At 35.7% G+C, this 72,089-nt stretch overlaps 3 protein-coding genes across 3 annotated transcripts; all 3 read left to right on the forward strand.

Annotated features, from left to right (window-relative positions):
• The first annotated feature begins 9,410 nt into the window (after nt 1–9,410).
• On the forward strand, nt 9,411–16,817 carry HUB1 (histone mono-ubiquitination 1). Its single transcript, XM_078990172.1, has 18 exons — nt 9,411–9,880; nt 10,549–10,710; nt 10,795–10,882; nt 10,987–11,211; nt 11,303–11,464; nt 11,956–12,146; nt 12,240–12,323; nt 12,412–12,531; nt 12,615–12,801; nt 12,908–13,068; nt 13,156–13,227; nt 13,334–13,410; nt 13,515–13,782; nt 13,873–13,959; nt 15,597–15,734; nt 15,830–16,032; nt 16,130–16,295; nt 16,392–16,817. Exons 1-18 carry the CDS (start codon nt 9,767–9,769, stop codon nt 16,521–16,523), a joined length of 2,637 nt encoding a protein of 878 aa, XP_078846298.1. The 5' UTR covers nt 9,411–9,766; the 3' UTR covers nt 16,524–16,817.
• Nucleotides 16,818–19,621: 2,804 nt separating this feature from the next.
• LOC145038529 (protein FAR1-RELATED SEQUENCE 5-like) lies at nt 19,622–21,093 on the forward strand. Its single transcript, XM_078986864.1, has 2 exons — nt 19,622–19,726; nt 20,324–21,093. The coding sequence occupies exons 1-2, from the start codon at nt 19,630–19,632 to the stop codon at nt 21,043–21,045; spliced, it is 819 nt and encodes a 272-aa protein (XP_078842990.1). The 5' UTR covers nt 19,622–19,629; the 3' UTR covers nt 21,046–21,093.
• Nucleotides 21,050–22,344, forward strand: LOC145039635 (protein FAR1-RELATED SEQUENCE 5-like). Its single transcript, XM_078987667.1, has 6 exons — nt 21,050–21,063; nt 21,200–21,266; nt 21,327–21,418; nt 21,537–21,567; nt 21,610–21,839; nt 21,933–22,344. The coding sequence occupies exons 1-6, from the start codon at nt 21,050–21,052 to the stop codon at nt 22,342–22,344; spliced, it is 846 nt and encodes a 281-aa protein (XP_078843793.1).
• Nucleotides 22,345–72,089: the final 49,745 nt, after the last annotated feature.

A 72,089-nucleotide genomic window follows, 5' to 3' on the forward strand; every position in this document is an offset into this window, starting at 1 on the left:
ATAAACAAAGATAATGCTTACGCAAATCAATATCAAATCTTAAGCAACATGAAAATTGATAATAACCAAAAAGAACGCAAAAGATAACATGCCCGCAAAATCACCCAACGGAGCATGAACCTCCCTTGTATGACACCGCAATGATTGAGTCTCCTCTGCTGGAGCTCCTCCCTTATCCTCAAGACTATCAGGGATCCAAAAAATAGTCAGAGCAAGCGTACTCACTATTCCTCCCCTTATCCTCAGACAGACAACCCGCTTGTGGCCCACTTAGTCGAAGAGAAAACATAATGGGCTTGCCTCTGAGGACAATCCATGCTGACATGATCAATCTTGCTACACTTATAGTAACTCATACGCTTGGAACGAGAACTCCATCGTGCAGTTTCCCGCACATGCTACACTGACCCCGACCCCGCTGGCCTCTTAAACCCTAATCAGAAGTCTTGGGTCCCTTCCCGAGGCCCTCTATTACATGTACCTGATCTGATCGAGAAATCATCCCCTGACATAGTATCAACAACATCATCACTTACCTCACGACCAATCTTTTCACACCAATCCTACACCCTAACCTTCAATAGGCAGGAAGTATATCTGACCTTCGCCTCCTCGGCAAGATACTCATCCTGAACATGTTAGGCATAATTGCTAACCACCTCCTACTGGCAACGAGGTCCCTTTCCCCATAGAAAGAAGGAGCTCTACAAGCATGAAATTTAAGGAAAGAAAGAGTGCGAGCTCCAATGATAGCCATAACCTTAGCATGGAACACTCTCAAACGCTCATCCAAGATCTTCAAAAATCATAAGAGTCTTCTCCAAAACACCGCAGGTAGTCTCCGACGAGATAAATTCTCGCATCTACTTCTTAATTGGCCCAGTACCCTTACCTGAGCTGGAGCCAGAACCTAAACCTCCTTACTGGAAGTTCATCACCAAACTGAAATACAATCATGCAGAATATCAAAACATACTTAAGAATCCTCTTCCCCAAGCTTCTTAGATTCTCCAATACTCTTCGCAATTCGAGTATGGATCACGTACTTTCAGTAGTGCCGGCCTAATACTACCTTCCACACTTATCCATACTTTCCTCAAGAATCATCCTGAATCCTCTAAATCACCCACTCCACTGATGCACCAAAGCTCACTAAATAATGCAACAAAACCTACTAAAGCAATCCCTAGGCTCTCCTAGGTTCCTTACCTCACCTTATCATCAACTGTTGAGGAACTCCTTATAATGCCAGTCATCCACTTCATGAATACTATTGTATTCACTTAGTAGCTGACTCCCATCATCTAAGAGTCCCACAAAGCACAAACCAAGCAACATTTGTGTAGTCACGCTCCATTCCATAGAACTATCATATAACTTTTTACCCACACACCACCACTTATGCTAGAAATTCCACCCTAAGTGTTGGTTGCCTTATGCATGCAAATTATATACAAAACATGATCAAATAGATCGTCGAATAACAAAATCTACTCTAGAACCACGACCAAAAAATAAATAGGAAATGGGGCAAAATCAATTATTCTAGGGCTATAAGATCTCAACCGTGTATAAATTTTAAAGCATACACTTAACAATTATTGATTCCAATAGATATTCCCATCTCAGCATAACATCCAATTCACCTAATGCAACAAAGTATCACATATCAGGCCAAACTACCACTAACTAATTAGTGCTACCATGCAAGCCTACCAACTCATATAATATACATACAAAGGCATCGCTCCTAGCATTCTATCATGCAAGAACTGAGCTGATCCTTAGTCTTAACTAGCATGCAATTCACAGATTCGTAAATCAAATCATAACAGATAACATGTATGGTTATTTTGGGAAAGCTTACTTGAGCTCGACTATTTATATGCACCACACCCTTCTCTTATCTTAGAAAACTCTTTCCTTGAAAATGTTTTTTTTAACTTTACCAATCCTCAGTTTGAGTTCAGACACACCCGAGAGTATGCCTGAATCCCTCAAACCAAGGCTCCAATACCAACTTGTAATATCCCGAATAATAGGACATTTTTTTTTGTTTTTAGATTAATAAATCGCTAATACAGTTTGTTTTCATAAAACCAGAGTAACCAATATTTAGCACAACATCTTTAAACTAGAGTAATTCATAGAATGCAGAACATGTGGTGTGTGCTCTGTAATCATCCTGAGCTCTTCCATTTGAAAACCGGAGTACTTGAATCATAAACTGAAAACCATAAGAACAAATCTTAGTGAGTTCTCCAAAATACCATACCATGTACAACCACAGATTATCATGCACGTACATATAGTTGCCATGGGCTCCCCCATGGTCTTTATCTATTATGTCATGGGCTCCCCCCATGGTCTTTACCTGGAATGCCATGGGCTTTCCCCATATGGTCTGACATCCAATTGCCACGTGCTCCTCCTGGGGTCTTCCATGCAAGTATCACAGAGACAACTAGCATACCACATAACACGTAATGAGCCGACATTGGTGCCTTCGACCCATGGATATAGTGAGAAAACTCACCTCACACCGCTGAATCGTACAGAAACACCCTTGGCTGCTGGCTAGCAGATCCCCAAACTATCAATAATAAAACGACACCTAATTAACAGTTGGGTTTCAATCCATAACCATAACTCCCTGCCTGGGGTAAAAAAGACCATTTTACCCCTAACCTAACCTTATCCAAAACTAAGACCCATACTTACATTCTGAAAGGCCCAAAGGCTAATAAATCAACCAATGGCCCAATTTTCCAAATTGGGCCCAAACCCCTTATATGGGCCTTCCTTTAAGGCATAACCATTCTTTCTAGTCTAATACACTTTGAATTCTGATGGCCTACTACCAATAATTATCAAAAGCCCAATTATGGCCCAATTTTCCATATTGGGCCCAATGGGCCTTACCATAGAGCCCACTAATTTCCTTAGTCCAAAAGCTTGCTTTCAGATGGCCCACAAAGGTCCACAACAACTAGGTCCAAGAAATGGCCCAAACCGAGTCCCACAAATGCAAAGTCCATTCTGACTAAGTATACAGGGCGTACCCAATTGTACGTTGCGCGTACAGGCCTGTACGCACAACGTACTCCTCTATTAAGCCCACTTTTCCATTAAGCCCTTAATGCATAGCCCAAAGGTCCAAACGACAAATATGAGTCCTAAACAATGTATAGACCCATAAAGTAGATGACTTAATGACTTTGCATGCCCCAAATGAACCCAAACTCAAAATATAACATTCTACTATCATTAAAATGGCCCCAATTCGTGCATGGATGGACTTAAACTCTAAATATGACAATTTTATGGACCTTGAACCTCAAAAACACTAAAAGGGGCAACGCAAAGCTCCTAGAATGTAATCAAGACCACTAGGTCGCATTCTTGGGACTAAAATGAACCAAAAGTTATAAATGGTAGATCTAAGACATCAATGATCGAGTTCAAATCTTTTTACCTCCAACAAGCTAGAAATGAGACACATAAGCAGGATCCATAAGCTCTTCCTTGATTCTTATCCTTGCACAAGCTCCATCTTCTTAAAAATGGACCAAATACAACAAAAATGGACACCAAAAGCTCAAGATGCCACTGTGAAGGCTTAAGGACGATTTTTAGGGTTTTAGAGGGTGGGGGTTGACTTAGGAAATGAAGAAAGAGGCTAACATTATGCTTATATATGGTACAACCCTAAAGTTAGGATTTTTAATATGCCCCTTATACACCTAATTTACCACCTCGTACACCCAGCGTACGAGGTCTCACACCCCGACCCAACCTCGCACTTACGTTGTGCATTCCTCCAGCTATGCCTTGCGTAACCCCCTTTGTCAACGTACGCCCTGCATACTGCCTTGGTACGCCCCGTGTAATAGGGTTTTCCCCAAACCCTAATTCATGAGAAGACCATAACTTTCTCAATACAATCCCACATCCGACCATCCTTATATCCATGAAAATGTATCGAGACTCTCAACACTATTATCAATTCATATTCGCCATAAGATATCTCGAACGAACATCCCCTTTCCATAAAAACCCGAGCTGACAATTTATTAAAATGTCCTTTGATTCCAAAACACAAACCGAACATCCGAACCATCCGAAGTACCTTATCCAAACCCAACTAAGTCCAAAACCCAACTCCTTGAAGATTCGAAGCTTGTTAATACCCAGTCCTAATCACCATCCCCAACATGGGAATAATTTGAAGCAAGGTGTTACACATAAGGTACCATGACGTGAAAGTTGTGCAACCCATGCCCAATTCATTTTTAGGGTTTTATTCCATGTTTAATGGTGTTACCTATGTGTTTTGGGTCATTTTGGCAGTCTCCATCCTTTGAGATCATTCCTTACCGTAACCTTAGCCTCCTTTATTGAGTTGGAACCTTTTCTTCCATTTTATGAAGCTTGAAGATGATGGAAATGTTCTTTGGAGAAAGAATGTGTGGAGCAAGAATATGTGGTTAAAGTTCATATCCAACAAGCTTTTATCATCGTTGGACCTTGGTGAGCATAAATATTTCACCTTTATGTTTTTATATCGTAGATATAAGTTTTGGATGATCTTGTGATCTTTTTTGGCCCCAAATCCTTATGTTGTTGGATTTTGTTGAACTTCGTAGCTCTTTAATGTTGTATTATGCTTATGGACCTTTCATGTTGGAGAAAATGGTCCATACATGAGTTCTTTTGAGTCCATACACAAGTTATGACCTCTTTGAGAGACTTGTGGACTTAGGGTTTAAGATCTTGCTTGATTAAGTCATTGGAATGGATAAAGTTGGAAACTTTATCCATTAAGACCATTTTGTGATTCAAATATGAGATTTAGAGGTTATGGACTTAATGAATTAAGCCCTTAAAGTGAAGGTTGTTAAGCCAGATATCATGACAAAACCTGTTGTGGGTCACAGTGCGATTTTGGAGAATTCCCGACTACTTTGTCTTCAAATGTTGTTATGCTTTCTTCTTCGTTGTTTATGTTTAATCTCTATAAGTTATTATTAAATTGTCCTTGTGGGATAAATGGTTTTAGTTTATTCAAAACAAAAATGCTTCCATTGCTAATTACGTCGAATTTTAAACTATTATTGGACTATTTTCAATAAAAACCTAACAAATATATGGATAAGTCATTGGATGACCATAACGACATTTTGTGTACTTAATAAGAACTAAGAGAATGTATATGAGATAATTAGTTTAGAAAAAATATCTTTATGTAACGATCCATAGAAGATGTTAACTTCATTTTATATATATATATATATATATATATATATATATGAATTGTAATGGGATTATGACTTCATTATGGAATCAAGAGGAAGTTGTGTTGGAATGAGGTCCAATAAAAACAAAATAGAACAATATGCTACAAAATAAGAATACACTACTTTACAAGCTATAATCACATATGATTGGATAAATTTTTTTATTGAAAAACTATGTTGAATCCTACCATTCAAGGATCACATAAAAATCTTTTGTGAGTTCATGAATATACTTAATCAAGCTAAAAGACTCTAAATCTCATCGAAACACCAATCATATTTTCCAATATGTTTAAATATAGTTAGAATAAAGTTAAATATAGAGATGATCGTATTCACAAAATTCACACAAATTAAATTTAGTCAGACCCATTAATAAAGTCGTTTCTTAAGCTAATTATGAATGGACACACTTCAACTATAATACTTTGTTATTCTAAAAATGAGATTTGATTTGGATTTAGTATTTGTATATTAGAGCATTTTGACAACAACTATTACTTATTGTTTTGATATATTAGGATATGATATTCGCAAAAATACTTGTTGTATTATATATTAACATGTTTAATCCACGAATAATCTTATTATTCTAAAGTCTCATAGTCGATCATGATTGTGTGGAAAATTACGAAGTAAGACTAATATGAGTTAGATTGGTTGACTTTCACTAGATGAAAGTACGCAAGTGACTCTAACCAAGATTTATAGGTACTTTTCAGAGAACTGGCATTGAATAGACCCATATCAATATCATGTCATGGATCGTTATCATGAGTGATACTTGATAAAAAGGTACTATCTTTGTATCCTTAATACACGTGATACATAGTGAGACTTAAGTATAGGGAGTGTTATGGTTTGATATGGTCAAACATTGATTCTTAACTGGGCAGTTATAAAAAAGCCTTTCAGATGTAGTGTGAACTATTTAAAAGGCTTATGTAGTCAATATGAGATTGGTTCCTCTTATTTGTTGAGAGTTAGACATCCATCGTGCAGTACCCAAAGTTGAACACCAATAAGATTGATTGCGATCCAAGTCTCATGTTCAACATGATGCTTGTAATAAATAGATAACTGATAAACTTATCTTATACATCAATTGTAACTTTGAGCTTTTAGGAATTAGATGTTGATGAATGACATTCTTCGTCATATGTTATTAGGGGCAGTGAAATGTTGCTAGACGGTCACCATTGTCTATATCAATATATGACAAATCTTGTGCAAGGGGAGATTAAAAGATCTTTATGCCCACTAGTGATTATATAATGATATTGCTAATGCAGTATGATCTTATAGGGTCACACCTTATATCAAGTTACCAATAATTGATTATTTATTAGAGCAAATTTGATTATTAATAAATATCAACACTTGTATTTAATTGGAAAAACATTATTTTATGAAAACAATATTTTTACCAACATATTAGGAACTATTGTTTATTGGAAATAAAAATAAAAAGAACAAAAACTAGTAAATATCATATGATTTGATTTTTAATGTTGTGTACAAACATTTTGGACATTTAGAGTAATCATTTGGTTTAATTACAACTAACTAATTGGTGCTTATGTGTAACACACTCTTCTTGTTGCTAATTGACTTACAAAACCGTAAGTAAGTATGTGTGTGTAAGACTTGAGTGTTCGAATTTCTTACTCGCTCCATACCTTCTTACTTAGACTTTCTTGCACTCTCAAGAAACATGGTCCTTATTTACTAACTTGTAAGTATAAAGAATAACATTACAAGAGAAATGGTTTCATTTTTTGGCACACAATACTCTCCAAGGGTCTGTCATTTTTTTCGTAAATGGCAATCTCTTTCTGCTTCAATTCTTCTTGCATTTGGTGCTTAGATTAAAAGCATATAATTTGTTTCTCTTTCAGGTTTATTTGGTATAAATATTTAAGCTTAAGAACCGCATATATATACAAGTGAAGATTAACATCTTTGGTGGTTGATTCTTGTTTGGTAGATACTTCCAGAAAAACTATTATTTAAGTAGTTTGCCATCTTCATCAACTTCATAATTGTCAAAATGAACCAAAGTCTTTAAAGATTGTAAACTTCTTCTTTTCTAAGGTTGTTTTAATCTTCATAAGCTTGGCAAAATGATCATTGGTGGGTAAATTGATTTTATTCTATTCAAATATAAAATTGTTTCTGTTGATAATCACGTCAAATTTGACACTATGATTATTAAACTATTTTTTTTTGAGTAAAACCCAACAAAATATAACTAAAAAAGTAAACTAGTTTATAAATATACAATATACATAAATTAGAAATAGGACAATTATGAATTATAGAGCCGAAAACATATTTTGAGCCTAGGGATAGAGGGATAAAAAGACCGTTTAAAGACACAGTTATAGCAAACAATGTAATTTGTTTTTACTAATTTAAAGAAAAATACTGCATGTGACATTTTTAGATACACAATCATTAATAATAGTATTAAGATAAAAGAAACATTAGTTTAGAGGTTGTCGTGTGCCTTCTATCTAGTTGGTCGTGAGTTCGAAACCAAGGAAGTCGGTTTTCTTCGTCGTTTTGAAAAATAGTATCAAGATCAATCACGTATAACATATCTTTATCCGTACACAAAATAGTCAAATTATTCAACATTTATTATGACATCGATGACTTATCTCTTTTATAAATTCAACTTTGAAAAACGTATATTTACAGGGGCCACGATGACAAAAATGGTTAATATGTTTCTATATGCAATGATGTTCTAACTTTCAAATCTTAGCAATTAAGACGACATAATAGACTTATTTATCCATTTTGTCGTTTATTGATTGCTTCATAGGTCGTTAGTTTATAATTCGTCACTTTGATATCCCTATTTTGGTTGCACCTACCCACATTCTTTATGCACAACGATTATTATATGTGTTATATCGCTTCTTTTTTGCTTTCGATAATGTGTCAAACTTGGGCATTTAAATTTGGCTCATTATCGCTTCTTTTTTCCACATAAAGATAGATTAATGATTATTTATTAATTTACAGACCATAAATTTTTTGCCCCCCTTGAAATGATACGGCATAGATAGTCGGTATATCGCCCACCTTATCAATAATAACAGTAACAATGATAATATTATTATAGTTATAATAATAATAATCATCCTAACTCCTTGGAAAAACAGTTACAAAAGTTAGTGGTTTACTAGAAATAAAAAAAAAAAAAATTTAAAACATAATATTTTGACTTAATGATGACGTGCTAACAAAAATATGAAAAATTATTTTTTTAAAACATTTACAATTATTAGGGTTCTTATGCGTAATTCTACTTCGTAAAGCTCAACTAAACAATTCCATACGTAAACACAACTAGTGTAAATTTAAGAACTACAACAAAGGGTCACATTTAACTTCTATATAATCAAAAGTTAAATGCCTACGAAACTCCTATGTCTTGATTAGATTAAAGCCAATTATTATTTTTTTAATCGGTTTGTTGTTTTGCTCGTGTGACAGATGGTAAACATATATTAAGGTTGAGGGCAGTGATATTGAGTATACCGAGCTCCATCAAGGAAGAAATGGAGAAAGAAGATTGAAAGAAGAGAGATAACAGAAAGGGTAGGTTATCTAGTGGGGAAAATAAAGGAGGGAAGAAAGGAGGAAGAAGAAAGAGACTTGACTTGCTACTGCCGAGTTGCCCTTTCGAGCTCGTCATGCCGAATTGAGGTGCCGATGTTCTCAACATTAGTTCCACTGAGCTTCTTCTGAATCAACTCCCTCTAATGATTCACACAACTCGATAAAATTCTAACTAAATTCTAACATAAATTCTAAATATAGTGGAAAAAAAGATACAAAAACCATATATATTCATAGGTAAGTTTCATTCATATCTTATCCAAGATTGAGTACCATATTTTGACTAAATCAAATCCAAATTAATTGATAAATCGGTTTGTTTGGATCCTAATCATGCATATGATTACTACTTCCTCCCTCATATTGAGTTTGAAGCCATCTGCCTAACTAATATCCACGTGACGTCACAAATACCTGAGGCGTTGGCACGTGCAATACCCCTACGATATTTCCCTAATTCTCCTCGCCCCCTTTTATCATCTATTCAATCGAAAGAACTTCATTTGTAGAGACACAGGGACACATATGCATACCCACATAGAGAGAGAAACAAGCCACAGAGGGAGGAAGTTCGCAACTTTTATATGCATGATTCATGTTAAACGCCCTTCAATTTCCTGTGAATCTTTTTAGGGTTCTTGTATCCAGTAATTAAAAAAAAACGATTTTGCCGCGACTTTTAGGGCTTTCTCAATGATGCATATCATCATATGAATGAATGGAGTTCAATTTAATAGTTCTACAAATTCTTTCTCGATTGTCGGAGTGTGTACGTAGATTAGGACCAAATTCGGTTTCATTTTCTCATTGATGTCGTATAGGACTAGGTTTTTTCTATGATGGGGGGAACTGGTGAAGCAGACCGCAAACGTCACTTCAGTTCAATATCGTCTCCTACTGCCGCTGCTGCTAAGAAACATCCATTTGTGCCTTCTTCTGAGGATAAAAAGGTAATTGATCGTCACCTTTACTTTGGTTTTAATAGCTCTAGGTTTTCTAGGGTTTATGATGAATTCTTGATCGGTTTTTATTGGAGTCTTCTATAGAGGTTACATACATGGTAGATCTGTCTGCTAAATTTCTTGATGAAGTTCTAGGGCGTAAGTAGTTGAGTTATAGGACTGTATCTGGCGGGATTTTCTTGATTTAAGTTGATTACAAGTGCATATGTTTCTTCATCTATATAAGAGTTTGGGGAACTTGTGTGGAAGTGCTGTCGACCCAACTAAATTAAACCAAAACACTGCTATGTTCAGAATTTGTTTGCTTTTGAAAAGTTACATATCTAATTTTGTGTTACATTATATGTGAATATTATACAGGCAGAGAATTCCATAATCACTTGTTTGATTTGTGATATCTTTTATTGTATAAATATGACGTGATGTTCTTAATTTCGTTAGATATACTCTGTTCATTAATATAAGCTCACCATCCTTTATGTAATTATGTCTAATTCAGTTTCTTTTCTAGTTTGTGGATTAAGTGGATCCTTGGCTTAGAGTCCATCAGTCCAAGATTAGGATTTGATACCTGAGTGTGAAGCATATCCTATGTTATTTTATAATATTGTATGAAGTACCTCACTTTTTAAAAATGTGTTTTCTTTGGCATGCAGCTTGACACAGTGGTACTGAAATTTCAAAATCAAAAGCTTGTTCAGAAGTTAGAATCACAAAAGGTTGAATGTGTTGCTCTAGAGAACAAGTTCAGTCAACTTAGGGAGAAACAATTGCCCTACAACAAAACTTTAGCAGTAGTAGACAAGTCTTGGGACGAGGTATAGCCACTTGAAAACCCCATTCCTTTTATATTTCACTCAAATATCAACTGTTTGATGAATATTTGATTGGCTTTCTAATAGCTAATTGATAAAGTAGAGTCATGCTCTATTCGCACAAAGAATTTGCTGAGTCATGATCGTGGTAACAAACATCATCTCGTTGCAGGGGGTAAGAATTGTCAAACTTTTTCTCTTTCATTTGACTGAAAGGGTAGTTTACAAACAAGCATCAAACTATGTTAATGGACTAAAAGTATATAAATCTATTGGCAGATAATGTATCACCACCTCCAGAGGATGTATTTCTTCACCGACTTCTTGAAAAAGGTGCAACTGAGAGTAGCTCTGCAAATAGCACTCCAAGTCAAATGCAAGAAAATCGAGAGACAGGTGGCAACAAAGTTCAGAATACTTTCTGCAATATTGTTCATGCCATTGATGGTCTATGGGGCATGGAAGATGGACTGTATGCCAAAGCTATAAAGCAACTTCCAGAAGGTTCTAAAGACTAATCACACTGATTTACTAGTCATATATGTTGTATCCTTTGGTTATTAACTTGTATTCACAAATGTTTTTGTTTGGGTAGGGTCATACAGGCCAGACTCATCTATTGAGTTAGAGAGGGAAGTGAAGAATTTGAGATTGGCAATTGGTGATATGCATATAAAGCACAGATCTTTGGCAAGAGATATGCAGCTCCACCGAGATACTGATGCTAAGAATAAATCAGAGCTCAGACAATTGAAGGGTAACTTTCCATTTCTTTAATCCTGTTTGGTGCTTTCTTCATATTAATGCATTGTACTTTGAAAAGTTACCTAGTTATAACATTGTACTTTGAAATAGCTACCAATTTTAGGCTTTTTAGCAGTGGAAATTGCTTTGTATTTGGATGACATTGTTACAATTAAGTAGATTTCTCAAAGTACAATGTTGTAATAGGAAGAAATGAAAGTTTGATGCTTTAATAAACAAATCAATAAAAGTACATTGCTGTTTCATGTTGAAAGACATCTTCTGGTGTATTAGTAACTCAGGAGCCTGATATAAAGCTAAACCTGCAGTCTATTGGGTAACTGTTTATTACATCTAATATTGGATTTGGCATCTAAAGGACATCTCCTGTTGTATTAATGTCATTTATGCTTCTTGTTTGTATATTAATAATGTATTGATTGCATCATAGGTAACATTGAACTTTGAGATCAATGGTTAAATATGATATTTTTATTTTTGAAGGGGAGCTGGAGTGTATAATTGCAGAATTGGAAGAAAGCAACAAGAACTTGTCTGTCCTGAAAGCAGAGACAGATGCTGCAAAAGGAGCAATTTTCCCTGTAATTCTTGGCAATAAACGTGTTGCTAATGATAGGGCAAGAGAAAAAGAAAAGGATCTACATGATATGGAGTCTTTATTAAAAGAATTACTGGTAGTTTAATAGTGTTCCTTTTTCTTTTTTGTTTTATATTCTGGTTTCACAATAAAGTAATACTAATAAACATTGGTTTAAAATTATGAACAGGATCAAGCCTCTTCAAGACAACAAGAACTTAAGCGTTTACATGAAGAAAGAATGGAAATATTAAAACAATTATCCAGCTTGCAGGTTGAAATATTGAAAAAAAGTTACAGAAAACTATTTCATCACCCATTTTATGAACTTATGTTGTTGATTGTTGAAATTTATGTTACAGAATACCTTAAAGAATTCAAAGGGGATTTTTTCTTCTGAAGCCTTTATCTTAGTGAAAGATCAGATTGCTAAGGCGAGAGGAGATTTAGTCCAGTATCAAGCTCTATTCCAGAAATTGCAGGTTGTCAGTGGTTGGTAGTTAGCTCCCTTTGTTCTCATTTTTTTTTACATCATACTAAATACAATGTATTTTTATATATTTAGGTTGAGAAAGACAACCTTGGATGGAGGGAAAAAGAAGCCAACATGAAGAATGATATAGGAGAGGTTTTGCGTCGATCTTCTTCTGTTTCAGATTCTAGAATTAGTGACCTAAAGATGGAAATACAAAAACAAATCGATGGAAGAAAGTTAATCGAAGCTAAATTAGAAGAAGCTTCTAGAGAACCTGGTATAGATATGATATACACAGATAGCTTAAAAGTTAAAACTACTTTGTTTTTAAGCTTTTGAATTGTCATATAACAAGCTGCATACCATGTCTATGTTTGTTTCAGGTAGAAAAGAAATCATTGCAAAGTTTAGAACTTTTGTGTCTTCATTTCCAGAAGACATGGGAAGCATGCAAACTCAATTAAGAAAACACAAAGAGGCTTCTTCAGATGTTCATTCATTACGTGCTGACGTTCAATCTCTTTCCACCATTCTTGATAGGAAGGTGGGCCCATCATACGACGTCAATGCTTATGTTATATTTTTATAAAAAAATCAATCTTTTTAATTTTTGATTTTTATTGTTTCACAGATGAAAGAGCTGGAAGCATTATCTAGTAGATCAGCTGCCCAATCTGCTGAAATACAGAGACTGCAAGCAACGGTATGTACTTCAGTTTTTACCTGTAATAGCAATGTAGTTATAAGTTTTTGCTGATTTATATTTTTAATTGATTTATTTTGTCTAAATCAGTTGAACTTTGATATAGATACATGACTTGGAGGAGAGTGACTCAGAGTTGAAGCTAATTTTAGATGTGCATAGGCGAGAAACAATCTATTCAAGGTTAACCAACTTTTTTTTTTTTTTTTTATTTATTTAAAAAAAAAGCATGGTGATGTTGGTAGTTGTTATTATTAGGTTTAATTGAAGAGGTTTATTATATACAGGGAGTTTATTGAGGCCAGGAACTGTGAGTACAAAGCATGGGCTCATGTTCAGAGCTTGAATTATTCCCTTGATGAACATAACTTGGAAACACGAGTGAAGACAGCCATTGAAGCTGAATCAGCATCTCAGCAAATGTTAGCTGCTGCAGAAGCTAAAATTGCTGATTTGAGGCAGAAATTGGAAAAATCTAAAAAGGAAAAATATAAACTATCAGATGTCTTGAAGTCCAAGCATGAGGAAAATGAGGCTTACCTTTCTGAGATTGAGGTTAGATGACGGGTATCTTGTTATTTATTTATTTATTTATTAATTTATTAATTCTAAATTTGCAATGATGTTGGTTTCTTCTGTGTGCAGACTATTGGGCAGGCATACGATGACATCCAGACTCAAAATCAACAGCTTTTGCAGCAAATAACTGAGAGAGATGACTATAACATTAAGGTAATTACTTACTCTTAATCTTTTCAGTCAACTATTAAATTACAAATATAGATCTAATCACCTAGATTTTTATGCATTTGTCTTGTACAAAACTGACATGGGCTTCCATTGTAAAAGAGATTTAGGTAGTGTTAAGATGAGAAGGAATGGAATTATTCATTCCATTTGATTGAAAACAGCTGTTTGTTTAATGTTAATAACCATAATAATATGTATATTGGGTCGCTTTCTTGGGTTTGAAAAATGTAAACTAAAACCGACGGGTTGCGTTCGATTTTCGTCGGTTTTAATTTTGCTTAGCTCTAAATGGAATGAAATTTGTGATATAACCCATTTTAATAAAAATATTCTTTGACATCTTTTAAGAATGCAAGGATTTTAATTAAATTGTAGTTTTATTTTGTAAAAGTAACTAGAAAATACTTTTTTAGGGTTATCATTGTTTTTTGGAAACTAACTTTTCAAAATGTTTTAAAGTTGCAAAGTAATTGATTTTATATTTTAAAAGTTTAACCAACTCATGTTTTCTGTATAGTTACCTGAGATAACAGATTTAATGTCTCAGGTTAAATAGGTCACGCTCTTTCAAATTTTACACTTTTGGCACAATTTTTAAATTTTATTACAAATTGGCGCAAATTGAGGTTTTTTTTTTACAAATTTCATTTTCTACAGCTTTTTTGTAATAGCTTATAAGTTTTTTTTCTTATATATATATATATATATATAATATATATATATATATATATATATATATATATATATATATATATATATATATATATATATATATATTACAATATTTTCTTAACTTTGTTTCCAACTTTTGCATTATACCATATACAGTAGTAAACCGAATTTTCTCCTTGATTGTGCAGCACTTGTCTTTGATGAAATAACAAATAGAATTTTGTAAAAAAATATATATATTTTTAAAAGTTGGTTTGCTAATGTATGAGGCAATGCAAAAGTGGGAAAAAAGTTGATTTGCTAATGTATATGAGGCAATGCAACTTGGAAAAAGAGGTAAGAAGTATTGTAAAATATATTCTTTTAAGAAGTTGGGAAAAAAGTTAAGTAAAAAACCTCATAAACCATTAAAAAAATAAATTTGTAAAAAAGATTCTGTGTTGAATTCGTAACAAAGTTTTAAAATCTGACCAAAGTTGTAATAAAATTTAAAATCTAGGCCAAAAGTGTAAAACTGAAAAGAGGGGTGTTCTATTTAACCCGGGTTAGAAGGTAACCATACAGACAACATGAGTTGGTTACCCTTTTAAAACATAAAATCGGTTACTTGGCAACTTTTAGACATTTTGAAAAGTTAGCTTCCAAAAAACAATGATAGGATAGTGTTATGTTATTTGCGTTCTCTAATGAGCTTTTATGATATTTCTTCTTTTAGTTTTTTTACATAAAAATTTTATACTTATAATTTAATACTGCATAGGATCGTGTTGAAACCATACCTTGTATTGACATACAATATAAAAGTTTCATATGAAAATTCATTTCATTTCATTCCATTCCATCCAACCAAACAGACTTGGTGTTTTTATTGCTTTTAGTTAGTGTTACTTTCTGTATGCCATGATTATCATATTTCTTTTTGTTCCTGTATTTCATCTTTGTTTCAGCTTGTTTTGGAGGGAGTGCGTGCAAGACAGCTAAACGATTCTCTTCTCCTGGATAAAAAAACCACAGAAAGGAAAATCCAACAGGGCAACACATTGATTAATTTCTGTGAAATAAAAGCAGAAAGAATCGAAGATCAGGTACACACTACTTCCAAACAACCCCTGTTTCCCTTCTCACCTAACGCACAGAAAGAACAACACCACTGATACAATTTTCGCGTTTTCTGTAACAGACAAAATCATGTTCAGATCATGTCGAGAAAGTGTCTGAAACACGGGTTCAAAAAACAGGCGCCTTGGAAACCACCCAAAGGAGACTGAGCGATGTTAAAAAAACATCCCAGCAGTTAACAGAGTCCTTGGATGAATCACAGATCAAGGTCGACACAAGTCGAGTCCATCTCATGGATTTGCAGATCCACCTCGAAAAAGAAAGGTAAAATGGAATGGAATCGCTCATTCCATTCCCTTGCTGATTCCATTCCCACGAGTGGCAAAGACTTGATTGTTGTGTTGTTTTAACTTTTACGTAGGTTTGAGAAAAAGAGAGTTGAAGAGGAGTTGGAATGCGCGAGAAGAAAGCATACACGTCTAAGATCACAATTAGACGGGTCTTCCGTTGTTGAAAAGCTTCAACAAGAGCTCAAAGAATACAAGGAGATACTCAAATGCAGCGTTTGCCATGACAGGCCAAAAGAGGTACATTAAAAAGACCAAAATACCCTTTTGATTATATCAAAAAAAAAAAAAAAAAAGAGAAAAAGTTAATGGTCCGGTTTTTATTTTTATTCGCAGGTGGTGATTACAAAATGTTATCATCTCTTTTGCAACACGTGCGTTCAGAAAATCATTGAAACACGGCATCGCAAGTGTCCTCTATGCACTGCAAGTTTTGGTCCAAATGATGTCAAACCTGTTTACATCTGATCTTATCTGAATCCAAACGTTGGGATTCCTATGACCATGTATTATAATAATATCAAAAAAAAAAAAAAGGAACTTTTTTTCCCCACCCCTCCCCACAAATCGATATGGGATTTGTTTGTTGCTATTGGTTTTTTGGATTTTCTTCATTTTGCATAGGTTGTTTTTAGATTTTAGTGTAGTAGTTTGTCAAAGTTTGTTGCTGGTTTGATTTTCATATCTTGTTTTTAGCAACACTTCTAAGATATTATCATTTACTACTCATTTCATGAATCAAAAAGTTTTGTTTCAAGTTAACTCTCTACATGTACATCTCTCTCCATTCAGTCATTCACTTGTCAAAACAGTCCACAGTTAAAAGTTGCATTCACTTGTCAAAACGTCATTGTAAATTGTGAACACTTAAACTATTATCAACCATGATCCTTGAGTATGAAATTTGATTATCTTGAACCATTTCGTTAAAGAATCTGAATTTTGTTGGGTTGTAGAGTCTGATTGCTGCTTTTTAAAAAACTACATATGTCGGTACTTTTTAGAGAAAGTTTTTGATATGATATGCCTTTTATTTAGTCAAATTCAAAGCAGTCAAACATTGCTTTGTAATATATAACGATTTTATTTTTGTAAGTTTGTTTAAAGGTTGTGCTTTTAATTGTTTTTAAATCGGCAACCCAAGTTACTAGAATAGTTTAAAATAGATACGAAAATTGCAAGAAAAATATATTTGGGGACCGAACTTGAAATTTTTGAAAAATGTAATTTTACTGTATATATTAGAAAGGATGGATATCTTTAAAAGAAAGAGAAAGAAAGCCATGCTTTTTATAGGATGATTTATTAAAACATAGGAGTCACTTTGGGGTATATTATATATTCTAAAATTTGTATTCCTATTTTAGTTAGGTGTTCCGATTCCTTGTTGAATCAAAAGTCTATCACACAGGCCATTAAACGTGTTGTTCCGATGTACTTTGGCTAAAGGCTAAATGACAAAACGCTTTTATTGTGCAACTTGTATTTTCATGTGATGTAGATGCTACTCCTACTTATGAAAATAATTTATTACGTAGGGAAATTGTATATCCTAATTTTAAAACAAAGGTTAATGGTATAAAAAATCTTATATTTTGTGTTTTTCTTGATTAAACCGTAACTTTTTTTTTTTTTTTTGAAAAAACATTGTATTTTTCTACTTTTTTTTCCCCGATTTTGCCATTTTAGTAGTTTTCCTCCAAAGAAACTAGTAAATTGTGAAGGGTTTTTTTTTTTTTTTTTTTTTTTTTTTTTTTTTTTTTTCCAAAAAAAATATAAAATATCGAGGGGTTTTCAGAAAAATTGAAAAGGTTGAATGTTTTTTTGGAAAAAAAAATAAAAAGTTAGGGATTTTTCAGACAAAATAAAAGCTGCAACCTATTTTTCAAGAAAAATAAAGTTTAGGTTCAAAACAACGGATTATAGTCATTAGGCTTATGAAAGCGATTTTAGTCATTACGGCTTATGATAGCGATTTTAGTTTATAGTTAAAGTCTTTCTTTGTCATGTTTTTTTTACAAATAGTTAAGCAGGTATTGTATTTCTAATGTATGTTTGTAATTAAAATTTTTAACGATCACAACTATGTTTACTTCCCAAAGTAAACGTAGGTCATCAAATGTTCGCACATATTTAACAATTTTAAATAAGTGGAATCGCATGAAGTAAAGCACAATATTCTACAAATTTTCAAGAAGAAAAATAATTCCAACATAAACGGATAGCAAAAGCCAAAAAGACTTGAACTCTTTTGTCATATTTGTAACACAAATACAATTAAGAGAGAATATCATTAAACACTTTCGTTTTCTCATGATTTAAAAATAAAAGTTTATTTTCAAAAGATGGTTTAATCATTTAAAATTAAATATTGAAAAGGAAAATGTACCAAAAAAACATTATAGTTTATGTAGAAACAAAGAGCGGTAAAACATCTTTACTTTTGAGAAAGATGGATTGGACAATACACATTTGGAACATATGAGATATATATGTGAGGTCTAAGTCGATAAGAATAGCATTTTCCATTTGTATCAATTGGGTGATATTCCTTTTATTATTTCATGACAAACTATTTCTTATATTCATTCATGAGATGCATGCACCTTTCAACCGTTGTATCAAGGTTGCCTAATCAAGGGTATGTAATATTATAAGAATCTTTAAAATATCCGTTACAATGATAATTTTACATAGGGCATTTGCATAAAAGAATTATAAACCCACCTAATTTTGAAAAAAATCCCGTTGCAATCACCGTGCCTCTTTACTTATGGTTTAGTTGTTAAAAGGGACATGACTTCTCATTAATATATGATATGTATTTGATAAATTGAAATCTAACTTAAGAAAATGAATTCTCATTTACCTACATGATATGATATGTGTATAATTTACTAAAACGCACATATCACAAGAACCAATTTCAGAAACCAAAATACTATTTCATAAAGTGAATATGATACCATGTAAGTGTACTGTGTACACCAAGACATGTTAGTTTTAAAACATGCTAGGTCCTACAATGGTCTTAATTAGAATATCTTTCGAAATGGTTGGCTTTAATTGACCGAATAAAATATAGTGCCACGTAAATCCGCAAAAATAGTCATAACATAGTGGCATATATATATATATATATATATATATATATATATATATATATATATATATATATATATATATATAATGATTCAAATGAGAACAAAAAAAGATTAAGAACTAAGAACCAATTAATTTTAGCTTATAATTAACAACCATAAGAACATATTATCTGTAAGGCAATATTAGGTTTTTTATTATATTAACTAAATATGTTATTTTTGTCAATTTTAAATTTTTCATTATCTTGTTTGTAAGGGTATTTCCGTAATTAACAAAATCAAGCAAAAAACAAATCTTTTCCACAGTATGTCAAGATTCTTTCGTTTAGATTCCTCAAACATTATTGGTTATTGATATTTCGTGACCTTCGATTTATATAGAATCAATTGATTCTGTTCGATTTTCATATATATAACAAGTTTTTATGCAATCGTTACCTGAAGAATCATCGTCTTCTAAGTTGGATCCGATGTCTGTTCAAAGCGTATCAAGAACAGATGAATTGAATGTTCAATCTTTAGCTCAATCTGATTACGATATTTCAACGGAAAGTGAATCAGAAGCAGGTATCTCGTCTTCTAAGTTAGATCCGATGTCTGTTCAAAGTATATCAGGAATAGATGAATTGAATGTTCAATCTTTAGCTCAATCTGATTACTATATTGCAATGGAAGGTGAATCAGAAGCATGTATCTTGTTTCCTTCTGTCTGTTACTAATTTAATCCATTTTTAATTATTATACATTAACAAATTACTTACATAGTTGAATATGATGTTCTATAAGTTATTAAGATGTGAATTAATTTCCTTCTGTGAAATTTTAGTTGTTTTTTATTTATAATATTTGTATTTTTACATATACTGTGAAATAGAGTTTAGTTATGTACTTGTTTTCACATGTAAATGTCTGAAATATAGTTTTTATTTGTTAATTTTATTTATTATTTCCAATTAAACTATGAATTCTCTTTTTTTTTTTTTTTGTTTTTTTATTTATAATATTTGTCTTTATTATTACAATCTTCTAACTGTTATTAACCTGTTAATGTATTTGCTTATGTGTAATATAAACGTAATTATACTGTGAATTTTCAATTGTTTTTGTTCATATATTACAATATGTGTCTTTTAAGCTGATATATGTTTTTATTTTTCTTATTAGGTCAAGATAGATTTTGTGAATTTTTCTCTCCTGGTGGAGCTCGTAAAATATGGATTCTTGAGGATGTTGATGATGTTAAACCAAAGTTGTTTAGCAAATATCTAAGTATTGAAGATGCAATGGATATGTATAGGGTTTTTGCTGCTAAAGCTGGTTTTGATGTAAGAAAAGGTTCTACAAAGATAAACACTAAGTCACGTGTTCTTACTCATCGATTTATGCTGTGCAATAGAGAGGGATTTCCTCAAAGTGTGTATGTGGACACAACTGATTCTAAAAATAATAAACCTCACAGAAATTCAAATATTAAAAGGAAAGGATGTCCAGCTTTTGCAAAATTTAGAAGAGTAGGAAATTCGGATGTTTTTGAGCTATACAAATTTGAAGAAAGACATAATCATGATTTGGTTGCAAAAGATTATAGGCATTTCTTGAGGTCTAATAGGCAATTGGACAACACTGCTCAAGAATTCATTGAAAAGAAGGGAAGGGTAAAAATTGGTCCAATGAAAGCATACAAATTAATGCAAGAGCTAAAAGGGGCAAACACTGTTGGAGGGACTGTTGTTGACTACAAGATTCAGTCTAGAAAAGTGAATTGTTTTATTGAAAAGGACGATGCACAAATGGTAGTTGATAAGTATTTGGATAGAATGAAAGACGATCCTACTCTTACATTTGAGTTTATATGTGAGAAAGGAAAGTTAGTTTCACTTTTTTAGGCTGATGAAGCTGCAAAGGTGAACTATAGAGAATTTGGTGATGTTGTTTCTTTTGATGCTACTTTTCGGACGAACAAGTTTTTTATATTTTGTTTTATTATATTATTTTCTTTTGTTGTTTTTATACTAACTTTTTTATATATTTATTTTTTAGATATCGTATGGTATTTGTTCATTTCACAGGAATCGATAACCATAGAAAGAGTGTTACTTTTGCAATTGTTCTTTTGAGTAGTTAAACTATAGAATCTTATGTTTGGCTGCTTAAAACTTTTTTGAAGACTTTTGGTAAACAGTCGACTGTAGTTCTCACTGATGAAGATGCTGCAATGAAAATTGCAATTGACAGAATATTGCCTGATTCACGTCACAGGTTATGTATGTGACACATAACCCAAAAGTTGCCTTCTAAGGTATATAATTTTAATTTTTAGAACATTTATTTCTTGTGAATTTTTATGTTTTTTTGTTTATGATTTGAATTTTGTTAGATTATATTATGTTTACCTCACTTTTGATTATGTTATTTATTATGTGTTATTAAGTTGTGAATTTTTTCTTTAGGTATGTGCTGAACTTGCTGATGATATGAAATTTAAGAAACGTTTCAATAAGCTGATTTGGAATTCTGGGATAGATGCTTCTGAGTTTGATATTAGATGGAGAAGTTTTATTGAAGATTATAAGCTCCAAGAGATATCATGGTTTTCAAAAGTGTTTCATATGAGAGAAAGTTGGATTCCAGCATATTTTAGAGACATGCCATTATCTGGTTTAATGAGGACCACTTCTAGGTTAGAAAGCATGAATTCTGCATTCAACAAAACTTCTCACTAGGGTAATTCATTAGTTAAGTTCTTCACTTCTTTTGATTCAACTATGGATAGGCAAAGACATAATCAATGTTACTTAGACCATCTTAGCAATATTTCTAAGATTAAAAGTAAAATTTCACTAAAAATCATGGAACATGCTGCTGATATCTATACTAATGAAGTCTTCATAGAAGTGAAGAAAGAAATTGAACAATCTCTATTTTCATGTTCACAATATAGTGTTACGAATGAAGAAATTTATGATAGATTTATTGTTATGCAATATAAAGATATTATGGGGTCTACTCCAACAGTTGTTAATGAAGAAGATATTATGGCACTCCCTAATTATCCCATTGTTTTTTTTAGTATAGCTAAGAATGAGGGGGAAGGAAAAGAGAATGAAAAGTTTGGGCCTTTTCTTGATTATGCTCGAAATTATGAGGTCCAAATTGAAGGTTTTAGGCCCATTAGGCCCATATGAGGGTTTACCACCCAATAGTGACAAGGAAAAGGAGTTTACGACCCATTAGGGTTCAAGAAACCATTTACGGCTTATTAAGTCCCATGACACCAAAGTGAGACTTTTTAGGCCCAATAAGGCCCATGATAAGTCTTATGGACCAAAATGCTATTGTTTAATGAAGGTGGGTCCAATTAGGGCCCCATTAGAAGACTCTTCAGGATCTTCATCATCATTATCAACATCCCCACTTTTGTTATAATCACTTTGAACGTGTACAAATGTCAACTCATGTTCCTCTGCCACAATTGCAATCGGAGGTACCCTGCCCTCTTCATGATCTGACACTGTTATCACATCATCATCAACAGTCATGCGGTCAGAAGACTCATGAGAGGTAGAAGCTTCACTTGCTTCTGCGAACATACCAAAATTTATCAAAGGCTATTTGCCCTCAAAGGTAAATTTACCATTGGCGTTCTGTTTGATTAACCCAATAGTATTTGGACCGAGAGACTTTATGTCCAATGTTTCACCACCTTTAGGGATCTTCGAAAATTGCTCGTTAATGATAATTTGCAAAAACCTCGGATACATCAAAATTTTTCTCTAGTCTTTCCCTTGATGTTCACAACCAGCTCATCCAGAATAAACCTTGACAAGTTAAAGCCAATTCCAGCAGCAAGAGCAACGATAGCTCCTGTGTTTCTTAATGAAATCTCATCAGCAGCTGATCTTCTCCCTAAGATGCAACTCACAAAAACATGAGCTAAAAACCTCCAATAAGGTGGTAATAGCTTCTTCAAAGTAGGAGGAAATACGCCCTTGTAACCCATTCTGCCCAGGAGCTCTTGAGTTTGATCCACTTCTATTTTTGTAGGAAAGCTAGATTGGTCGTCAATCTTCAGAGTATCTATGATTATCTGCTCAGTGACAATAATCTTGCATCCTTTTACAAGAGCTTCAATGAATACAAAATTATTATCTCCTTTCTTACCTATTGCATTTTTCCAGAACTGTTTTATTAGATTTTGATAGATATCTGGACTCAGGATCAAGGCTGTAGCCAAGAAGCATTCCTTCAAGCCATGAATCATGGACTTGAATTCACTGTGGGCAACAGGAGGTTCATCCAGTAGGATCGCCAGATTATGACTTTCTGCAAATTTGAGTTCTGCCATGTTGATCTACATGAACTGAATCAAGTGAGAAGACAATAATAAAATATATTTTGTGCAATAATGTAATTTTGACTTTAATTTTTAAATCAAAATAGGTTTTCGGTGTTTACGACCTAAGCCTGAAAAGTGAGAAGACTATATTTTGTCACAAAATGGGTTTTCGATGTTTACGGCCTAAGCTTGAAAATTTTGAGTTAGACAGTATCTTCTTTTTTATGAACAGATCTGGTCGATCGCTGATATTGTGGTCCACTTAAGCATGAAAATTTTGTGAAAAGATTTGGACATACTGCAAGTGACTGGACATTTTGACTTTGCAATACTAACCAAATACCTAATGACCATTCATCTGACGATGACCTGAGATATTGTTGTCCACCTAAGTTAAGCAGCTAGATTTACAGACAACCTATTTATAGATTTATTTTGAATGTATTAGAACATGTTTCCCGTTTCCTGGTATACCCCAAAAATCAAGAACTTCCAAGGCACTCCTTACTTTAGGTGAGCAGACAATTATTATGGGAGAAGACAAATTTAGAGTGCATTTGCTGTACACCCAGATCGGATCTTATGATCACACAGAGGGTGAAACACATGTCTAACCAGAATCGTAGAGATTGAGAAGTAGAATGGTGCATATGCTGTATACCAGGTCGGATTATCGGTCACGCAGAGGAGACAACATATGGCTAACAGATAGAAAGAATAGCATAGAGAGATATGCATAGAGACAAAGTTGCATATATTGCAGGCCATGTCGGATCTTTCAATCACGCAGAGGAGACAACATATGTCTAACAGAAAGAAAGCAAGAAAATAATCTTCTGCAGACCTATTTTATCGGAATTTCCCTGGTCGTCCTGTCAAAATTGAAATTAAGGACAGAGTCCATACATCGAGGAAGAGTTAATCCACGATTCTAGATATATATTATTTAGTTTAATCTGTAGATTCCCATGTATATCTCCCTGCTTAACTATCCAAGCATCATATTGTCAGGCTAAGTGGATCTGTCTAGGTCAAGATCTGTCAAGTCATTTGATCTTAATTTCATCTATGCCTAGTCAAGTCCAAATTAGAACGATTGTGCCTACCAACGCATTGAACACCGAGCCTAGACAACTCAACCTTGATACCTTTCATAGATTCAGACTACCTGTAATCACAAAGATTATATCACTTCCCAACACAACATCAAAAAGCAAGGAAGACACACAATATATATTTTTTTGTTTTTCAAGTTTTTCTGAAAAAATAAAATAGAAGAAAATATTTTTGGATTTTTGATAAAAATTTTTGTTTTTTTTTGATTATTTTTGCCCCTAAATTTGTGCATGGGAGAGAATGAAAAATAAATGAGCAAATTTAGAATGACCTAAAAACAAGAATTAGTCCTTAGAATGTATCATCTTCAAAAATCCAACAAGCACATCGAATCGAGCCTTGTTAAAAGGTTTTGTGAACAAATCTGCCACATTATTAGCAGTGGGAACTTGTTCCAATCGGATGAGCGAGCACTCATAACAATCTATGATAAAATGCACTTTGATGTCAATGCGCTTAGTTTTTGAGTGTTGGACGAGATTTTTAGCAATTTGAATAGCAGCCTCATTGTCAAAAAAGATAGGGGTTTCTAAAAAATTCAAACCGTAATCTAGGAGCTTATGTTGTATCCAGATAACTTGAGAATAGCAAGCTGAAGCATCTACGTATTCTACCTCTGCTGTTGAGGTTGAGACGGTATGCTGTTTCTTGCACTGCCATGTTACCAGTCTATCACTGAGAAATTGACATTCTCTAGAAGTTGATTTCCTGTCAAGATCACAACGTCTATAATTACTGTCAGCAAAAGCATATAAATCAATTTCAGAATTTTTTGGATACCAAAGACCCAATTTTGGGCTGCTTTTGAGTTACCAAAAGATTCTTTTGACAACAATAAGATGAGAAATTTTTGGATTAGCCTGATATTGTGCGCAATGACAAACCGAAAACATGATGTCTGGCCTGCTTGCGGTTAAAGACATCAGCGATCCGATCATTGATCTATAGTCGGTCTGATCTACGGATTCGCCTTCAATATCTGGTGTCAGCAGTGGTCTCTCAGCCATTGGCGTTAGTGCAGGTTTTGTGTCTCGAAACCCGAACTTCTCTAGCATATCTTCAACATACTTTGCCTGATGTAGCAGGGTCCCGGTTGATTCTTGTTTGACCTGAAGCCCTAAAAACATGGTCATATCCCCCAAGGAATTCATTTCAAACCTCTTCTTCGTAACGTTTTCGAACTCTTTGCACAGTTTTGAACTCGTCGACACGAAGATGATATCATCGACATAGATTAGAACAAGAATTTGATCAGAACCAACATGCTTAATGAATAAGGTTTGATCAATTGTACCCCGCGAAAAGACATGTTCAAGCAAATGCTTTGTAAGAGTAGTATACCACGCCCTTGGAGCTTGGTGTAGCCCATATAAAGCTTTGTCCAACTTGTTGACGTGAGTCAGAAATTTTGAATTGACAAACCCAGGAGGTTGATCAACATAGATCTCTTCCTTCACAACTACATACCAGAAGTCAGTCTTAACATCCATATGGTAAATCATGAAGTTCTTGTAGGAAGCATATGCAAGGAAGATGCGAATAGCTTCTAAGCGAGCTACCAGAGCAAAAACTTCGGTGTAGTTAAGACCCTCAATTTGACGAAATCCACGAATAACTAATCAGACCTTATTCCACACAATGACCACTGAATCATCTTGCTTGTTACGATATACCCAGTGCGTGTTGATGGACTTCTTGCCCTTAGGTAATTCAACCAACTTCCAAACCCCTAGCTTTTCAAATTGATTTAATTCTTCGTGCATAGCGTCCACCCATCTGGGATCATTCAAATCCATTTGAATGTTCTTCGGATCTATTTGAGATATGAAACAGGAGCAGAGACAAGTATTCACATCTTCTCTCCGACTTTGCGTTCTAATACCATAGCCCAGCTGGCCAATGACATTTTCAAGTGGATGATCTCGTTGAATTTTTGAAGATAGCTCCTGGATGATGTCATTGATCAAGACAGGAAGATTGTGCATATTAACAAATCCATAATTTGCTGATTGATCCACCTTTGAAGCTCTAGAATCATGAAAGGAACTCGCCACGAAATCGTTAGCAATTGGATCGGGAAAGAGAAGTTTCATAAACGTTTGAGTATCAGCGGAAGCATCTCTGGACATAACCATTCTTTCATCAGGAATAAGGGGAGTATAATCAGCATCTGGATTATTTTCTTTACCCAGTGAGTCAGACAAATTATTAGGAACAGGTGAATCCACTGAAGGAGTCTTAGAAGACACCAACGGTGGTCTATAAATAACTTCTTCGTCCTCATCTTAAATCATAGTCTTTGAGCCAGAGCATGAACCAAATAGATTATCTGAAAACACATTGAGTGATTTGAATAGAGATGTATAATCAAACAGCCAGTCTAGACCTACTCTAGCATCCGTCTCATTCTCTTCTAACTAGCTCACGTCGAAGGATTCCACAATTTTCGTTGTCTTCTTGTTGTTGACCCTATACGCAGTGCGAGCAGCATACCCCATGAAATAACAGTGATAAGCTTTGACATTGAATTTGGGGTTGGAATCCATATAAAGAAGGGTGAAAGGACAACTAAATACACAAAAATGACTAATAGATGGTTTGTGGCCGTAAAGAATTTCATACGTCGTCTTCATCCGAGCTTTGTTGATTAGTACACGATTTTGGACATAACATGCCGTATTAATCGCCTCGGACCAAAAGAAAACTGGAAGTTTGGAGTCACATAACATGGTCCTTGCAGCGTCTTTTAAAGTTTGATTTCATCGCTCAACAACACCATTTTGTTGTGGTGTGTGAGCTGCACTAAATTCACACATAATCCCTTTTTCCGCACAAAATGATCAAAGATAGCATTTTTGAACTCTATCTCGTTTTCAGTTCTGAGCGCCTTCACCCATTGGTTGGTTTGGTTCTCTATCATTACAATAAACTTTTTAATCAAATCAGCGACCCCAACTTTTTTGGATAGAAAGAAAACCCACGTGAACTGCGAGAAGTCGTCGATTACAACCAGACAATAAGAATTTCTGTTGATGCTGAGGACGTTACCTGGACCAAATAAGTCCATGTGCAACAATTGGAGCACCTGGTTGATTGAATTGACCTGTTTGGGTAGATGTGGCTTTCTGTGATGTTTTCCTTGAGTGCAAGCCACACATTTTTCGAATGTGATAAATTCTTTGACAGGAAGCCCACACACTATTTCATTCTTAGCAAGACGATTCAAGTTCTTTGCATTGGCATTTCCGAGTCTACGATGCCACCACATAGCATTTTGCTCTATAACCTTTGAGAAGAGGCAATTAACTTGTTCAGGAAGATTATTTTTCATGTCAATAATGTATGCAATACCATCCCGTTTTGATTTGACAAGGATCCATTCATCTGGGATAACAATGCTTGGCTTTAGAATCATACATTCTATATCTGTGAAATGTGTTGAATAGCCCTTGACACAGATCCGCGACACACTTAACAAGCTGTGCTTTAACTCTGGTTCATAATTGACATTCTCGAAACTCAGCACTCCATTAGATACAATTCCTTTCTGAGTGATTTTTCCGCCTTCTCCTCCCGCAAAGGAAACATAACCCCCATTAAAATTCTGAATGTTGTACAGTTGGAAGATGTCTCCTGTCATGTGCCTGGAACAACCGCTATCGACATACCAGGGTCTGGTGACATTCCTCCGTAGCTGTTCCTGCACAATGAGCGAGATTTATTTAGATTTGGAAACCCAGGTTATTACAGTCCTGGGTCTATCCTTAATGTTCATAGATTTATCCATTTGTTTCTGTAACTTTACATCAGATACATTTGCAGAGGAAGACGATGACTGGATGATTACAGATTTGGGAACCCATTTATAGTTAGGTTTTAAAATGTTTACATGTGAATTAGTAACATTTTTCTTCCTCTTTGAGCGTTTAGATTTTCGGCTAGAGGTAGTCGAAGATCCAGACTCACCCTTTGACGAAATTGACCTCAGCTTACCCATGGTCGATTTTGGCAAAGCACCTGTAACAACTTTATAAACAACCTGTTTGTTCGGTTTAGGGTTTTCCCTTTTTCTAGTATTGATAATATTCCAATCATCTTCACGAAGACGAGATCTCGAGGACTTTCTAGTTAAAGACATTCCTCGAGACTCATTTTCTTTCCTCTTTGTTGAAAAATGCACAAACATTCGATTGGAACAATTTTGAGATATATGACCGGCAGTACCACAATTAAAACAAATTTGATTATTTTCAGAAGATTTGGTATTTCCTATAACATTTTTCATGCTCTTATTGACCTTTCGATTATTTCCACAAGAAAATGTGCATAGTTCAGGTTGTGTGACATATGTGGATGAAGTAGAGTTGTTCGTGACAGATTTTGACTCAATAGAATTCATAGAAATAACACCACAATCATCAAAAGTTTTAAAGTTTGCCACCACATTATCACCAATCAAAATATCAGTCTTAATATCTAAAACAGTTTCATCATCTTTTGAAAAAGGAACTCTAAATTTCGATACACAATTATTATCAGATTCGGTTCTTCCATTTCCCTACTTTTCCTGGCTTACTAACGAATCTGCATCGGAAGTAGGAATGTTAGTATCTAAATTCCTAGCACTACAGTCTGTTGCTTGCTCAGCAGTGGATTTACCATAAACCATAAATGGTTCGCGATCAATCTCAGCTTGAGTCAATGGAGAAGCAGTATAACTGCGATTGAAGGGGGGAGGGACACTCTCATAACCTAATCCTACCTAATTCTGGTCCTTCCATCTAATTTGGTGGTCAATTATAGATACAACCCTTTCACTCGAGACATCGTATTTTTTAAAATGAAAATTGGCATTTACAAAACGTGTTTTCAATGTCTCGAGTTCAGCAGTCACCGCATCAAAGTCCATTTTAAGACATCTATAATGAACACACTTGTCACCATAACCTGATTGCAATTTCTTATAGTCACTTGTTTTGGCCTCTAATTGATGTTTTTAGGGTTTTTGGCCTTTCCTTAACTGGTATCCCTCATATTTAAGTTCTTCAATTTCTCTTTGCATTAAATCAACCTGTTCACGCTAAAAAATTATAGTTTTAATGCACTCAGGAGAACAAGTAACTTCACTGACCTCAGTTTTTTTAGATTATGGGGTATTCTGAACCATGAATGCAAATTGAAGGTTCATCATCTCCTCTTCAGGATCTATCTCAGCTTCTCCTTGGACGCTGTCATTGATTTAAGCAAGATGCGCAGTTTCAGGTCCTGAAATGTCTAGGGCTTGAATTTGATCATCCCAATAAAATGAATGCGCCACCACAGCAAGATTCACAGTTTGATTGCTGGTTGAATCTCCCATGTTGTTGCCGACTGTCACCATTGTTCTTTCATGATTTTCTCTTCTGTCAGGCGTTGGGTAGTCTCTGGCAAAATGAACAAGTTCATGACAGTTGTAACAACGAATCTTAGACTTACTAAATCCCACTTTCTTCTCTGCATTCATACCCCAGTTATTCTTGCCCGTCTTCTTGGTGAATGTTTTGCACAGAATACTGCCATAGCAATTTTCCAGGTGATATCCATTTCCTCCACATCTTTAGGGTGAATCTGATCCAAATCAGCAAAAGACAACTGAGGTGGTAGTTCACCTGCCACAAAAGCATTATAACAGTTAACCAACCTAGTTGCAAGGGCCAAGTTCTCTTCATTTTCTTTGGAAACTGGAACTTGAACAGGAGCTGGAACATTCGTCTTTGAAGAAGCAGTTTGGAGATATGGTTGTGGAGCAGCAAATGATGGTTGAGCAACTAGGAATGACTGAGAGTGAGCATATGAAGATTGAGGAGCAGTAAAGGGTGGCACTTGAGGATTGGAAAAGGATGAGAAGGCATTGTTTGATTGAATCCCAAGATTTTCGAAAGAGTAAGAGTTGATGTGATTGATCCCTCTCTTTCTGTCATCAAGATCACAAGCTTTAATGATGGCCATAATTTCAGCCAAACTAAGTCGATTGAGGTCCTTAGTTTTCTTGATGACAGCTACGTTCATATCCCAAGTTTTTGGCAGAGAGTTAAGTAGCTTATTGCTCACTTCTAACCTTGATACAAACACACCAACTGAGCTCATTTTAGTAGTAAGTGTGATGAAACGTTGAAGCTGAGCTTCTAGAGTTTCTCCCAGGATATGATTAAACATATTGAATTTTTGCCTTAATGAGTCTTGACGGATCTGTTTCCTATCCTCATTTCTCTCGTATACCTCTATCAAGGCCTCCCACAGAGCTTTAGCAGATTTGTATTCTCGAAAACCCCAAGCAATTTTAGGAGAAAGAGCCATAGTAATGGTAGCCAGTTCTCTTTCCTGCTGTTCGATTTTGTCAAACTCTTCATTCGTGTATTCTTCAATAGCTTTATCCACAATTGTCTTGTGCGGAAGTGTGGTGGTGATCCTGATGGGGCCTTTCAAAATACATCTCCAAATTTTGAAGTCTTTCATTTTTATGTATTTCTCCATACGATACTTCGATTCAGGAAACCCCTCAGTAGACAGTAGACGGGGTATGCGAGTGGTAGTGCCCATGATAGAGTCAAGCTCATGATGTGAATTTTTCAAATCCATTTCTTTTAATTTTAATTAGATAATTCAAATTATGAAAGTTAAGAACTGAATATGGTCAAAGGTTCACAGCCAAACGTTTACGGCCAAGGAATACGGCTGGGCTTTTATGGCCGAATACTAGGTTTACGGCCGAACACTCTGTTTTCGGCCGGACACACAGTTTACGGCCGCACAAACAATTTACGGCTGGATACACAATTTACGGCCGTACACTTAGTTTACGGTTCAAGTCGTTCACGGTCAATGATGATACTGAAAGGTTATAAAACACAAGATTTTCAGCAAGTTGAATCCCTTAAGAAATGGATACGTATAATCACACCTTGAATGTTTAGGAAATCGATCATCCAAAACACGATTGAGGTTTGCTTTGACACTGGTTGGCTCGGATACCAATTGTAAGTCCCAAAATAGTGAATCCAATAGTTTTCAAAAAGACATCAATCAATCAAGTAAGATAATTATGTTGGATTAGTGTCTAAGTTTATAACTATTTTGGTATGTACTTGACCCGATGGTGCATGGTCCTTTTGGGTTGCCTTCACCAAAGCAACTTGATAGGATGAATTATGGAGAGAGAGGATTAATTATGATTTATTAATATATTATGAATAATATATTAAAGGAGAAATCATATTGGTTAATTAATATTAGTCAATAATTAATTAAGAATTAATTTTGTGGCTAAAAGACATTAATTAAACTGAAGGGACTAGAACTGTCAATTGTATGATAGTTGAATATTGGGCTAATGGACTCCGTATTGGAGGGGTGGACGAATTCTATGGGGAAACCCATTAGAAATTGTCCTAGGCCTCTAAGTAAGGAGTCCATGGGTTGCTCTGGGCTTAAGCAGTCAAATTAGGGTTTCCTTGTTAGATAACCATAATAGCCTCACTATTTAAGGATCCCTAGAGCACCAAAAACGTGGCTAAGAGTTTCCTTAGGGTTTCCACACATTTTTGGGTGCCTCCTCTCTTATCATTCTTCATCCTCTTTCTCTTGGTGTTTGTGAGCCATTAGATGAGTGACACTTGTGACTCTAAGCTTTCTAAAGCCATTACAAGGAGGATTTGAGTTGTTATTACTATATAACAACAAAAGGTGTGTATTCTAATCTTCTTGGTGAATTTTGAATATAGTATGACTCATTAGGGTTTTATTATGTGTTCATAATGTTGTGTAACTAATAGTAAAACATAGATCCAATTCTAGGGTTGCATGCATACATAGAATTGTTTGTATAAAACCCATCAAATTAATCCAAGCATGCACACATTTTATAACTCGAATTAACGACCAACACACCTTGGGAATCGTAAACTCTATAGACTCACTGATTCGCCAACCAGGTGACACAAATCTGACACACCCTATATATATGGGTAGATTGGCCAGAAACGGGTTTATGGCCATAAACCTGTTTACGACCATACACACCATCCATATCGTAAACACGACAAAACTAACCAAAATAAGACCAACAACCTAACAAGACTTATACAAATGATTGCCTAGCCCACACCACAAAATAATGATCTTTCAACGTGATTCTTCCTCCACCCCTATAAATAAGAGGTGAAGCCCTCCTCATTCCTCACACCTCCTATCACTTCCCTTTCACTCTAGAACCTCTCTCTAGCCTCGAAACCCCCCGAAAAGCCTAGGGAACCTACCTAGCACGAGGTGGAAGTGCCTGAGTGGCCGACGACTCCAAGAAGAAGAGCCTTTCGGCTCGGGAATGCTGCTCCAGCGGAGCCCGGTTTTGAGAAAAACCCACTATAAGTGAGCTACGCCTAACCTATCTTTAATATAGGTTATGTTTTAATATAGTAGTGTTATTAGGACCTTATAATAAGTATTTGGGCTATTATTATGAGTTATATAAGTGTCTTTATAATATCTTTTTAACCACTCGCGGTACGGGGAATCTGGTTTAAAGGGCCACATAGAGTTGTTGGATTTCAGAAGTGTTATATGCCAAAATGGTCCTGCCCTCCAGTGTTTTATGTCTGGCCCCTATCTGTATATAGTGATTGAGAAATATTGTTTCGTGCTTCTATAATAGTAATAATATCAAGACTATTAATTAGTCTCGGTGAATATTAGACTAAACTCTAGTGGTAATGATGCTAGGTTTCGTCAAAGGAAAATAGAATTGTTAAAAGCGAAGCGCTGTCCGAGTTTGGAATCATCACATTAACAAGTGAGTGCATAGTCCCTTTCATCTTACACATAGATATGAAGTATTTTAATATAAATTACGTGCTATGTGTACATATTGTCTGAATACTTACTGTCTATGCTGGGTGAAAGATATTTATGCACGTTTTAAATGATTTAAACTGTATATGTATTTTATATCTAAAAAATATGTTGGGTAAAACATGGGTAGATGAAATAGTTTTTGTGTGATAACACGATGAAATACATCAATGTTGTCAGTGATCCAATCATCTAGTGAAGTATAGATGACGACCACGAACTATACTAGATAGTCCCGTGGAACGCTAGCAGGCTCGTAACCTGTAGGTGTTTTTGAACTAGGTGCTCATTAGGTATTTTGAACTAAGTGTGTTCACTAGGTATTTTTGAACTAAGTTTGCTCACTAGTTATTTTTGAACTAAGTGTTCACCAGATGTTTTTGACTACGTGTTCACCTGTTGTAATCTATAAACCTTGGTAACGATGGACTTCGTGCCAATTCCTTAGGATGATCCTTAAGAATAAATGAACGAGGAATAGTTGATTCTTAGGGTAGATCCTTAAGATTAAAGAAGATACCGGGGATGGGTAATTGGGTTGATTAATTGTTTGAAGATTAAACATAATAATTATATTATTGTGGGTTGAAAACCCTATATACTCACCAGGTTTCCCAACCTAACCCACTCAGTTTATTTGTATCATAGGTGTTGTTATGAATTCACATTACACTGAGAGATTTAGGAGATATAAATCACTAGTTATAATGAATGTAAGTTCTATTTATGCTTATGTTTATGATTTTTATAAATAATAAACAAAATCGGTGTTTTCTAGCCTTGAAAATGGGGATGTCACAGTTGGTATCAGAGCATTAGTTTAAGCGAACTAGGAATAGGATTTATTTCTAGACTTAAACTTAGAATGCTAAGCAATGATCGTGAGGAGTGTGTCCAATATATTTCAGGTAGTACACCTGAATAGACACAAGCACTAGCTTAATTAGGGAAGATGCCTAAAATGCTTTTATGTGCTAAATGATTTATGATATGCATTATATGATCGGATCTGGAAAACTTTATATGTTCAGGTTTCTATATGTTTATTTACGGTATTAGAACTGGCTTGTAACTTTTCTGGGTAATAAGAAGGATTACACGTCTAAATCTTCTCTATCTATATTCTCGTCTCGATGAAATAAATGGACGCTTTCGTGAAATAACGTCACGGTGAAGACTCATAGAGAATTGAGTAAATAGAGGAAATGAAATGACTTATGATAGTGAATGACATATATCAAAAGATATCGTAAGAGTGGTATCTTTCCTGTAGAATATGTCAAACAATACATTTAGAGGATTATGATACATCCAAAGTACACCTTCGATTAGCAAGATGATGGAACGATTGGCGTAATTCCCGAAGTTGTCCCATCGTCTAACATTTCCATCACCAACCAAGTTGAATCAGAATTGATGATTGAAGATAAGCATGGAAGAAGTCCTAGTAGAGTCTAGGAAAAAAATTATATGATTGTTTGGACACATTTGTATGTGTTAAAATTGTTTTTTGTGATAATGACTTGTAGAAGTATGAGACAATACTTGGGAGGAGTATGAGTAGGTGTGAAAGGTAGTAGAGGCCTATACTACCGGAAGCACACGACTCACACTTGGATCAGAGAAAGTTACAAGTTTACCAAGAAGCCAGTAATTGAGATTGTTTTATTCAAGTATGTCGTTACCATTGTTTCTGTAATGACTAAGAAGATTGTTGTTATTCTGACCCTAGTGGTCATACCAAATTGAGTCCAACTACGACAAGTATGCTACATGGTTCCGAGAACCCAGTTCGATGTAGCACCTGACTTAAGCTGGAAGAATTAATCGAAGCGATCAGTAAAGGTATCATGATGGTTGCTTGTAGCTAGAAAAAATACCTTTTAAGATGAGATTAGAATATGAAGGAAAGTATAGTCTGTTCTGGAAGACTCTAAGAGACCTGAGTCTAAGCGTTGCAACATATGATGACAGATCATTAGAATATGACACATCGTTCCATTGCAGTAATAAAAGAACTTATCTTAAGTTCATATCTAGTTTAGGATCGAGATTGTGACTTGAAGGTCTAAAATTGGAGTCTAACGTGAGATAGGGAGCAAGTGCTAGATCAAGCACCGCTGCAGTCAAGGAGTCCCAGAGTTAGACACTAATTTGAAGAAACAAATAAGTTATGATTATTACCTAGGATGAAGAGATAACATATGGAGTCATAATACTTCCCTCTTTCATTGATGATTTCGGGGTGTAATCATCGTAAGGGGGAGATAATTGTAACGCCCGCAAATCCGGGCTAGTCAATTTAGAGACAATAAGCATCAAAAAATGAGTTTTTAATGGAATATTATTTTGAAGGATTAATATTTTCCAAGTGGTATTATATGTTCCAAGGGTTCTGTAGTTATAAAGAACGCCGAAATCCGAGTTATAACGAAGAAGTTATGTCCCGTCGAAGTTTTTTGGTAGAACCGACATGACACCGGGAGACGTAAATAGTGAATTTACGATGTAGGAATTTTTAGCCTTAGAAATCTAAAAAAAGTTGTAGTATACATTAAACCGAGAACATACAAAAAAAAACGCCCTAATCTGACATCGTATTAGGAAGTTATGAATTCTTTAAGATCTGGCATAGTAGTGCACGACCCGAACCTCGAATTTTAGATCGAGAGGTTTTTGGTCTACTCGAACTAAATAAGAGTTGAATATCTCATTAATAGGAACTCAACGGTAAAAAGATAGACGAAAACGGAGTCCGTATGTAGAAGTTATGAATTTTACACGGATATTTAACAATATAATCTCCTCCTACTGTTAACTTTAAGATCGGTCGAGAATTAGCCAACGGAGTCTAAATGAAAGTTGTAGATCTTGTGTTTACCTACGCATGGATATAAATAACATCAAAAATGGAGATCGTATGCGAAAGTTATGAATTTTTGAAAACCGGATAATTTCCACCCTGTGTGCGATGCCACGTGTAAGCACCTGGCTCAGACTTGGAGCCCAACCTCACTCACGACACGAACATCAAGAAATTCATGACGTGTTTCTTCCTCTAGACCCATATAAATAAGAGGTGAATCCTTCTTCATTCCTCACACCTCCCATTACTTCCACCTCTCTCTAGCCTCGAAATCCCCCGAAAAGCCTATGGAACCTCCCTAGCACGAGGCGTAAGCGCCGGAGTGCCCGACGGCTCCGAGAAGAAGAGCCTTTCGGCTCGGGAATGCTGCTTTAGCGGATCCCGGTTTTGAGAAAAACCCGCTGTAAGTGAGCTACGCCTAACCTATCTTTAGTATAGCTTATGTTTTAATATAGTAGTGGTATTAGGACTTTAAAATAATTATTTGGGCTATTATTATGAGTTATATAAGTGTCATAATAATATCTTTTTAAAAACTCACGGTACGGGGAATCTGGTTTAAAGGGCCGCATAGGGTTGTTGGATTTCAGAAGTGCTATATGCCAAAATGGTCCTGCCTTCCGGTGTTTTATATCTGGCCCCTGTCTGTATATAGTGATTGAAAAATATTGTTTCGTGCTTCTATAATAGTAATAATAGCAAGACTATTAATTAGTCTCGGTGAATATTAGACTAAACTCTAGTGGTAATGATGCTAGGTTTTGTCAAAGGAAAATAGAATCGTTAAAAGCGAAGCGCTGTCCGAGTTTGGAATCATCCCTTTAACAAGTGAATGCATAGCCCCTTTCATATTACACATAGATATGAAGTATTTTAATATAAATTATGTGTTATGCGTGTATATTGTCTGAATACTTTCTGTCTATGCTGGGATAAAGATTTTTATACATGTTTTAAATGATTTAAATTGTATATGTATTTTATATCTACAAAATATGTTGGGTAAAACATGGGTAGATGAAATAGTTGTTGTGTGATAACATGATGAAAGACATCAATGTTGACAGTGATCCAGTCATCTAGTGAAGTATAGATGACGACCACAGACTATACTAGATAGTCCAGTGGAGCGCTAGCAGGCTCGTAACCTGTAGGTGTTTTTGAACTAGGTGCTCATTAGGTATTTTGAACTAAGTGTGTTCACTAGGTATTTTTGAACTAAGTGTGTTCACTAGTTATTTTGAACTAAGTGTTCACCAGATGTTTTTGACTACGTGTTCACCTGTTGTAGTCTATAAACCTTGGTAACGATGGACTTCGTGCCAATTCCTTAGGATGATCCTTAGGAATAAATGAACGAGGAATAGTTGATTCTTAAGGTAGATCCTTAAGAGTAAAGAAGATAACGAGGATGGGTAATTGGGTTGATTAATTTTTTGGATATTAAACATAATAATTATATTATTGTGGGTTGAAAATCCTATGTACTCACCAGGTTTCCCAACCTGAGCCACTCAGTTTATTTATATCACAGATGTTGATATGAAGTCACATTACAATGAGAGATTGAGGAGATATAAATCACTAGTGATAATTTATGTATGTTCTGTTTATGCTTATGTTTCTATTGTTGGGTTTTGAGCATTCTAATACTCCTAAGTGTACATGCAACCCTAAATACCTTGGATCTATGTTTTCTCTATTATACATGCAAATATGAGCATCCAAGGTATTATCCTAATCTAGCATACAAAACAATCAATATAACAAGATAGAATACATACCTCTTTGATGTAGAATGTCTTCATGAAGCTTGAGTGCCTAGTGCCTCAAGTGTGACACCTCAAATGGTTCACACAACACCAAATACACCTGGAATAACTTGAGAGAAACTAGAACACTTCATGAAATCGGTTAGCCCTCTCTAGAATAATCTAGTGACCGATTTTGGGAAGAATAATATCTTTATATAGTGTTACAATTAGGGTAAACCCTAATTGTCATGACTTTCCATTTCCTTGGATCCATGGGTTCAAATACACCATGGAGCATCCATGGAGCATCATATGGGTTTTGGCCCAACTAGATAATCCATGGAGCATTAGCCCACTATATAAGTATGGATGATTTACACAATCAACCCATATATTTAATTAGTCTTCTTTTGATCACTTAATTAATCCTAGATTAATTCTTGATCAATACTAATTAAATAATCTTATTATTCTTATTATTAATATACTAGAACTTATAATATATTAATAACCATAAGTGTCTTATTTCTCTCATTATAGTCTATCCAAGTGCATGATGCCATGCAACCCAAATGGACCATGCCGGGTCGGGTCAAGTCTTACCAATTATAGTTATGGACTTAGACATTAATCCAACATCTATATTGACGATGAAATCCCAAATGTTTTAAAATGAATAAAAATACGTTTCTTCAGAAATTCTTTGATAACGTATTTATCATGTTTTACAGGGAACAAATTCCGCAACATTTTTATTAAAAGATATACTCTGATTTTTATAAAGCATAAACAAAATCGGTCTTTTCTGGCCGTGAAAATAGGGATGTCACATAACCCCTACCCAAGTAATACACCATAGTGGATTTAACAAAGTTAGAGTATATTGCAATCGCTTAAATTACAAAGAAGACAATGTAGCTGAAAGAGATTCATTAGTGACGTCTTTCTTGAAATTTAATCATGGATGCTCCTTTTGGAGGTTCTTGTGACTATACAAGTGAACTTACCTCGAGTATGGATCCCAAGTTACACAAGCTCACGTGATAGATATTCAGTGAGTTCCTACACATTTGATAGTGAGTAAAATGTGAAGACATCATGATCAATAAGTCATACCAAAATATAATCTTGACGATCCATAACCTAAGCCAATGTCACTGAAAAGGTCTGACATTCAGACAAAGTCTACAGGAATTAGATTTTTCAAATGAATGGACATAAACACTCTTAGTTTAGTTTGTTTTAAACTTGAGAACTTAAGCAATATAAGTCTTAATTTGATATGGAGATTATTAAATGGAGATCTTAATATATGATGGTGATCAACCATTTCAACTAACTTATCACTAAGTTATATTTTTGCATGTTCGGAACCCACTTCCCAAATTTTAATTTACCCAAACTTCCACAGTTAGTCATACTCTTGGAAGTAAGTAATGATTTAAGACTGTCATGAGTATTTGTGGATTGTCCATAGTGATTGGGCATAACATAGAGATTGCGGTAACTCTCATGAGTATTTAATAGAGATTTATGTATTGGACAAACCCACACTTACAGATTTCTTCATGGATACAGTCATGAGTAATTCTAAGATGATAATATATTCTATTCTTTAAACCTAGATACATGTGGGGTTTTGCTCTATGATTATGATACACATTGGTCTAGTCCAACGCTATCCGTAACTGGTAGTTAAAAAGGGTATGTCCATGTGTGACATGATGACTAGAAAAAAAAACTATCTAGTCAAAGTTTATTTGTTCCTTTTGCCTTAACATGAGAAACGATATCTATGGGCCCCTCGATGATATAGTGCAGACATCTAAAGTGCTTGGCCGAGCCCTGATTGGAATTGGTGTGTTGAATTTACTAATTAGCTACAATCGTTACACATCTATACCAGGAAACATAATCTTGAATTCTGAGATTGACCTTTATCCATGTATCGAGTTCATATAGATATCATAAAACAAAGGGATAACTGATCACTTATCTAAGGGTTGAATCTTGATTAGATCAAGAATTAGGTAGTTGCATTGGATGGCTAACTCTCTATTGATTATTGGAGAAGTATTGGTCCTTGTATAGTTGATACTTGTCCAAGTAGGAGACTGTTGGAAAGAGTGTCCATGGTCATTACCTATTAATAATATTTTTAATAATAACACGGTCCTTTTGGGTTGTCCTGAAGACCCATATTGAGTAGAATAAATAAAGGATAAATTAGTTTATTAATTATTATAGTTAATAATTAATTAGAACTAATTGGAAATATATTTTGGGAATTAATTAATAGTTTAATTAATTAAATGGTTGAATATTCATTAATAAATAGTTGGTTAATTAGGAATGTTCCTGAACCCTCATGGACGTAGGGTTGGATGAAATGCACTCCATCCCATATGAGAAAAGGAGTGAATTTCATTCTAGGTATTCCATCCCACATGGGAATGAGTATATGTCACACCCAAACCAGAACGGCAGGAACGTCTAGTGGCGGATGGAGTGACCTCATGAACAGTATCAAAACAATTGAATATAAATGAAACATAGCAACACAAACATTCATACATTAAGAATTCAAATATTACATTGTTTACAAATCTCTGTTTGTTCATAAGTGAATACAAATAACTGAAAAGTAGAGAAACATGAAATAACGACGCCGGCCCTCAAGAAGGGTTGAATACCTGTTAACTGGTTTCCTGAGAATACAAATGATTATGAAAAGTGTCAATGATAACGTTGGTGAGTTCATAAGCATTCCGTATGAAAAGAATTTGTAACGTTATCGAGAAACTGATTTTTGTATACTTCTAGAAAATCCAATATTTTCTAAAAAAATAGATGTTAGTCTTATACCTAAGACCAAAAATGTATGTATTTTCATTGTATCTTTTCTTTGTAAAATGTTAATGTATGTTTGTAGCAAATCAAATATTTTCTTAAGTATGAACTATAGATGTATGTATTTCCTTTGTATACTTTCCTTGTAATTGTAAAATGTATGTTCTCATAAAATCCAATATTTTCTGATGTATGAAAACTATAGTCTTAAACCCTCAGACCATAATTGTATGAATGTTGTTGTACTAAATAATAGTATGTAATTATATATTTTTTAGAAAAACTAATGAAGTGTAAGCTTCCTGTAAACCGAGATAGTATGTTAATCCCTATGTGAGTTGTTATAACCATGCTAATGTGACTGTTATACATGCATATGAAGTTCTTCAGGCATAAAAAAAGGTCAGACGTTTATCACCCTAGACTTGCCAATCTAACTGTAGCGAACAACTGAGGTGTGAGGTTGTCAATCCCGTATAGATCTATACACAATGATCCCGATCTCCCTCAAGGAGACTCTGGTTATAATGCAGGACTTAAGGTTTACGATAGGTAGGTACAATGAAAAGAACGTCTTACAAGAGCATTAATTGATTTACGTGAACTATGACTCCTTTTCTTGTAAAACGAAATAAGTAATTCTTTGAACAATTTTATGTATCTTCTGAAATGTAGGCGTGGTTTGTAACTTCCATAATATACCAATTATTGTAGATCTTGTTTGTTTGAAACTATTTATATAATCTTTTATATAACTATCATTGTGTATTTTGTCTAGTATCAAAGTATGAAATCAAAACATAATATTTTTGGGTTAAAACCCACCAAGTTAGTAAATGGCTATGATGTAATTCTTTTTTACAGAAAAAGCTATGGTTTAGAATAGTTTCCAAAAATCATGTAGTTTTACAATCATAAATTTTCTTATAGTTTTATATCATGGATGAACTAGCAATCGTAGCTCTCAAAAGCTTCTGTCGAACTCTGACCTTGTAGATGAACTCTGATTTTTGTCAACGACTTGTCCACTAGATAAGGGATCATATATTCCTCCATTCTAGATATCATATGGACTGAGACATGGATTATAATCATTCTCTCTGTCCATTAGTTGTTTCTCGATTTCCGATTTATGACGACTGACTAATTGAACAAATCAAATCAGTCCTGGCCCGGCCGAGCACTTCCATTTGTCATCATCAAATCATCGAGGGGCCCACAGATATCGCTTTTATCCCGAAGGTAAAAGGAATGGATAAACTTCGACTCATATGGCTTGTTCTACTACTTGTTGAATCATACACAAAGACACGTTTTATAGCACCGAGTTACCAAATGCAGTTTCGTGCAATCAATGTACAACCAACTCATAGTAACAATTCATATCTCTAGGTTTGAAGAATATAAGATATTATCGTCTCATGATCACTCGTGATAAAATCCATGAAGTGATTCCAATGAGCGCGGGTTGAATCCAATACTCAGAACTTATGAGCACTCATGAGTGTTGTAGCCATTTGTCCAACAACTTAGACCTCTACAAGCCAACCCATGACAGTCTTAATTCATATCTACTTCCAACATATGACCGACTGTGGATGGTTTGAATAACTTAGTCATTCCGAAAGAATAACCTAGTTTATTCGGGAAGTCAAAACATGCAAAGTGAAACACAATAATAATTGAATCCAATATGGTCTCAGAACTTATGAATATAAATAAAACTCCTTTTATTTATCACCATATGATTACACATTATTCATTGTATATTGTTTCAGCTATCAACATTATTCTTGAATTTAAAACAATAGTTGTCCCATGCTCCAAGCATACACACTATGTTTTCTAAACAATAGTCATGCCATACACCAAGTATGCATAATATGTTTGTCTATGATCTTTATTTTGTGAACTAGATCAAATGAACATAACTTCAATGATTCTCTTTTCACACTCTCAAATCCTTACTGCAAATGCAAGAATTCCAATTCATGTCATTTACTGAAATCTGTTAGATTCTAAACTTATATGCATCGATCCTCTTGTAATGATTATGCACAAAGTCAGAAAGACTTAACAACAATCATTACAGAGCATTCCAAAGGAGATCAAGTCCTTGGAACCATCCTTCTTGCATTAAGTTTCCTTAATCTTACACAGATTGAAAATTCTAACTTTGAAACATTTCCAGATTCCATTTCGACTATCACTTCTGAACAAGAGTTGCCTCCTTACAGATTATGTCAATATGGTCCTTCCAGAATTATCACTACACTTCCAATTGTCCTTGAGAAACCAGTCTTTGGTAAACCTTAGATTGTCCTCGACAATTGTTTAATCCTTTTTAGTCATATCCAGTTCTAAACCTTTTCCATTCTTAACGCCCTAGGCATTTGGAAAATTTTAGAAAGGATGAATATAGCACATGTAATCGATCCTATATCCGAAGCATATGGGACACGATTCATGATGTCTTACATAAAGACTAAACCAGTCTTTTGCTATAACATTTCCATTTCTATTTGCCAAGTTCTCATAATTCAGATTATGAAAAGGTATGCCGTAATCATAATTGAATTTAAGAACGCAAATAATGGACCCATATACAGAATTTCCTTTCATGATGTCTTACATAAAGACTAAACCAGTCTTTTGCTATAACATTTCCATTTCTATTTGCCAAGTTCTCATAATTCAGATTATGAAAAGGTATGCCGTAATCATAATTGAATTTAAGAACGCAAATAATGGACCCATATACAGAATTTCCTTATGTTGAGCCATTCCAACATGAAATTCATATATATTCTTGACTAAATGATTAAAACCTCACGATCTAAGCTTATAGATTTGAGATGAAGCATAATTTCCTCTCCCTTAATTATAGCAAAACAACTTTTCCCAATTGAAACATTTTGTTTTCTATAATTAACATTGCTAGCTTGCAATACTTATCGTAATTATCATGCTCCCACTAACATGATGATTATTAGCATAACACTTATGCTCCCACTAGCTTTGACATATACTCAGAAAGCTCGACTTCTAGAAATCAATACTTTATTGACTTTCTTATCAAAGTTCAGATTTCTGATACTAGATTGTTTTGATAAGACTTTATCAAAAAACATACACCTTCCCTTAGATAGCTCATGGGTGTGTCAAAACAATTTTAAGAACTATGAAAAGGGATGCCGTAATCATAGTCTTGATCGTTTTGACCTTTGCCATTTCTCACAAGTCCAAGTTAGTGTGCCGGTAAACCACACACGCTCCACTAACGACTTTGAGAATGCAAATATCACAATTGCTATCTAACTAAAATCTACTTAGTCAAAGTGTTTCCTCACCATCATTTTCATGAATCGGAGAGAAACCTTATGACACTTAGATTTAATGGTGTATGAGTTCCTACCCATATGAATTTGTCAAAACCATAATCACAAGACAAGGATAATGACAAATCCAAAACCATATGGATTGAACTCAATCTTAATTTCTTGCCACCTGGCAGCTCAAGGGCCTACCATTGCTTCCAAGTTGTTGTGCAACACATTGAGAACTCTAAGAACTCATATGCAAAGCCAACTTTAACTAGAATGGGCACAGAATATGTCAACACGATAGGTTATAAACCTCAAGTCGTGTGCTAGTGAAGAACTTCAGGTTTCATTCTTGATTAGTTCTTGAGAATTTCAAGACCTTTAAGACTCCCACTGTCCTCTTGACCTATAAGACTCCCTTGTCAAACATCCAAGAGATAGTGTGGATTCTAATCAAGACAAACACTTCACACAACTGGCCTAAGTTGGTCTTTGTTTTATCCAAAACATCACAACTTACCAATTTCAAATGTACAAGAGTAGAAAACTTTACTCTTACATTTGTCAAGTGTTTTAAACCTTCTTTAAGGACATGTCACTCAAATTACAATCTTGGAGTATGACTCTAAGACTTGTATTGGAACGAAGTATGACTCATCTTCTTGATTTAACCATTTCAACAATTCAAGATCCCTTCTTCTTAGTCATAAGAATGCACTAAGACTTCCTTAGAGAACTAATTTTGATATGGTTTCTTAATCATTAAGATGATCACAAAACTGATACTAAAGTACTCTCCCATCTTTTCAGATTTGAGAAACTTTTATCCTTCTGCCTAATTTGATTCTTCCTATTCGCTCTGCCTTACATTGGAACCTTTTCCAAAGTCTCAGAGTTACACTTAAGCTTGAAAGTATAATCATATTTACTGAGCTCTAGTAAAATATGACGAATAGCCTTATATCTTTTGTGGTGGACTTAATCAGTGCACATGACTATGTACTCGATCCCTTAGTCCATTACTTGACTCACACATCCATGTGAATAAGTAATTAGTCTTAATTTTTCCAATACTTGAAAGTTCTCATTCATCATGCTATACAACTTGCATGATTCCAAGTCTCGGTCCAATTGAGACTTTGGATGATGAGAATCTTTCCTTATTTGGTAAATTTAGACATTACCACAAATGAAAGAATCAATTTCATATTTCCACTTTTGCTATTAATGGAATCATATAAGCAACAATTTTTCCTCAAATGCCATTGTAAGGATATTTAAAATAAATAAAATCAAAAATTTCTTTTATTTTAAAACTATGCGGAAAAACTTATCCTTACAATCCATATGAAAATTTGTTGTTATCTGTTCCTTAGCAATATCTCATAACTCCTAAGAAGTAGCTCAAGAATCCGATTTTCAAACTACGCGATAGAAATCCATCTATGCGATCAGATTCAGCATATTCTTTCTTTAAGTTCCTTTACTTTTCTTTGATTCTTAAAACATCACCATGTGACCCAGTCACATCATGTATAAGGAATCTCAGAATAGAAACTTAACAGAGTTAGAGTAGTGGACTTTTACCTGAAGTAGAGTTAATCTTATTGACTTTAACATCCTTAGGTAAATTAGGCAGCTTCGCAACTAATGACCCTTACTTTGGCAATATGAACATATGGACCCTTTGATAATGGTACACGAGACTATCACAGACTTAGCTTTTTCTCTTTACCATTTGTTCAACCGAGTTGACTATGGCCGATCCCTTTCCATTGGGAAGAGAATGCTTGTTCTGGATTTCCTGTGTCACTATTGTCAATGTCCATAAAGTTTCAGGAAGTTGATCTTAGCAAATAGATAAGATCATTAAGGGTCTTGTCATAGTCTATTTCATAGGTGTCCCAAAGGAACTCACTATGTGACTTAGAAAGTGATTGAACCACCAACTTTCTCAAGACTTTGACACCCTTCTCTCCCGGCTTGTCAATATGTGACTACATCTCCAAGATGTGATCACACCTAGACCTTGCCTTGCCATTAGGGCTTGAGTGATCTTAAACTTTTCAAGAACTTGTGGGTTAGGGAGAATAATAGGAAGAGGAGAGAGAAGTATGATATCCATAGGACATCATCTTCATTTAGGAAAGCTTGTTTCAAGAGATTTGGGAAGATCATAAATGTCTAATTCAGACATGTTATGGGAGATATTCAAGATAGTTGATCTTTGAGTCCTTAATATGACACCCAATATGAAATATTAAGGCTAGGACCCAACAAATTATTTTATAACTTAGAAGAGGTATGCCGTAATCCAAGCTATAAAACAATTTGAAGGTAGGTGAATGACGATTCACCAATTTCCACCAAGATAAACGAAATGTATTATTAGGTTTTAATTGGTTTTGAAACTCCTAGATCTTTTGAGATTCATTGAACTGTTCAATGGCATGTTTCAATCTCGAGTGTGCCCTTCAGGTTTTGTGACTGGGATGCCGAGGATCACAAAACAAGGTGTGAAGTAACCATGCAAATTACTGGGTACCCTTAAGTGTTTATCCCTCAATCGATGTGCCGGTTAACCACACACGCTCCATCGATACTATGATAAACATTAAGTTACCCTTTGCCTACCTTGTTAAATACGAGTTAGTGTGCCGGTTAACCACACACGCTCCACTAACCGACTCAAACAAAGTGCAAAGTGTAATTTCGTGGATTAGCACCTTATTCACATTTTTCTAAGTAACTAAGATTGGGTATTATTAAAAGTTTAGTTACTTAGTATTTATCATTAATACTTTTAATGAAGGGAGAATTATAGTCATGTCAAACCCGTTCGGCTAACGACCCTCCACCAGTCAAGCGAGTGGTGGGTGAGAGTGGACACCCATTAAGTTGCCATTTTATAGGCAACAACCTTATACCCACCTTATAGACTGGCTTCGTGAATGAGGCGTACTAGCGGTAAGACCGACTTTACTCTTATACATATAAATATTATTAACTTATAATATTATAAAGTATAAGGGTTGAATTTTAACTTTTAAAATTCTAAGGGCTAACTTGGAATTAAAGTATTCATAAGAGAAAACTTTACAAATTCCAAAACTTGAGGGCAAGTTTTGAAACTATTCAAAACTAATTAATTCCATAACTTATGTATTTAAAGTAGTTTTAATCCAAAAACTCTTCAAGTTCCATAACTTGTGGACAAATTATGGAAGACTTTAAACTAATAAAGAATTAATCTTTTCTTTATTTTATAACTTATGGAATTAATTAAGGTTACATATTTTATTTATTTATTTATTAATGAAGTGACTCTTGAACCTCCATAACTTAAGGACAAGACTCTTCATCTTTTTTGTAACCTTTGCCAACTTTATGAGTTTTATGAGTCTTTAATGTGACTCTTCATGTAACTTAAGGATAAGTTACACAAACACATTTTATACTCAACTCTTAGATTAATTTGGATTGAAAATAACTTTTTCACTCAATTTTTCTATTAATCTAAGCAACTCATAAGAACAAGATAATTCAAATCAAACTTTTTCATGTAATTAGTCTAACCTTTAAACTAATACAAAACATGAATCTATTGACAACTATCTTTGAAAATGGATTAGCATGAACATTACCACATTAAAAAACAAGTTTATAAGTTCAAAACAACTTAGGGTAATGTTCCTAGTCCATTTCTAGCCAAAAACCTCGAAGATATGCTGTCTGGGGTCCAACTCGTCGAGTGCATGAACACAACTCGGCGAGTTGGATGCATTTTGCCTTGGACTCGTCGAGTCCCTTCATGGACTCGGCGAGTCAGCTGGGCTGATAGCATCAAAACTCGATTTTTCAGCTTCTATTGCAGGTATAACAAGAAAACAAGCCTAGGCTCTGATACCACTGTTGGGTTTTGAGCATTCTAACACTCCTAAGTGTACATGCAACCCTAAATACCTTGGATCTATGTTTTCTCTATTATACATGCAAATATGAGCATCCAAGGTATTATCCTAATCTAGCATACAAAACAATCAATATAACAAGATAGAATACATACCTCTTTGATGTAGAATGTCTTCATGAAGCTTGAGTGCCTAGTGCCTCAAGTGTGACACCTCAAATGGTTCACACAACACCAAATACACCTGGAATAACTTGAGAGAAACTAGAACACTTCATGAAATCGGTTAGCCCTCTCTAGAATAATCTAGTGACCGATTTTGGGAAGAATAATATCTTTATATAGTGTTACAATTAGGGTAAACCCTAATTGTCATGACTTTCCATTTCCTTGGATCCATGGGTTCAAATACACCATGGAGCATCCATGGAGCATCATATGGGTTTTGGCCCAACTAGATAATCCATGGAGCATTAGCCCACTATATAAGTATGGATGATTTACACAATCAACCCATATATTTAATTAGTCTTCTTTTGATCACTTAATTAATCCTAGATTAATTCTTGATCAATACTAATTAAATAATCTTATTATTCTTATTATTAATATACTAGAACTTATAATATATTAATAACCATAAGTGTCTTATTTCTCTCATTATAGTCTATCCAAGTGCATGATGCCATGCAACCCAAATGGACCATGCCGGGTCGGGTCAAGTCTTACCAATTATAGTTATGGACTTAGACATTAATCCAACATCTATATTGACGATGAAATCCCAAATGTTTTAAAATGAATAAAAATACGTTTCTTCGGAAATTCTTTGATAACGTATTTATCATGTTTTACAGGGAACAAATTCCGCAACATTTTTATTAAAAGATATACTCTGATTTTTATAAAGCATAAACAAAATCGGTCTTTTCTGGCCGTGAAAATAGGGATGTCACATAACCCCTACCCAAGTAATACACCATAGTGGATTTAACAAAGTTAGAGTATATTGCAATCGCTTAAATTACAAAGAAGACAATGTAGCTGAAAGAGATTCATTAGTGACGTCTTTCTTGAAATTTAATCATGGATGCTCCTTTTGGAGGTTCTTGTGACTATACAAGTGAACTTACCTCGAGTATGGATCCCAAGTTACACAAGCTCACGTGATAGATATTCAGTGAGTTCCTACACATTTGATAGTGAGTAAAATGTGAAGACATCATGATCAATAAGTCATACCAAAATATAATCTTGACGATCCATAACCTAAGCCAATGTCACTGAAAAGGTCTGACATTCAGACAAAGTCTACAGGAATTAGATTTTTCAAATGAATGGACATAAACACTCTTAGTTTAGTTTGTTTTAAATTTGAGAACTTAAGCAATATAAGTCTTAATTTGATATGGAGATTATTAAATGGAGATCTTAATATATGATGGTGATCAACCATTTCAACTAACTTATCACTAAGTTATATTTTTGCATGTTCGGAACCCACTTCCCAAATTTTAATTTACCCAAACTTCCACAGTTAGTCATACTCTTGGAAGTAAGTAATGATTTAAGACTGTCATGAGTATTTGTGGATTGTCCATAGTGATTGGGCATAACATAGAGATTGCGGTAACTCTCATGAGTATTTAATAGAGATTTATGTATTGGACAAACCCACACTTACAGATTTCTTCATGGATACAGTCATGAGTAATTCTAAGATGATAATATATTCTATTCTTTAAACCTAGATACATGTGGGGTTTTGCTCTATGATTATGATACACATTGGTCTAGTCCAACGCTATCCGTAACTGGTAGTTAAAAAGGGTATGTCCATGTGTGACATGATGACTAGAAAAAAAAACTATCTAGTCAAAGTTTATTTGTTCCTTTTGCCTTAACATGAGAAACGATATCTATGGGCCCCTCGATGATATAGTGCAGACATCTAAAGTGCTTGGCCGAGCCCTGATTGGAATTGGTGTGTTGAATTTACTAATTAGCTACAATCGTTACACATCTGTACCAGGAAACATAATCTTGAATTCTGAGATTGACCTTTATCCATGTATCGAGTTCATATAGATATCATAAAACAAAGGGATAACTGATCACTTATCTAAGGGTTGAATCTTGATTAGATCAAGAATTAGGTAGTTGCATTGGATGGCTAACTCTCTGTTGATTATTGGAGAAGTATTGGTCCTTGTATAGTTGATACTTGTCCAAGTAGGAGACTGTTGGAAAGAGTGTCCATGGTCATTACCTATTAATAATATTTTTAATAATAACACGGTCCTTTTGGGTTGTCCTGAAGACCCATATTGAGTAGAATAAATAAAGGATAAATTAGTTTATTAATTATTATAGTTAATAATTAATTAGAACTAATTGGAAATATATTTTGGGAATTAATTAATAGTTTAATTAATTAAATGGTTGAATATTCATTAATAAATAGTTGGTTAATTAGGAATGTTCCTGAACCCTCATGGACGTAGGGTTGGATGAAATGCACTCCATCCCATATGAGAAAAGGAGTGAATTTCATTCTAGGTATTCCATCCCACATGGGAATGAGTATATGTCACACCCAAACCAGAACGGCAGGAACGTCTAGTGGCGGATGGAGTGACCTCATGAACAGTATCAAAACAATTGAATATAAATGAAACATAGCAACACAAACATTCATACATTAAGAATTCAAATATTACATTGTTTACAAATCTCTGTTTGTTCATAAGTGAATACAAATAACTGAAAAGTAGAGAAACATGAAATAACGACGCCGGCCCTCAAGAAGGGTTGAATACCTGTTAACTGGTTTCCCGAGAATACAAATGATTATGAAAAGTGTCAATGATAACGTTGGTGAGTTCATAAGCATTCCGTATGAAAAGAATTTGTAACGTTATCGAGAAACTGATTTTTGTATACTTCTAGAAAATCCAATATTTTCTAAAAAAATAGATGTTAGTCTTATACCTAAGACCAAAAATGTATGTATTTTCATTGTATCTTTTCTTTGTAAAATGTTAATGTATGTTTGTAGCAAATCAAATATTTTCTTAAGTATGAACTATAGATGTATGTATTTCCTTTGTATACTTTCCTTGTAATTGTAAAATGTATGTTCTCATAAAATCCAATATTTTCTGATGTATGAAAACTATAGTCTTAAACCCTCAGACCATAATTGTATGAATGTTGTTGTACTAAATAATAGTATGTAATTATATATTTTTTAGAAAAACTAATGAAGTGTAAGCTTCCTGTAAACCGAGATAGTATGTTAATCCCTATGTGAGTTGTTATAACCATGCTAATGTGACTGTTATACATGCATATGAAGTTCTTCAGGCATAAAAAAAGGTCAGACGTTTATCACCCTAGACTTGCCAATCTAACTGTAGCGAACAACTGAGGTGTGAGGTTGTCAATCCCGTATAGATCTATACACAATGATCCCGATCTCCCTCAAGGAGACTCTGGTTATAATGCAGGACTTAAGGTTTACGATAGGTAGGTACAATGAAAAGAACGTCTTACAAGAGCATTAATTGATTTACGTGAACTATGACTCCTTTTCTTGTAAAACGAAATAAGTAATTCTTTGAACAATTTTATGTATCTTCTGAAATGTAGGCGTGGTTTGTAACTTCCATAATATACCAATTATTGTAGATCTTGTTTGTTTGAAACTATTTATATAATCTTTTATATAACTATCATTGTGTATTTTGTCTAGTATCAAAGTATGAAATCAAAACATAATATTTTTGGGTTAAAACCCACCAAGTTAGTAAATGGCTATGATGTAATTCTTTTTTACAGAAAAAGCTATGGTTTAGAATAGTTTCCAAAAATCATGTAGTTTTACAATCATAAATTTTCTTATAGTTTTATATCATGGATGAACTAGCAATCGTAGCTCTCAAAAGCTTCTGTCGAACTCTGACCTTGTAGATGAACTCTGATTTTTGTCAACGACTTGTCCATTAGATAAGGGATCATATATTCCTCCATTCTAGATATCATATGGACTGAGACATGGATTATAATCATTCTCTCTGTCCATTAGTTGTTTCTCGATTTCCGATTTATGACGACTGACTAATTGAACAAATCAAATCAGTCCTGGCCCGGCCGAGCACTTCCATTTGTCATCATCAAATCATCGAGGGGCCCACAGATATCGCTTTTATCCCGAAGGTAAAAGGAATGGATAAACTTCGACTCATATGGCTTGTTCTACTACTTGTTGAATCATACACAAAGACACGTTTTATAGCACCGAGTTACCAAATGCAGTTTCGTGCAATCAATGTACAACCAACTCATAGTAACAATTCATATCTCTAGGTTTGAAGAATATAAGATATTATCGTCTCATGATCACTCGTGATAAAATCCATGAAGTGATTCCAATGAGCGCGGGTTGAATCCAATACTCAGAACTTATGAGCACTCATGAGTGTTGTAGCCATTTGTCCAACAACTTAGACCTCTACAAGCCAACCCATGACAGTCTTAATTCATATCTACTTCCAACATATGACCGACTGTGGATGGTTTGAATAACTTAGTCATTCCGAAAGAATAACCTAGTTTATTCGGGAAGTCAAAACATGCAAAGTGAAACACAATAATAATTGAATCCAATATGGTCTCAGAACTTATGAATATAAATAAAACTCCTTTTATTTATCACCATATGATTACACATTATTCATTGTATATTGTTTCAGCTATCAACATTATTCTTGAATTTAAAACAATAGTTGTCCCATGCTCCAAGCATACACACTATGTTTTCTAAACAATAGTCATGCCATACACCAAGTATGCATAATATGTTTGTCTATGATCTTTATTTTGTGAACTAGATCAAATGAACATAACTTCAATGATTCTCTTTTCACACTCTCAAATCCTTACTGCAAATGCAAGAATTCCAATTCATGTCATTTACTGAAATCTGTTAGATTCTAAACTTATATGCATCGATCCTCTTGTAATGATTATGCACAAAGTCAGAAAGACTTAACAACAATCATTACAGAGCATTCCAAAGGAGATCAAGTCCTTGGAACCATCCTTCTTGCATTAAGTTTCCTTAATCTTACACAGATTGAAAATTCTAACTTTGAAACATTTCCAGATTCCATTTCGACTATCACTTCTGAACAAGAGTTGCCTCCTTACAGATTATGTCAATATGGTCCTTCCAGAATTATCACTACACTTCCAATTGTCCTTGAGAAACCAGTCTTTGGTAAACCTTAGATTGTCCTCGACAATTGTTTAATCCTTTTTAGTCATATCCAGTTCTAAACCTTTTCCATTCTTAACGCCCTAGGCATTTGGAAAATTTTAGAAAGGATGAATATAGCACATGTAATCGATCCTATATCCGAAGCATATGGGACACGATTCATGATGTCTTACATAAAGACTAAACCAGTCTTTTGCTATAACATTTCCATTTCTATTTGCCAAGTTCTCATAATTCAGATTATGAAAAGGTATGCCGTAATCATAATTGAATTTAAGAACGCAAATAATGGACCCATATACAGAATTTCCTTTCATGATGTCTTACATAAAGACTAAACCAGTCTTTTGCTATAACATTTCCATTTCTATTTGCCAAGTTCTCATAATTCAGATTATGAAAAGGTATGCCGTAATCATAATTGAATTTAAGAACGCAAATAATGGACCCATATACAGAATTTCCTTATGTTGAGCCATTCCAACATGAAATTCATATATATTCTTGACTAAATGATTAAAACCTCACGATCTAAGCTTATAGATTTGAGATGAAGCATAATTTCCTCTCCCTTAATTATAGCAAAACAACTTTTCCCAATTGAAACATTTTGTTTTCTATAATTAACATTGCTAGCTTGCAATACTTATCGTAATTATCATGCTCCCACTAACATGATGATTATTAGCATAACACTTATGCTCCCACTAGCTTTGACATATACTCAGAAAGCTCGACTTCTAGAAATCAATACTTTATTGACTTTCTTATCAAAGTTCAGATTTCTGATACTAGATTGTTTTGATAAGACTTTATCAAAAAACATACACCTTCCCTTAGATAGCTCATGGGTGTGTCAAAACAATTTTAAGAACTATGAAAAGGGATGCCGTAATCATAGTCTTGATCGTTTTGACCTTTGCCATTTCTCACAAGTCCAAGTTAGTGTGCCGGTAAACCACACACGCTCCACTAACGACTTTGAGAATGCAAATATCACAATTGCTATCTAACTAAAATCTACTTAGTCAAAGTGTTTCCTCACCATCATTTTCATGAATCGGAGAGAAACCTTATGACACTTAGATTTAATGGTGTATGAGTTCCTACCCATATGAATTTGTCAAAACCATAATCACAAGACAAGGATAATGACAAATCCAAAACCATATGGATTGAACTCAATCTTAATTTCTTGCCACCTGGCAGCTCAAGGGCCTACCATTGCTTCCAAGTTGTTGTGCAACACATTGAGAACTCTAAGAACTCATATGCAAAGCCAACTTTAACTAGAATGGGCACAGAATATGTCAACACGATAGGTTATAAACCTCAAGTCGTGTGCTAGTGAAGAACTTCAGGTTTCATTCTTGATTAGTTCTTGAGAATTTCAAGACCTTTAAGACTCCCACTGTCCTCTTGACCTATAAGACTCCCTTGTCAAACATCCAAGAGATAGTGTGGATTCTAATCAAGACAAACACTTCACACAACTGGCCTAAGTTGGTCTTTGTTTTATCCAAAACATCACAACTTACCAATTTCAAATGTACAAGAGTAGAAAACTTTACTCTTACATTTGTCAAGTGTTTTAAACCTTCTTTAAGGACATGTCACTCAAATTACAATCTTGGAGTATGACTCTAAGACTTGTATTGGAACGAAGTATGACTCATCTTCTTGATTTAACCATTTCAACAATTCAAGATCCCTTCTTCTTAGTCATAAGAATGCACTAAGACTTCCTTAGAGAACTAATTTTGATATGGTTTCTTAATCATTAAGATGATCACAAAACTGATACTAAAGTACTCTCCCATCTTTTCAGATTTGAGAAACTTTTATCCTTCTGCCTAATTTGATTCTTCCTATTCGCTCTGCCTTACATTGGAACCTTTTCCAAAGTCTCAGAGTTACACTTAAGCTTGAAAGTATAATCATATTTACTGAGCTCTAGTAAAATATGACGAATAGCCTTATATCTTTTGTGGTGGACTTAATCAGTGCACATGACTATGTACTCGATCCCTTAGTCCATTACTTGACTCACACATCCATGTGAATAAGTAATTAGTCTTAATTTTTCCAATACTTGAAAGTTCTCATTCATCATGCTATACAACTTGCATGATTCCAAGTCTCGGTCCAATTGAGACTTTGGATGATGAGAATCTTTCCTTATTTGGTAAATTTAGACATTACCACAAATGAAAGAATCAATTTCATATTTCCACTTTTGCTATTAATGGAATCATATAAGCAACAATTTTTCCTCAAATGCCATTGTAAGGATATTTAAAATAAATAAAATCAAAAATTTCTTTTATTTTAAAACTATGCGGAAAAACTTATCCTTACAATCCATATGAAAATTTGTTGTTATCTGTTCCTTAGCAATATCTCATAACTCCTAAGAAGTAGCTCAAGAATCCGATTTTCAAACTACGCGATAGAAATCCATCTATGCGATCAGATTCAGCATATTCTTTCTTTAAGTTCCTTTACTTTTCTTTGATTCTTAAAACATCACCATGTGACCCAGTCACATCATGTATAAGGAATCTCAGAATAGAAACTTAACAGAGTTAGAGTAGTGGACTTTTACCTGAAGTAGAGTTAATCTTATTGACTTTAACATCCTTAGGTAAATTAGGCAGCTTCGCAACTAATGACCCTTACTTTGGCAATATGAACATATGGACCCTTTGATAATGGTACACGAGACTATCACAGACTTAGCTTTTTCTCTTTACCATTTGTTCAACCGAGTTGACTATGGCCGATCCCTTTCCATTGGGAAGAGAATGCTTGTTCTGGATTTCCTGTGTCACTATTGTCAATGTCCATAAAGTTTCAGGAAGTTGATCTTAGCAAATAGATAAGATCATTAAGGGTCTTGTCATAGTCTATTTCATAGGTGTCCCAAAGGAACTCACTATGTGACTTAGAAAGTGATTGAACCACCAACTTTCTCAAGACTTTGACACCCTTCTCTCCCGGCTTGTCAATATGTGACTACATCTCCAAGATGTGATCACACCTAGACCTTGCCTTGCCATTAGGGCTTGAGTGATCTTAAACTTTTCAAGAACTTGTGGGTTAGGGAGAATAATAGGAAGAGGAGAGAGAAGTATGATATCCATAGGACATCATCTTCATTTAGGAAAGCTTGTTTCAAGAGATTTGGGAAGATCATAAATGTCTAATTCAGACATGTTATGGGAGATATTCAAGATAGTTGATCTTTGAGTCCTTAATATGACACCCAATATGAAATATTAAGGCTAGGACCCAACAAATTATTTTATAACTTAGAAGAGGTATGCCGTAATCCAAGCTATAAAACAATTTGAAGGTAGGTGAATGACGATTCACCAATTTCCACCAAGATAAACGAAATGTATTATTAGGTTTTAATTGGTTTTGAAACTCCTAGATCTTTTGAGATTCATTGAACTGTTCAATGGCATGTTTCAATCTCGAGTGTGCCCTTCAGGTTTTGTGACTGGGATGCCGAGGATCACAAAACAAGGTGTGAAGTAACCATGCAAATTACTGGGTACCCTTAAGTGTTTATCCCTCAATCGATGTGCCGGTTAACCACACACGCTCCATCGATACTATGATAAACATTAAGTTACCCTTTGCCTACCTTGTTAAATACGAGTTAGTGTGCCGGTTAACCACACACGCTCCACTAACCGACTCAAACAAAGTGCAAAGTGTAATTTCGTGGATTAGCACCTTATTCACATTTTTCTAAGTAACTAAGATTGGGTATTATTAAAAGTTTAGTTACTTAGTATTTATCATTAATACTTTTAATGAAGGGAGAATTATAGTCATGTCAAACCCGTTCGGCTAACGACCCTCCACCAGTCAAGCGAGTGGTGGGTGAGAGTGGACACCCATTAAGTTGCCATTTTATAGGCAACAACCTTATACCCACCTTATAGACTGGCTTCGTGAATGAGGCGTACTAGCGGTAAGACCGACTTTACTCTTATACATATAAATATTATTAACTTATAATATTATAAAGTATAAGGGTTGAATTTTAACTTTTAAAATTCTAAGGGCTAACTTGGAATTAAAGTATTCATAAGAGAAAACTTTACAAATTCCAAAACTTGAGGGCAAGTTTTGAAACTATTCAAAACTAATTAATTCCATAACTTATGTATTTAAAGTAGTTTTAATCCAAAAACTCTTCAAGTTCCATAACTTGTGGACAAATTATGGAAGACTTTAAACTAATAAAGAATTAATCTTTTCTTTATTTTATAACTTATGGAATTAATTAAGGTTACATATTTTATTTATTTATTTATTAATGAAGTGACTCTTGAACCTCCATAACTTAAGGACAAGACTCTTCATCTTTTTTGTAACCTTTGCCAACTTTATGAGTTTTATGAGTCTTTAATGTGACTCTTCATGTAACTTAAGGATAAGTTACACAAACACATTTTATACTCAACTCTTAGATTAATTTGGATTGAAAATAACTTTTTCACTCAATTTTTCTATTAATCTAAGCAACTCATAAGAACAAGATAATTCAAATCAAACTTTTTCATGTAATTAGTCTAACCTTTAAACTAATACAAAACATGAATCTATTGACAACTATCTTTGAAAATGGATTAGCATGAACATTACCACATTAAAAAACAAGTTTATAAGTTCAAAACAACTTAGGGTAATGTTCCTAGTCCATTTCTAGCCAAAAACCTCGAAGATATGCTGTCTGGGGTCCAACTCGTCGAGTGCATGAACACAACTCGGCGAGTTGGATGCATTTTGCCTTGGACTCGTCGAGTCCCTTCATGGACTCGGCGAGTCAGCTGGGCTGACAGCATCAAAACTCGATTTTTCAGCTTCTATTGCAGGTATAACAAGAAAACAAGCCTAGGCTCTGATACCACTGTTGGGTTTTGAGCATTCTAACACTCCTAAGTGTACATGCAACCCTAAATACCTTGGATCTATGTTTTCTCTATTATACATGCAAATATGAGCATCCAAGGTATTATCCTAATCTAGCATACAAAACAATCAATATAACAAGATAGAATACATACCTCTTTGATGTAGAATGTCTTCATGAAGCTTGAGTGCCTAGTGCCTCAAGTGTGACACCTCAAATGGTTCACACAACACCAAATACACCTGGAATAACTTGAGAGAAACTAGAACACTTCATGAAATCGGTTAGCCCTCTCTAGAATAATCTAGTGACCGATTTTGGGAAGAATAATATCTTTATATAGTGTTACAATTAGGGTAAACCCTAATTGTCATGACTTTCCATTTCCTTGGATCCATGGGTTCAAATACACCATGGAGCATCCATGGAGCATCATATGGGTTTTGGCCCAACTAGATAATCCATGGAGCATTAGCCCACTATATAAGTATGGATGATTTACACAATCAACCCATATATTTAATTAGTCTTCTTTTGATCACTTAATTAATCCTAGATTAATTCTTGATCAATACTAATTAAATAATCTTATTATTCTTATTATTAATATACTAGAACTTATAATATATTAATAACCATAAGTGTCTTATTTCTCTCATTATAGTCTATCCAAGTGCATGATGCCATGCAACCCAAATGGACCATGCCGGGTCGGGTCAAGTCTTACCAATTATAGTTATGGACTTAGACATTAATCCAACATCTATATTGACGATGAAATCCCAAATGTTTTAAAATGAATAAAAATACGTTTCTTCGGAAATTCTTTGATAACGTATTTATCATGTTTTACAGGGAACAAATTCCGCAACATTTTTATTAAAAGATATACTCTGATTTTTATAAAGCATAAACAAAATCGGTCTTTTCTGGCCGTGAAAATAGGGATGTCACATAACCCCTACCCAAGTAATACACCATAGTGGATTTAACAAAGTTAGAGTATATTGCAATCGCTTAAATTACAAAGAAGACAATGTAGCTGAAAGAGATTCATTAGTGACGTCTTTCTTGAAATTTAATCATGGATGCTCCTTTTGGAGGTTCTTGTGACTATACAAGTGAACTTACCTCGAGTATGGATCCCAAGTTACACAAGCTCACGTGATAGATATTCAGTGAGTTCCTACACATTTGATAGTGAGTAAAATGTGAAGACATCATGATCAATAAGTCATACCAAAATATAATCTTGACGATCCATAACCTAAGCCAATGTCACTGAAAAGGTCTGACATTCAGACAAAGTCTACAGGAATTAGATTTTTCAAATGAATGGACATAAACACTCTTAGTTTAGTTTGTTTTAAATTTGAGAACTTAAGCAATATAAGTCTTAATTTGATATGGAGATTATTAAATGGAGATCTTAATATATGATGGTGATCAACCATTTCAACTAACTTATCACTAAGTTATATTTTTGCATGTTCGGAACCCACTTCCCAAATTTTAATTTACCCAAACTTCCACAGTTAGTCATACTCTTGGAAGTAAGTAATGATTTAAGACTGTCATGAGTATTTGTGGATTGTCCATAGTGATTGGGCATAACATAGAGATTGCGGTAACTCTCATGAGTATTTAATAGAGATTTATGTATTGGACAAACCCACACTTACAGATTTCTTCATGGATACAGTCATGAGTAATTCTAAGATGATAATATATTCTATTCTTTAAACCTAGATACATGTGGGGTTTTGCTCTATGATTATGATACACATTGGTCTAGTCCAACGCTATCCGTAACTGGTAGTTAAAAAGGGTATGTCCATGTGTGACATGATGACTAGAAAAAAAAACTATCTAGTCAAAGTTTATTTGTTCCTTTTGCCTTAACATGAGAAACGATATCTATGGGCCCCTCGATGATATAGTGCAGACATCTAAAGTGCTTGGCCGAGCCCTGATTGGAATTGGTGTGTTGAATTTACTAATTAGCTACAATCGTTACACATCTGTACCAGGAAACATAATCTTGAATTCTGAGATTGACCTTTATCCATGTATCGAGTTCATATAGATATCATAAAACAAAGGGATAACTGATCACTTATCTAAGGGTTGAATCTTGATTAGATCAAGAATTAGGTAGTTGCATTGGATGGCTAACTCTCTGTTGATTATTGGAGAAGTATTGGTCCTTGTATAGTTGATACTTGTCCAAGTAGGAGACTGTTGGAAAGAGTGTCCATGGTCATTACCTATTAATAATATTTTTAATAATAACACGGTCCTTTTGGGTTGTCCTGAAGACCCATATTGAGTAGAATAAATAAAGGATAAATTAGTTTATTAATTATTATAGTTAATAATTAATTAGAACTAATTGGAAATATATTTTGGGAATTAATTAATAGTTTAATTAATTAAATGGTTGAATATTCATTAATAAATAGTTGGTTAATTAGGAATGTTCCTGAACCCTCATGGACGTAGGGTTGGATGAAATGCACTCCATCCCATATGAGAAAAGGAGTGAATTTCATTCTAGGTATTCCATCCCACATGGGAATGAGTATATGTCACACCCAAACCAGAACGGCAGGAACGTCTAGTGGCGGATGGAGTGACCTCATGAACAGTATCAAAACAATTGAATATAAATGAAACATAGCAACACAAACATTCATACATTAAGAATTCAAATATTACATTGTTTACAAATCTCTGTTTGTTCATAAGTGAATACAAATAACTGAAAAGTAGAGAAACATGAAATAACGACGCCGGCCCTCAAGAAGGGTTGAATACCTGTTAACTGGTTTCCCGAGAATACAAATGATTATGAAAAGTGTCAATGATAACGTTGGTGAGTTCATAAGCATTCCGTATGAAAAGAATTTGTAACGTTATCGAGAAACTGATTTTTGTATACTTCTAGAAAATCCAATATTTTCTAAAAAAATAGATGTTAGTCTTATACCTAAGACCAAAAATGTATGTATTTTCATTGTATCTTTTCTTTGTAAAATGTTAATGTATGTTTGTAGCAAATCAAATATTTTCTTAAGTATGAACTATAGATGTATGTATTTCCTTTGTATACTTTCCTTGTAATTGTAAAATGTATGTTCTCATAAAATCCAATATTTTCTGATGTATGAAAACTATAGTCTTAAACCCTCAGACCATAATTGTATGAATGTTGTTGTACTAAATAATAGTATGTAATTATATATTTTTTAGAAAAACTAATGAAGTGTAAGCTTCCTGTAAACCGAGATAGTATGTTAATCCCTATGTGAGTTGTTATAACCATGCTAATGTGACTGTTATACATGCATATGAAGTTCTTCAGGCATAAAAAAAGGTCAGACGTTTATCACCCTAGACTTGCCAATCTAACTGTAGCGAACAACTGAGGTGTGAGGTTGTCAATCCCGTATAGATCTATACACAATGATCCCGATCTCCCTCAAGGAGACTCTGGTTATAATGCAGGACTTAAGGTTTACGATAGGTAGGTACAATGAAAAGAACGTCTTACAAGAGCATTAATTGATTTACGTGAACTATGACTCCTTTTCTTGTAAAACGAAATAAGTAATTCTTTGAACAATTTTATGTATCTTCTGAAATGTAGGCGTGGTTTGTAACTTCCATAATATACCAATTATTGTAGATCTTGTTTGTTTGAAACTATTTATATAATCTTTTATATAACTATCATTGTGTATTTTGTCTAGTATCAAAGTATGAAATCAAAACATAATATTTTTGGGTTAAAACCCACCAAGTTAGTAAATGGCTATGATGTAATTCTTTTTTACAGAAAAAGCTATGGTTTAGAATAGTTTCCAAAAATCATGTAGTTTTACAATCATAAATTTTCTTATAGTTTTATATCATGGATTATATTTATTTTTAACAATATATATATATATATATATATATATATATATATATATATATATATATATATATATATATATCACAAATATTTATACCGAAAACTAGTATAAATCATGACTTATGCAAATAAAATTTTACCGTTAAAATAAAGATGTAACATGAAATTATTTCTGGGATAAACAAAGTTTTACTTGTATTCCTCCCTCCCCTTGGGCTAAAACATGAAAAATCTTGAAAATGTGGGGGTATGAACTCACATTGGTTTGGTTTGGTGGATGATTTGAAGTGTTGTGAACAGATTTCGAGCCTAAATACTAAGATGATCTTTATGGACTCCTTGAAGCTTATAATACCCTAAGAAGGTTAACACACGAATTTTGTGTGTAAAGAGGATCAAATTTGCATAATAAGGTGTAGAAACTCTAGGAGTTGTCAAAATTACTTACCAATAATCTAAGGACCACCTAGATGATGAAGATCTTTAGAAAGAACCAAGTTTGTTCTTGAGATAAATTTTGAAGAATGAAGATGGTGGAAATAGTGAAAGAAAGTGATGGTGAATGGAAAAAGGAGGGCCTTCTGGCCGTGGTTTAAATGGAAAGATGGGACGGAGTATTCTCATATTTATTTGGGGAGTAATATTGTGCGTTGTATTTTTGTCTGTTGGATAAAATGGAGTAAAGCTGATTCATTCTTTCCAAGGTAAATCTTTGATCTTACAGGAAATCTCTTAGAATGACCCACTGGAATTCTTTGAATGACTGTAAACACTATAAAATATGCTAGTATGAAGTTGTTTTTGGCCAAAAGAAATTGTTTCCTGTCCAACATGACCGAAATCATCCTAAGTCACTCTCAAAAGAGTGATTTCGCTCCTAATGGACCTTAAAGAAGGGATTTCGGTCCCAAAAGGTTGGGGTTTCTGTTTAATGAGGCCCATTCCAAATGGTTTTTGGTCCCATTCCTTTTCTCTTAGTGTTTTCGGCGAAAACATTATCCATTAAGGGTGTTCACGGCGAAGGGATAGCCCATCTGAAATGATTTCGGTCTTAAACAATTCCCTTGGTTATGTTTTCAGTTTAGTTGATAGAAAACTCAAAGGTGAGGACCTTAAAATTCGAATATTCCAGATTATAGCATAAATATAAGTTCTTGTGTTAACACCATTTTATTCTTGTTTGATTTGCATTGATCATTTACGGCTTAATGTAACATGAGCTTCGAGTGTATATTATAAAACATCACTATTCCAAAGTTAAACATTGCATATACACTTAAATACAAGACCTCTTAGATTTGGTTTGTCCCAAAATTTCTAAGTTGTGAAATCATCCCCCCGTCAGAGGGAATTTCGTCCAGAAATTAGGTCCTTGCCTGGTGTTCCTTCGCTATTGGTATCTAACTTTGTTTTGTTCCTTTGACTCCCTCGTCTATGATCCCCACATGTTCCTCTTTGGGGTGTAGGTTCTTGTTTTCCTTAATTTTTTTTGAGTGGGAGAACAGACACCATTTAGGGTTGGACACGTGGAATGTGGGACATTCGATGCTGAGTTCTAGTGGTAACTGATATTTATAGGCTATTGGACCAATCCTGGAAAGGATTTAAAATGGTCTAATGAGGATTGTGTACTCGACTCCCTAGAGGTAGTGTCTCTAGACCTTGAGATGAACACTATGGTCTCTAAGGTTAATTTTGTGTGTGTTTTAGCTTGTCCTATGAATCTCAAGTTGTCTTGGGAGTTCCTTCTTACGGGGTTTTGAACTAGTGGGATGTCGACCTTTGCTTGTTTATTAAAGTTGGCTGAATAGCTTGTCGATTTGGAATAGGGGATATCGATCGTTGATGATGGGTTTGTTTGAATCTTAGTAGTCAGTGGTCCTATAGACAATTTGCCTTTCCTCCATATTGAGATGGGTGCTCTCTTAGGTTAGAGGCTTGGCCTAATAATTTCCTTACTTGTTAGGTCATTCCATCGACCAGATAATTTCTGTATTTAGGTTGGTCCTAAGTGGCATAAGGATTTTGGCTACAGGAGTGGATCCAAGAGTCTAGTCGATTCCGAACTCAACTTGGCATATGGGTGGTATTTTCAAAAGAACTTTCGAGAACACCTTGGGGAGGTTATAAATCTTGGGGATACCCTTAATGTCTTTTGCTTCTTATTTCCTGTTCCTATTGTGGGTTAGGAAAGAGTGTGGTACCTCTTACTTAGGTGCTTATGAGTCTAGATGCAAGGGATGATTTAGGGGTTTGTCATTATAGATTGAAAGGGTTTCGTTCATCAGTCGGTTAAGGCAAAGGGTCTCTTCATGGCACATGAAATTGGTATGGTGAGAATCAAGCCAATCCATGTCGAACGACGACCTTAAAATTTCTTATTATAATAGGTGTTAAGTGGATTTGGAAGAGATGATTGTTTATAACAATTTTTCTTTCTATGCGTACGTCTTTAGTGTTTTTAGTTTTTATCTTTGTTATTACTACTACAAATATTTTGTACAGGGGTTAGTGGGTTCTAGCAGCACTAGTGGTTGGATAAATAATGTTAAAATCCTATAGTATATTTCGTGCTAGGTCTCTTTATAATAGTTTGGTGGAATCTAGTCATATATAATTAAGATTGAAAAGACAGTCGACTGAGTGGCCTTCCCTAAGCCCACAACCAGACAAGGAACAACAATTAAGGCGGAATCACACACTCTAATTCTATAGAATCTTAATTATATATGACCCTCGTTTACACTAAGCCATCATAGTTCACCTTCAAGGATCTTTAGTTTTTATATGATATGATTTGTTCGGATGAGGGAGCAATTTATGATTATGTTTTTAATTGGCAAAAATATGTGTGAAAGTTCAATGATTATTTTTTGTTGCTTGGAAACATACCAAAAATCTCAGTAGGGTTCCTTGTTGCTTCAACAAGTCCTAATGTTAAACTCCTTCCGCTCCTCCGCTATTCCTCTCTGTTGGACAATCTCTCTTGAAATGTCCCGTTCCACCGCATGTGTTGCATACTGGATTTACTCCAGCATCGGGGGTTGGAGTGATGTATTGGGCTGAGGTTCTATAGTGGCGGGTGGTGTACCACTTCTTGTTGCACCTGTTGCAATGCAACTCCCACCAGATTCATTTAAGATGGAAGTTTCACTTTTTGCATTTTGGGAGGTTTCCAGCATATGGTTTTCTCGGTGTTGTGGTAGTAGGGTCAGTAGGGGTGTGGGCTGCTACAACTTGTTTCCTTTTGGTAGGTCCTTGAGTCGAACTACCCCCTTTCCCATTCCAGGACTTCCGTTTCATATTATTGGGTTTGTGGTTTGGGGTGTCCTTTTAGGTAGCCACTCGTTGGTGCCCTTGGTTATTACCACGATTGGAATTGTCGACACCGATCCCATTTTCGTTTGTGTTGTTAGCGTTGAGTTGTGCCATGACGGCTGTTACAGCAGCTGTGACTGCGGCTTGAAAAGTAGTGGAGTCTATCTACAGGATTGGTGTTTTGCTGGTTGGCCGCTTATTTCCATGTGAAGGCATGATTCTGTTGCATGGCGAGAAACGAGCTCGTAAGTAACATTGGTCGTTTCTAGTTGTATCTCATATATATACATTTATGTATACATGTATCTAAGTCACATGTTTTGTTGTATGATTCCCAAAAGTTTTGACCACATTCTTAAAATGTACTTATGGTGATAAGTAGTAGTAGGTATTGTACGAACGTTAGGTTTATCAAAATAGAATATAGTTATCAATACAATTAGTTGATTCGTATTACATGGGTTCTTGGAGGGCGTACCTCTCTTGATTTACTACTAGTAGTTGTGATGAAAGAAATAATAAACCTAAGTCATAGTGCGAGTAGTGTAGTGACTCTCACTTGACTATACTAGTCTTATCATATGCCGAAATGGCGCACAAGGTGCCCAACCATTTCACTCATTTCACGGGTGGCCTCTTCCGCTCTCTGTTCTGCTAAGGCCGCCCTAGCCTCACTGCAAGGATCTGTTATCTCAAGGTGACCACTTTCTCCTCTAAGGAGTGTAGACGGTTTGTAAGGTCCTCCTGCTCCTGCTTGCTGATTCAACATTGCTCCTGAATGGTGTTCTTATCCTTCGTGGAGGCGTTGAATTTGTATTGTTACATTACGGGCTTCGCCTCCCATCTCCATAACTTCATGATGGAGAGCCTAAACCTAGGTGCCTAGACAAGCAACTGGTGGTACCATTAGAGGTAATGCTTGATTGTTGAGGGTGTTGGGGCCCGGGGTGTGGTGCAGCAGGTGCATGTCTAATACGGATCGTCAGTCGTCTCCTCTAGCCCAGACATGTAGCTAGGTTGCCCCTTGTGGAGGTGAATCTTGGACAAGGTGGATGTTAGCAACGAAGCTTGCCCTTGCATTAGCAATATTTTCTGACTAGGTATGTTCATCCCAAGAGAAATTCTTTTGGATGTATAGGTACCTGGGAGGAGAGAGCTGAAAGGGTCTCTTGCCTGCTCCTGATAGGGTAAGGCTCGGTAAGGATCTATTACCCTCATCCTTATTTGAATCCTCATCAGAATCCTCCCCGTCGTAGTCCACCTCATGGTATTCTTCAGGACCCACTTTTGGATTCCTCTCATGATCCACTTCTGCCCCCTGGATCCATCCGTCGAATATCATGGCAGGTTAGTGGGGTCTTCTATAGCACCAGGTTTCTGGTACGTATACTCCGTTTGAGCCTTGTTCCTTGTGAGTTTGAAGCATTTGGTGTGTTTTCTTGAAGTTTTGGAGTGGGAAGGAACGTAGATCAAGAAGAAGTGGAGGAGGCCAGGCATCTTTGAGCTATCTCAGTGTGTTCCTTAAGGTATAACTCGATTTCCCCCTGTTTTCATGCTTATAGTCCCTTTTAGCTCCACATAAGTCCTTCTTGAGCTTTTCCCCCAATCTTGTTGTGCTTTATGGGTTGTAATAAGTTGTTAGCCTTTAGATCTAGGTGTGGTTGAGCTCCAGGAGCTTAGATCTTCTGTCTTTATGGATCCATATTGCATGAAAGCCCTAGATCCACTATTTTGGTGCATTTTGAGCCCTAAAACCTTTATTGGTGATTATTTACACGTAAACTTGGAAACTTTACGTGTTATTCATGCCCTAGAAACCTAGATCTATGAATGGCATGAGCTGGATCCAAGCAGAATCGCGTGTATAGTTTTTTCATGTGGCCGACTCGGCGAGTCGTTCATCTGACTCGGCGAGTCGAGTCGTGAGTCCCCGAGTTTCCCCCCTTTTCGCATTGGCGGGTTGTGAGTAATGAGTCATTGGGTGTGACTCAGTGGGTCGGAAGCTAGACTCACTCATGAAGTCACTTGGCGAGTCAATGCCATGACTCGGCGAGTCAATGCCATGACTCGGCGAGTTCATGGCAATCTTCTTGTCTCAAGAACAACTCAACGAGTTGTTCATACAACTCGGTGAGTCACAGCTTAGAGTGTTCTTCGGATGAAGATGAACTCGGCGAGTTGTTCATACAAATCGGAGAGTAGGATGAAGGACCATTGGCCTTGGGTATATAAGGAAAACTCTTCGAGTCAACGCTTAACTCGACGAGTAGAGACGGATTTATGGTCAGACTAAGGGAAAGGGACTCGGCGAGTTGGCAAGCCAACTCGGCGAGTCTGGTCAACTGGCAGTTGACTGTGACTTGACTCATGACTTGTTAAGGGTAAATGGACAATTTACCCTGAAGGCGGTTAGCAGTATTTGACTGAGTATTTTGTAGGAATTATAGCCAGAGGATTTCCGGAGAGGCAGCAACAACAGACAGTCAATTTCCACACAGATTGGCAGTTACTTTGAGGTGAGTTTCCTTCCAGTAGTAACGGGTCTAAGGCACCAAGGCCGACCCGTGTAGACGAGACGTTAGTATTAGAGTGTGGGCCGAGCCCGTATCTCTTAGTTGAGTTGATTATGATATATGCCAGTATGATAGAGTTGTCTATACTTGTTGTGTGTGTGATACTTGTATGATATGGGTTAGCGGCTGAGCGTGGGCTAGGCCCGTATCTCTCCGAGAGTGGAGTGTGGGCGAGGCCTGTATCTCCTAGATAGTGGAGTGTGGGCGAGGTCCGTATCTCCCGGCTAGTGGAGTGTGGGCAAGGCCCGTATCTTCATGAGTGTGGGCAAGGCCCGTATCTCCTAGCTGCATGTTGTATGCTTGCATGGTATGAGGTATTATGGGGGAACTCACTAAGCTTCGTGCTTACAGTTTTCAGTTTTGGTTTCAGGTACCTCTTCTTCGAAGGGGATGGAGCTGACGCGGTAGCGGTATATCACACACACACACACACCTACTCGTATTCCGTATTATGATATCTTCCTGGGAAATTATACTCTAACATTTTTATAATTATGACAATGTTTTCTGGCATGCAACATCTTTTGGTGAAATGAAATGATTGTTGAATGAATTATTCCTAAATGTTTACGAAATTTTTGTCTTGCATTTTTGGGATGTTACAAGTTGGTATCAGAGACCTAGTTTGAGGGATTCGAACACACCTTCGGGGGTGTTTGAATTCAAATCGAGGGATTAAAAGATTTTGGAAAAAGAAAATGTTTTCTAAAAAGGCTAGTAAAGGGTTCTAAGAAAGAATTAAGTGTGTGATGTGCGCGACCGGCCAAGCTCAAGTAAGTATTCCCCAAAGTACCCATACGAGCTCATGTTATGCTTATCAGTTTCAGTAGAACAACATGTTAGAATAGGACTAAAGATCTAGGAGTGATGCCTTATGTGCTTCAGTGTGTGAAAAGTTGCATGCTAGAATTGAGTAGACAGCAGTAGGATGGCCTGTTTAGGTTATGCCTGATAGTACGAGTTTAGCATTGTATGCTAGTTCAGTTTTTCTCTACGAGGATAGAGTTGCTTCAGATTGTTTTCTTTATGTCCAAATGCTGTTTGCTTTGTGCTATGTGGGCTTTGAAGTGATGGGAGTTAGCAGTTAGGTGAATATGTTAAAGTCACATGTGATCAGGGTTGAATAATCTCAGAGTGTTGGATTTGACCTTATTGCGTAGCTCTTGTTTGAGTCCTAACCGTTGTAGGGATGAGTCCCTTACTCAAAGGATTATCCGAGCCTAGTCACATGTGATTGTATTCAGGTAATAGCTAATTGGCATCACCAAGAGGCCTTCAGCAGCTGAGGACTAGGTTGGGTGAAGTCAGAGGTTTCGTAGGGTAAGCCTAGGATAGGAGTAGCAGAGATCAGCGGTAGTGAAAGGGACCTGGTGGAGTCAAGGTAGTCTTTGGAGAAGGTACAGATAGATGTGGAAGGTAGTATGGGCCCGTACTACTGAAAGAAGAGGATCCGTACCCGAATCGAGGACTGCCAAGATAAGACCTGGGAACTTGTAGTAAGTGTGATCCCTCCAGAGGTATCAGTATCGCTAACAGTTGTCATTTCTTTTGTATTTCAGAATGGTTGTACTACGTTCGAGGCCAACAGTTGGCAGTACAGGAGAGGGATCAGGTTTGGGATCAGGTTCCAAGCCAGTAGATGAGGGGCTACGCGAGTTCATCGCGTCTGAGATCACCAGAGGCATCCTTGAGTCGACCCTCATCATCTTCAGATCGATCAAGGAAGGGATATTGGAGTTGATGGAGGATCGCCTCCGGGCATTCAGGAGCGACATGGCATCTGGCCAGTCGGGATCTCGCACGCTGTCCTTCAAGGACTTTCGGGCTAGTGGTGCGCCGGATTTTCACGGGGAGAAGGAAACCATAGCTGCTAGACGATGGATTGCCAACATTGAGTCCGCACAGATGATTAGCTTCTGCCCCGAGGAGTCGAAGGTGAGGTTTGCAGCAGGGTGTTTACGAGATCGAGCTACAGATTGGTGGGAGTCCGTGGGGGACTCATTGTGAGCCTCGGCTGTCGAGGCTATGACTTGGTCGGACTTTGCGACCAGGTTCAGGGCGGAGTTCGCGCCAGCTGTCGAGCTTCAGCAGCTGGCCAAGGAGTTTTTGGATATGAGGCAGACGATGGAGACTGTGGCGGAGATCACCGCCAAGTTCCGGTAGAGGGCATTGTTGGTGCCCCAGTATGCGGGTGATGACGATATGAGGAGGACCCGTTATCATGACATGCTACGGGCTAACATCCGGGAGCATGTTAGCTTTTCAACTTGCCCTACCCTGGAGTCCATGATTGCTAGGGAGAGGGAAAGGGAGATTGATTTAGAGCACATTCAGAAAAGGAAGGAAGAGGCGGGGCAGGTGGTTGGGGCTTCGGGGAAGAAGCCCAGGGGATCAGATGGGAGACCGAAAGGCCAAGGAGGGCCGGGCCGCTGCAGGAAATGCGGCAGGACGCATGAGGGAGCATGTAGGATGGGATCAACAGGCTGCTACAAGTGCGGCAAGGTAAGGCACTTTAGCAGGGATTGTACTACTCCTATCTTGGCTATTCAGACATCGGAGTTGCTGTGTTTTCAATGCAACCAGAGCGGCCACAAGAAGGCAAATTGCCCCCAGTTGAGAGCATCAGCGCCGGTTAGGGCGCCGGCTCCAGCTACCCTGTGGATTACATATGGCCGGCAGGGTAAGGCAGAGGCTCCAGTGGTGAGGAGCCGGTCATTCTAGCTGATAGCAGAGGAGGCACGCGCAACACCCGATGTGGTGACGGGTATGATTATGTCCCTCTACTTTAATTTTTATGATGTTATGATATTGATATGTGCTTTGTGTATATGCATTAGGATCGTTCCATGTGAACGGTATTCCTGTCCAGGTGTTGTTTAACTCGGGTGCCACCCGGTCATTTGTTTCCCTTGCGCTTAGCAAGAGGTTTACTGAGTCTTCGGACATGTTGGATTGCCCTTTAGAGGTAGAGATTGTCGATGATCGATCGGTGCGAGCATCAACAGTGTTCAGGGATTGTGTCTTGAGGTTATTTGAGGAGCGCTATTTGGTGGATTTGGTTCCCATCCCGTTGCAGGGGAACAAGGTGATTATAGGCATGTATTGGTTGAGCCCTAATGGGGGTGGTGATAGATTGCGCACAACAGCTAGTGTGGATCAGGACCCCAAGTGGGGGATAGTTGGTGATTCACGGCGAGAGGCCACAGCGCGGACCTACAGTATGTTCAGCAACGAGAGCTAGGCGCTACCTTCAGCAGGGTTGCGCAGGATACGTCGCGTATGTTATGGATACCCGGGAGATAGGTAAAGCAGCGGCGAGCGAGCTTCCAGTGGTGCGAGACTACGCTGATGTGTTCCCGGAGGAGCTTCCTGGGATACCTCCGGAGCGTCAGGTAGAGTTCAGGATCGATCTAGTTCCTGGTGCGGCTCCAATAGCCAAGGCACCCTATCGGTTGGCTCCTCCCGAGATGCAGGAGTTGTCTACGCAGCTGCAGGAGTTGCTAGACAAGGGGTTTATTCGACCGAGCAGTTCACCCTGGGGATCCCCGATCCTGTTTGTGAAGAAGAAGGACGGGTCGCACCGGATGTGTATAGATTATCGGGAGCTGAATAAGGTAACGGCGAAGAACCGTTACCCACTCCCGAGGATTGATGACCTCTTTGATCAGATGTAGGGAGCATCTTGGTTCTCCAAGATCGATTTGCGTTCGGGTTATCATCAGATGAGGGTCAGAGAAGAGGACGTACAGAAGACTGCGTTTCGGACGCGCTATGGCCATTATGAGTTCGTGGTGATGCCGTTCGGGCTCACCAATGCTCTTGCCGCGTTCATGGACCTCATGAACCGCGTGTGTAGACCGATGTTGGATCGGTC

This window comes from Lactuca saligna, chromosome 4 (assembly GCF_052625555.1).
Source record: "Lactuca saligna cultivar CGN05327 chromosome 4, ASM5262555v1, whole genome shotgun sequence".
NCBI classification, from domain to species: Eukaryota; Viridiplantae; Streptophyta; class Magnoliopsida; order Asterales; family Asteraceae; genus Lactuca; species Lactuca saligna.

Bases quoted from the DNA above. Each gene is read 5' to 3' on its own strand.
- LOC145039635 (XM_078987667.1), top strand. The intron at 21,267-21,326 runs GTTCTTTTGAGT...ACTTTTTTGAAG, and splicing joins AGAGTGTTACTTTTGCAATT to ACTTTTGGTAAACAGTCGAC. The intron at 21,840-21,932 runs GTTAGAAAGCAT...AACTATGGATAG, and splicing joins TTAATGAGGACCACTTCTAG to GCAAAGACATAATCAATGTT.
- HUB1 (XM_078990172.1), top strand. From the start codon at position 9,767: ATGATGGGGGGAACTGGTGAAGCAGACCGCAAACGTCACTTCAGTTCA. The intron at 13,228-13,333 runs GTATGTACTTCA...ACTTTGATATAG, and splicing joins TACAGAGACTGCAAGCAACG to ATACATGACTTGGAGGAGAG. The intron at 13,411-13,514 runs GTTAACCAACTT...TATTATATACAG, and splicing joins CGAGAAACAATCTATTCAAG to GGAGTTTATTGAGGCCAGGA.
- LOC145038529 (XM_078986864.1), top strand. From the start codon at position 19,630: ATGTCTGTTCAAAGCGTATCAAGAACAGATGAATTGAATGTTCAATCT. The intron at 19,727-20,323 runs GTATCTCGTCTT...TTTTCTTATTAG, and splicing joins GGAAAGTGAATCAGAAGCAG to GTCAAGATAGATTTTGTGAA.